The sequence below is a fragment of the Numida meleagris genome, chromosome 4 (assembly GCF_002078875.1).
Source record: "Numida meleagris isolate 19003 breed g44 Domestic line chromosome 4, NumMel1.0, whole genome shotgun sequence".
NCBI classification, from domain to species: Eukaryota; Metazoa; Chordata; class Aves; order Galliformes; family Numididae; genus Numida; species Numida meleagris.
In genome coordinates, this window is record NC_034412.1 from 68,874,557 (window position 1) to 68,935,504 (window position 60,948).

Genomic DNA, 60,948 nt, shown 5'->3' on the forward strand with positions numbered 1-60,948 from the left:
CACGCCCACCACGAAGACCTTCAACCTCAACTCATTTTGGTCTTGCCTCCTCCTCTGCCCGACTCCATCTCATTGCAATCCTGTCACCGTGTTTCCTCTTCATCCCTTAGCTACTTCAGAACATGGTGGAAGTACTGCTGGAAGTATGCTGGCAGTAGCATGAGGCAACTACATAAAACTCAGCCACTTTTTTCCTCCTTCTCCCAAATAAGTCTCTCACTGGATTGAAACTCGTGAATTAATTTGTATATACAGGTAATGGCTGTGTTTCTAAGGGTCCTAACTATGAAATTTAGTAGTCACAGTGTCACCTTGTTCTTATTTATTTCCATGTTTGCTTTCCTGTATCTTTCTTGCAGACAGGTAGTGTCAGAGTTTGTAGCACATGCTACACTGCAGTCTGATGGTCGGCAAAAGCATCAGTCCCACAGTGCTAGCGGTCTGTGGACCCTGTCAGGACAGACGTGTGGCAGCACTGATGCATTTCACTGCAGCCATGACCTGTAAAAATGTTATTTTAAACCACCTGTTTTTACATGGTAGCGTAGCCAAAACACAAAGGTTTCCTGCTCTCCTTTGCAAGACATTGAATTCTAGGGTCATTTTGGTTGTAATCAAGTCAAGAGAGATTTTTGCAGTTGTAGGCATTTAATAGCAAACTTCAGTGTTTTAGGCTGGGTCCAGACACAGCTTGCACAAATTCCCAGCAGCTCCTGTGCTCTTGCTAAACTGTGGGCTCTCTCTCTATTTACCATCCTCCTATTTCTTTTTGTTAATGCAGCAGTTATTTTTTTGAGGCAGACGCAGGACTTACTGAATCCTTTATTTTGGGGATTAGCAAGCTTTAAAGACGTTTTTCTCCTCCAAATCACCTCATTACTGTGTTACTGCAGCATTACTGCAGACATGCTTGGCTCTACCACGTGGACTAAGAGCTCTGTTTGGCTCACATCTCAATTATGAGCAGCCTCCTGCTAACTGCTCACATTCACTTAACCAAAGAGACTGCTGCTTTCAGCTACACACAGCTCCTGACATTTCCAGCTCCCTAGGTGCTCTGCTAGGAGACTGCACTCACAGCCGCTATGTGTTAGCCAAGGCTCGCATAACCCAATATTCAGCCTTCAGCCAAGGCCAGGAGCTTAGAATTAAAACACACCAAGTAAGCAACCCAAACAGGGCAAGAATAACCTTTCCCACCAAAGCCTTCAGGCTTTTTACACTCATCCATCACAGAGCAGTTTTGAGAGCTGCCTAAAGTAACAGGCAAAACATGCTTCTTACTTGCCAATGCACTTGTCCTACATGACCTCATCCGATTCCCATTTTTTGAATTACGGAAAAGTAACGTTTTCATTTTCAATATGTGCACCTTACATTACAAACACCTTAAGTTTTTGGATAACCATTTACAAATTCCTAATTGCACAAGAGATCCTGTTGTGTATCATACTCAAGAAGAAGAAAAGAGAAATCCAACGTGTGTCCTAGTCTCTATGATTTATTCAGATCCACAGTTCACATTTCATAAGCCACACGGGCACAACATGTTTTGCAAGCACTAACATCAACAATGCAGAGAACCCATTAGGCTAGAACATTTAGCCTCCAACCATTAATGCAGCTGCTGAACTATGGCTTGAAATCCCAACTGACAAAAAAGAAGAAAACAAGGTCAGAGTTAATTGATTATTGTACAGTGTGTTCTGCTTAACTGAGAACAAGCTATCCAGTAATCAATGGAAATAGCCCAGTGAAGTACTTGCACAAATATGCACTAACAAAACCTGGCAACTAAAAGAGTGGAAATGTTGAGGCTTGTGACATGGCCGTGCTACGCAGACATAACAGACTACATGAAGTAAGCTATAAATGGCAAATCATCAATTGATCTCTATTTCTAGGATAGCTTTCATTTCATTAGTATTTTAAATGAGAAATTTTTCTCAAAAGTCAAAGTTTTGCTATGCTTTACATACCACAAAGAAAAAATTTTGTACAGAAACACTTTGAGACTGTTCAAAGACAATAAAAAACATCCTTCAAAATCCTTTTCCATACCTTCACCTTATTAAGCTTTAGTTATTTTAAGTTCAAAAGACCTTTGCCAGAAAAGCTGTGCCAAGTTTAGAAGCCAGAAAAAGCTAAAGGAAACAAAATATAGTATGCATCGCCTCACTTCAGAGCATCTAGCAAACTCCTCTCAAGCAGCTGCACTGGTACTGCCACAATGGAACTAAGACACACGGAGAGGGACAGAACATCCCTACTGCTTAAGGCAAGAAGAAAAGCCTGCCAGCTTACAGACTTCATAGTACATGGAACTGAGCGACATTCAGTTAGACACGTGCACAGATAACAAACCACTTAACCAGCAAGAGCCGGTCTTAATTTACAGCAGCCCAGTTCTGTCTTGTACAACACATGGTTTCCTCAATACCTATAAAAGCGCTCCTGCCAGTGTACCCATATGCACGCAATGCACACCCGCCTCTGCCCCAGCTTCTTCCACTGCAGCAGTTCCATTTCACAAAGATTTACACATCAGATGAAATTCTGATAAATACAGCCATGTTTTGAGATGGGAGAGGCCCATGCTCTAGTCAGGCGCAGCACAGACTGAAGCCAAACCATCTTCATCTAGAAAACCTTTTTGCGCTCAAACACAAGAAAGTGAAAATGTGCTTGCCCTTCTTTTTCTTTATCCCTTTCTGGTTTTGATCCTTCTCACACACCGTAGGTGCAGTTTCTGGGTGGGCCTGCAGTCACTGATCTGCTACGTACCGCCGTACAGCACTGCGGCCATCCCATTTTGGCTGCACTGCTCAGCTGGCAAACAAAACTTCCAGACATGAGGATGTATTCATGCTGCACAGGGTAGGACAGCACTACAGCTAAGAAGCCAGTTCTGAAGCAATCCGGTGGATGCCCCCAACTTACCAGACAGATTTACACAATTTAGCTTTCTCCCCAGAGCTGCATTGCTTGCTACAGTCTCCAAAGCAAAGTCTTAGCGTGCATCCTCCACGTAGGATAGGAAAGAGAAGATTCCTGCTCAAGATAAAAACAGCCAGAGAGTCCTCCTCCTACTTCCCCTCAGCTTCTTCCCCAAACAAGACCCACGTGGTAATTTGAGGACATGTCAGCAGCTACAGACCTATTAAAAACTCACTCTCCAGTAGTGCCAAACAAAACCACTTTATCTACAAAGTTGTAAAGCATACATGCAAAAAGAAACTCAAAGAAACCACAGCCATGGGTATTGCAGAAATGGCTTTTGTAAATATAACCTCCTTCTTCTTAGAAAAGCCACTGCTCTCCAAGCTGCTGTCTTTTACTTTCCATACGGATGAGATAAAGACACGATCAGCATGGCACGGAGGAAAACGCGTGGCTTTTATCCCTACCTCTTCTTGTAACCATCCACAGGGAAGAGATTACCTGGATGCTAAATTTAAGTAGCTGCAAACCAAAATACCCTCCTTCTCCCAAAGCAGCAGACCTCAGCACCTTCAGCATCAGTGGCTGCCCAGGCCTCTGGCCAAATGAGATGCACACACCATCACCACTGTGGACCTTACAGGTTACTTCTGCCTCACAGAGAGGAAGGTCTAAGTTCCTCTTGAAAGATGATAACCCTGTTAATGATGCTTTCTACTGCCATGTCACTTAAAACATTGCCAGCTGAGCTAATTAAATAGGGACTTACGATATTTTCAGTTATGTTCAATGAAAGCTCTCAAAAGCCAAGGAATGCAAATTCTATAAAGCAAACTGTTTTGCACACATCTGTTAGCACTCCAGCAAACACCCTAAGATAACAAAGATATCATAAAAACATGATGAAAATGTAACTGCACAAGATTTGGTTGTCAGTGTCTCCATAAATTATTCCCATTCAGTAAGTCTGAAGCATGCTACTTAATCCATGTCTTCAGTTTTTCTAGTTAATTATAGGGTCTCCTGCTTATAACTAAAATAGTTGATACAATTTAACTGTCTTACTGCCTCAGTAATTTATTTAAAAATATTTTAATATGTTAGGCTTCCTTTTAAGGATCTATATTTCTAAAATAAAATACTTAAGCAAGTTACACGCATCCAGCCAAGAAGTTATATAGCATTTATTACTATGAAATTATTTACTTTTGTTTTACTATTACACAATAATAAGTACTGTGAACTTGAATGAGAACAGAGAGGTAAAGAATTCCAAACTACTTCAAACCACAAAGCAGCAAGTTATAGAACTAGAAAACATGTACCTTTTACCCAAAACCTTCCTTAATTCTTTTATCCCATTACCATGGCTAGAGTAGTACAAGAGAAGAACAGGTAGTCAAAGAAGTAATGAAGCAACATTCAGAGTCCTCTCTAAGAATTGGGAATACTTCTTGCCTTCTTCAATGCCAGATGTTAACACTGAGACCTGAAAGTCTATAGGGCCACACATGCAGCCCATATGTGCACCTTCTAAGGGTGAGATAGACTTATAAGCGGGAACCACCACTACCACATGCGTGGCTCTCCCTTTCAGTACGATTTTGCACATTCCTTTTTGGCCTGCTAAATGCCAGGCCCGTACTGCAGCTGACGCGTGCCACCTACTGGAGGAATTTCACAGAATGGCTTAGGTTGGAGGCCTTACAGATCATCCAGTTCCACCCCACTGCCGTGGGTAGGGCTGCCCCCCACCAGCTCAGGCTGCCCAGAGCCCCATCCAACCTGGCCTTGAGTGCCTCCAGGGACAGGGCACCCACAGTTCCCTGGGCAGCCCGTGCCACTGCCTCGCCACTGAGTAAAAAAAATTCCTTCCTGTCAGGAAACAGCAAATACACAATCAAGAGGATGATCAGCTCATGAATTTCAAAAGGACGTTACAGATGACAGGGTATACCTGTCAATTTTCAACCTTATTCTTTGAAAAGAGAAGTGGAAAGTAATTAACTGTGACTTTAAGGTAGTCACGATTGTAAGGAAGGGGAACATGTCACAGAGATTCAGATAACCTTGGCTGTTTACAAAGAGCCCACAAACTTTTACTTAATTTAGGAACGAAAGGACAATAGGACTTGCTCATACTAATACCTCTGCTCTTACCTAATAATGTAAGAAAGTCTCTTTACAGCTCCTAGGGCATTATTCACAGTGCTCCTCAGTATCTCAACTACTTGTCCTTTGAAGATACCTAAGCATAATCTCCATAAAACAAGCATGGAAAACAACCTCTCCTCCTGGCAAAATAAGTGCTAGTGGCAGACATCCCTGAACTCCTTTATGTGTCCTTCCTCTTTCAAATTGAGAAAGAGACTATTACATTCAATCTACACTTAGCTATGTGTGTACTACGCTCAAGAACTGGGAAGGCCAACAAACATATGGTTTGGGGGACGTTTAGATCAACGGGACACTCGCCTGGTGGGGCAGAGAGAGGGAGAAAGTCTTTAGATTCTACTCCTACTCTCACAACTGTTTATGCAGTATCCATTAAGATGCCACTAGACAAAAGAGAAAGCCTTCCTAAACCCAAGGTGACTATCTGTCCTCAGCATTAAGCTCTGCTGCACTTCTGCATCGTGAATGTTGCAATTCCCTCTGCACTCAAGCACAAGTTTGATAGAAGAGGGAAAGACAAACCTCACTTGCTCCTTAGAGTAGTGTTTGGTATATTTTTTGTTTTCCAAGCTGAGAGACATGGGTTTTCAACTCTTCAGGAAATTAATCTTTTTGTCTCAGCTGATATCTACATTAGCAACAGCCCAACAGCATCAGGTCTCTGCAGAGCATTAGAATTGGCAGTCAGTACCCAACACCCACCCTCACACATGTTGAGGGTTCTAACTTCAGCCTTGCTCTTCTGTGGTTCTCTGTTAGTGGCTGGAACACACCGGTGTCCCCCTCTACCACGTCTTCCATTTCAGATTCAACTGAAGGAAATCCAGTTCGCATGCAACAAGACTATTCTACAGTGTACATCACAGGGCAGTAACAGGAGGACTGAAAGATGCTCATCCTTTGTTACAGACAAGTAACCACTGAGTGAAACACCTTAACTGTAAACATTTGTAAGTTTTTTTTTTTCCCCCCTCCCCAAAATACGGAAAATAGCTTACCTGAGTCTGGAGTCTTTAAAAGTGTCCAAGTATGAAGGATAGCTCCAAGTCACATTACTCCCCTTACATCGCAGTTCTATGCTTTGTCCTGCAGACAGGCTTAAAGTGGCAGTTAGTTTCTGGAAACGGCCTTTATCCATCACCTGCATCAGTATGGACTGGGACTTGGAGGAGGAGTCAACAGGTTCCCTTTCCTTCATTTTTGGGCCTTTGGGTTTTACTTTTTTGTTGATAGGCTTGATTTTGTTTTCCCCTGGTTCTTTCGGACGCTTACTTTTTGCAGACTGTCCAATAACTGGTAAAATAAAGAAAAGGCAGCCATCTTACCAATTAGAAAAAAAGTCTTCTTGCAAAGCAATTTTTTCTTTATTATTACAGAGAATAACAAATATTCTGTTCTTCCTACAAAGGATTCAGAAAAAATGTGAAAGAGTTAATTCCCATAAGTTTTTGAAGTCTCTGACATGACTCATTTCCCTGGACAGAAAAAAAAAAAAAAAAAGAGTTTTCAACAACATGTGGAAAATCTATACTTAAGGTCACATAAACAGGCAAATATGTAAGGCATGAGAACTTCACAGATGGGAAGGGAAAGGAATACAGTACTTTTCTCTCCAGTTGCTTTTGTCATTGCTACCTCATATCACTGCCATTTACTGTGCAACGTTACACAAGTGCCCTGTCTTCATACATATGTTACACACCCACCAGTCCCGTATAACCTTTTAATACACCATGCTGCCATAAGAGAGACGTGGAAAAAAACTGGGAACCTAATGGTGATTTTTACAATGCTAGTAACAATGCAGTTTTTTTTGTTTCCTCTTATGCTAAGTATTGTGAAAATACAAATAGCATTTAAGTCACCTGAAAGTAGTATTTAATTCATCACATCTCTGTAATGGCCATTTACCTTTACTGAGCAGATGGAAACAGAAGCAGAAGAGATTCCATTACCTGCCAAAGGTAACAGCAGCCTTTTAAAACAAAGCAAAGGAAATGGAAAGAAAAAGTGAGCTATCACTTATTTTTTAAAGTATATTTTTTAACAGGGATTTCAGCTGTCTCCAGGCTGAAAATTTATGGTGAGTGAAAATCATCTTCTCAAACCAATGAATTCTGGAACCCCTCAAATCAGCTGAAGTGTTGCAGCAAAGCTAACCAATGACTAAACAGCAAATAAAAATTCCTCTTGTCACGTTCAAGTCCTTCCACAAAGCACTTCTGCAAAATGTTTCTGAGAGGAAAGCAAGAAAAACCAACTTAAATACGTAACAACAGAATTGCATCTCTCAGGGTCTCAACTGGGTGCTGGGCAGAGGAGAGCCAGTACCACTTCTCAGAGGACCATTTACTGCTATACATGCACATTTGAGTGAATAAATATTTCCTAAGCATGCACAACTCCACTTTCACCTCTTTGGCCTTCAAGTCTCTATGCTCTGTTTCTAAGCCCATGTACTGACATTAACCGTTCTGGAAAAGCATGAGCTCACCAAGCGATCCCAAGTGTTCCTGTCCAGCAGGATCTGAGATGCATGCTGCAGCTGCTTAAAAGGTGCACTTATTACCCAGCAGTGCAGTGAGTGATCTCAGAGGCTCACCCACAGCTGTTACCTGTTCTCACCACGTGCCACATGCACATAAGTCTTAGAAAGAACAGAGAAAAAAGAAAAAAAGGTGGATAGAGCAGTCTTTAAAAATCACAGCCTTTAAAATAGCTAAGTAAACGAATAATGAAGACTTTTCATGCAGTAACTGACAGCAGGAAGCACAATCTTTTGTGAGATGAACCTTTGGACAGCAAAAACTCTACAAACTGTGCCTGACAGCTAATTCACACTGAATACAGTTTTCCCACATAAAGTACTCTGGCATTTTATCACACAAATCAAACAAAAAGCCCACTGTGGAATTAAAGCCAGCCTCACTGTATGCTGATTAGCATGGGTTACAGCTGGTACTGGCTGCACTTTCAGCAGCACCTGTGCCTTTGCAGCACTGCAGCATGCTTCAAACAAATCCCTTCTGGACTGGTAAGTCCTACTCCATTTAATTGTTCTTTGTATGGAACCCATGAAAAAACAGGTCAACTTCATCACCTTTGTGTAAGGGAAAGAAGGCAAAAGCAGGCTGCACGCTACATTCAAGATATGGTCACATCACTGATGTACAATTGGTGATGTCTTCATTCCTAGCTAAATGGCTCACTGCTTTTCAAAAAAGCAATTAAACCATTGGGAGCTGTCTTTCTCTAGAATAATGCAAAGTAACTTCAAAATCAACCTACAAAGTAACAATTTCTATGCAGTAATTCCTAAGCAGTAACACAATCTGCATACAGCACTAGAGTCACTCTTTTGTTTGTGTTTTCCAACACAAGATTTCAAGTCCCAGTCTTTTAGAATTTGGAGATCCTTTGGCAAGTCTTTACTGCCAGTTTTCTTTTTTTTAAGCGAATTTATAAACACGTTGAAAAGCACGTGCTTTGTTTATTTGCTCCAAAGCAACTTTCTTGGCACATTAATAAGAGATGTCCTCTAATGACTCCTCCACAGAGAAAGATTCTGCCTCAGAGATGCTATTCCAGCGCTCAGTAAGATACTGCAGTTTGTGTTTATTACATCACCATTTTCCAGAAAAACCTCCCCAGAGAACATGGATGCATGCCGACAATTAGGTGTGTAATTTACAGCTTTAGTTTCTGTAGGGGTTCTTTCTTCTTGCCTGCTCCTATGGGCCTCACAAAGCTCATGGCTGTCTCTTCCTGCCCCACTCCAGCACATCAGGAGAAGAACAGGATTTATGGTTGCTTTTTATCCCTTTTGCAAGCTGTTCCTCAAACTTCTTGTTTGCCCTATTCTGGTTTTTATATTTAACTCAGATGTGAGTTAAGAAGCCTCCTCATTTTATGTAATTCCCCTTCTCAAATTAAATGCAACAGTTCACTCTTTGGCTTTTATCACTCCTGCAAGAACATTAAAACTACAGTCTGGCTGCCCTAAAGCAACATCTGCATCCAATCGTGAGCACCGCTCAGGCACTGCTCAGTCAGGAGCTGCTGCTCTTCTTCAACAGCTGCCCTAACAACCCACCACTTGTGGCATCTGGTCAATCACACTCAGCGTCACACCCCAATGCACGTGAGCCAGCCTGCATCAGTCACTAACTCTTGTGCTGCTATCCACGGTCCTTGCTGCTCCATTTCCCCTAACAATCAGCCATACCCTTTGCCACACCACACTGTTTTCCCTTCACACTGCTGCTATCTTGGTTCAGATTGCTTTTACTGACAGTGCTCACCAGGCACCAAATTTGGGACAGCATTCTTCAAAACAAGCTGCCACTTTTCCCTAAGGGCAAGCTCCTTCCTCTTCCCTGTACAATTTGTGCCCTGGCATTCAAAGCCCAGACAAGCATTCCCATTCCAAGCCATCCATTCCATTTCCCCACTGTACTTCTGAAAACACACAAGCTTTGGTTCTGTCGCCTTATTTTAACCCTAATGAAATCAGATTATTTGTCAACATGCCATTGCCATGCTGTTCTGCCAACCTCAATCCCTACACACGTTTGATGACACACAGTCCTCACAACATCACCCCAGAGAAATGCAGTCCTCTTCCACACCTGACGCTGCTGCTACGAAACTGTTAAAGGCTTGCCTATGAGAGCGTTCCAATTCTGAGTGCCAGAAGCCTGGTTTTAATTTTCTTTAGATGAAGTTTTTCCTTCCCACACAAGCTCCCTCTGTTCGACATGTTTAGGCTCACTGGGAACTAGAGAAACACTTTCCTCCTATTCCACTCTCCCTAGTACATTGAGACTCTGCCTTTCTGACCTGGCATTTCCCCACAGGTGACAGCCAGGCATTTCAGGAAGCACCATCATCACTGTGGTTTTTGTCTTCCTATGCTGAAGCTTCGCCTCTCTTCTACACCTCCCTGAGACATGAGCTTCCACGCAAGCCATTGCCATGCTCCTCCCCAGCTCTCTTTTGGAATCTGCCCCGATATCCACTGACGCCACCACTTCCAGCACCTCACAATCCATCCCCTCTCATTGCTGGGCCAAATCTCAGTGTGACCTTTAACCGCATTAACTAGTACGGTAGTCTGTCACCTAAGGTACAGGGAACAGGCTACCAAAGTCATCTGGAAACAAAGAAGCCACCACACAGCCCTCCATTCACGCACCCAAACTACCCGACTTTCCCAGGGAAGGAACAAACTCAACTAGTCCATTTACACAGATATGAGAATATGCCACATTTGGGGTACTCCGCCCTCTCACTAGACTTAGGCCCAAGTAAGCAAAGGTACTTCTTATTTAAAAAACAAAATTAAGGAAAAAAAAAAGACTTAGCAGAAAAACACCAGGAACATTCCTCCTTTCTACCTCTGATCTGCTCCAAGTAGCAAATCCCAGATGCACTGCATCCATTTCCTCTGCAGCGGTACGCTCCAGATCCCTAGCTAACCCTTCAGGCCCACGCAGGAGACAACACATCACTACATCACAGAAACATGCCACACTGCACTTCTTCTCCTGGCTCAAAGGATTTAGCTCACCCTATTCTTTAATGTTTCTCACACACTCGTTCTTGTAGACACCACACACAAAAGTTACCACACCATTATTAGTCACAGAATGCTAAAGTGCATCCAGTGTTGACCTGAGGCATTGCCTACATCCACACACACGCTCCACCAGCTTCACAGCTGCTTGGGTTACAGCTGGAGAATGCCCACAGCGGTCTTCAAGCATCCACTGAGAAACCCTGGAAGCAGAGCAATTGTGCTCCCCACCCACCAGACATACCCATTCCACAAGGCAGGTCCCATGCTACATCTTAGCAGCATCAGAGAGCTTTCAACTCGCATTACTACCAGTGAGTTCTTCCTTGAAGAAAACCAAGCAGCACGTTGTCACATAGAATAATCTTTAACCCCAAGACTAGGATGAGAGTTAGTCTTTGTGACCGTAATTAAGAGAACGGAACAGGCTGGACGCAGCTCTGCTTGTGACACTCTAGAGCAGGCACGTCCAACCTGCAGGCAGCATGCAGCCCGGCCCTGCCTGCCCCATACCAGCACAGAGGCATGCACCCATTGCTCAGCAACAACCAAACATCACTGCGCTATTAACACTGTCTGGGCTGAAACCAGGGTATGGGGTGGGTGCAGCGCTAGCTGGAGTTGCAGCAAATAAGCATATGCATTTTGATGCATTGGCTAAACACAGTCCTGTGAACAGAGCAAAATATGCAGCCGTGCTTTCCATTTCGATAACAGAGTTCGACAATAGGCATCAAGACTGAAATATTAAAAAAAAAAGATATATATACACATATGTTTGCAACTCCATTTTCAGTTGACATAAATACATTACCCGCACATTTTCAAACAGAATGTATAGGGTTGCAATCAGACATTCAACTCAAAAAATCTGACCATGTCTCTTTACTACGCTTCTGTAAGCCCCGTCTTACCAAAGATACCTCTCGCTTCACAGTCACGCCTTATTCATGTCACCATTTTTTGGCAGCATGTACATTTGTGAACAACTGCTTTCAAGGACGAAGCACAGGAAGAGTACAGTTTCATCAGAAAAATCCCTGACAAGCACCTTGAGAGCACACTTGCATCAAATCACACAAGTACATTAGTTTCACAAAATCAAGGCGAAATATCTCAATAGTTGTTTTGGTTGCTTTTTTTTGTTCCTTTTAATTAAAAAGATTTAAAAAATATATACATTACATACATTAAGCATATCATGTATTTTACACACAGCCCAAGATGATTCCTCTTCACTCAACATGGCCCAGGCAAGTCAAAGGGCTGGATACCAATGATCTACAGAAAAGTTGTCATCCAAATCAGCACCTGTACTGACAACACAGACAATCTAGAGGAACATATTTCACTGTTCATAAGCTACCATAAGCTAAGTCAGGAGTGCTATTCTGAAATCAGAATGCTTTTATTCAAGTTCCAATAAATTAAACATACCACGTTACTTACTCACACAGATGAGCCTCCTGATGGCACAGCAGGAAACACATAGCTGAACCTCACTATAAAGCAGATGAGCTAAGAAAACAAACTTGGAAAGTCTTCAGCCCAAGTTGCAACTAATTTCTCATTCTGGGTTTTTGTTGCCTATTTCTCAAATAGAAAACACTTTTCTTGAAGTGGCAACACACACCCACAGATCTTAAAGTCAGAATCCTCTTCCACACCACACTAGTACAGCAGCTCCTTGTCTGGAATGCAATTCCTTTACAAACACATGTTAAGAAAAACTATGCTGGAAAAGACTCCAGGAAGAACCTTCCTACCCCAGCCCGGTTGCTCTGGGAGTTTTGACTGTCTTGCAGGCCGGAGACTCTATAGCCTTCCCAGACAGCGCTTCACAGCTCTTGAGGTGAAGTATTTTTTTTATGTCCTTACAGTAATTTTTGCCCGTATCCCCTGGACCACTTGAGGGAGTTGCCTCTTTTCCTTTCCCCATGCACCTCAGAGCCCAGCCCTCTCCTCAGACCCCCAGGTTCACACAGCCTGCCCCAGGCCCTGACCTTGCTTCCAGAACCTTCCTTGACAACATACTGCAAACAGCAGCAGAAGGGGACAGTGCCTGTTTTCCCTCTCCATCACATCCCGCTGATCGCATAACGGCTGGCAGCTTCAGAAGAGGATAAGCCACTGGCCAGAGCCACATCATGAATTGTAGGGAATTATCTGAGTTCTCTTGATGTTAAAGTCTAAATAAGCCAAGGCTTGGTTAGGAGCTTCCTTCCCCAGCCAAAAGCTAACCCCTTCCCTGCCATGAACTCATTGCAACCTGATGCCTAGCTAAGAACAAAGTTTGGTCCTTCCTACCAAGAGACCGACTGCATACAAAACCCACAGAAATTAGAGTAATAATGAAAAAAGTAACCACTCCTCCGTGACAGAGGCGAAGCACCCCTCACTCCGTCCTCTACCACCAGCGCCAGACGGGACCCAACTCCCAGCTGCACCGAGAGCCCCTCGCGGGCTGCCGGGCGAACCCCGCTGCTCCCGGGCAGGGACAGGAGCTCTTCCCAACCGCGCGCAGACACGCCTCGGGGAGTGAGGTGGTATTCTTTCACTCTTAAGTGACATTATTGTTGTTATTAAATCGAGCACCAAGCTCAGCGCCAACCATCCTCAGGACAGGCGCAGGGACTCGAGCACCGGCTCCGAGCGACGTGTCTGAGAGACGAAGAGGCAGCGGAGGGGCAGAGAGCGGAGGGGCTGCGGCTGTTCTCGGCGGCACCTCCCGCCACCTCCACCCCAACTCCCTGCCCCGAACAAACCGCATCTCCTGTCAGCGGCGCCGGTTCGCGGGCAGCCAGCGGGATGCAGCCCGCCCGACCCCGCCACGCAGGACGGGAGCCCCCACACCCCGAGATGGCCGCCAGCCCCCGACATGGCGGGCGGGGCCGCGGAGCGCGAGGCGGGGGTCCAGGAGGGGCCCGCTGGTGGCAGCGCGGAGGAGGGTTGCGGCGGCTCACCGTGCGGCAGCGTCTCCTGCAGCAGCAGCAGGCTGAGCAGCACCCAGAGCCGCATGGCGAGAGCGACCGGGGCACCGGGCTGAGGCGGGGCAGGCGCGGCGGCGGCCCACGGCTGGGAGGAGTCCGACGGTGCAGGGAGCGAGGGCCTCGGCTCCGGGCTGCCCGCGGCGGGCGCGCCCCTCTCGGCTGCGCGGCAGGGGGGGGGGGGGGGGGTGGAAGTCTTCGCTGAGGGAGGGAGGGATGGAGAGCAGGTCGCGCGCAGGATAGCTCACCTCTACTGCCTACGGCTCGTGCCGGCTGCTCTTGGCCTGCAGCGTCTTAAACTTGGTGGGTCTCCGGGCACAGGTGGGAGCTGCGCAGCCTGCATCTCTGCCGCCTCACACGTGGCCCTGCAGGTGCGTGTCGGGCTCTGATCGATGTAGCTGAAGGGAGCAAAAGTACACTGTGAAGTCAGTTTCATTCCAGGCTGCTATAGCGAAGACATTCCCAAAAGCCTGCTTAGGAGAAGCTGCTTTATGGCAGGTATTGGTATCGCTAGCGTTATTTCCACTTTTCAACAACTACAATACCACCAAGTATTGGATTCTGAAAACATTATCGCTCTTTGCTTCAGAGAAAGTGAATCATGGAGATGATGGCTCAGAAAAGATGTGTAATATAAAATGTAAATATGCACAAGAAATGTTCACAGCCCCTCTTCTGATGAAGAGCGTTTGTTTTCTATCATACCGTCTGCAAAACTGCTGTAATTGCAATTCTTATGTGCCTCCTCAGCTCAAATTTCATTTCTCACACACAGGCCAGGTCAAAGATGTAATACTGACAGAGCCCCACATACTGGTACATACGGAGAAGTACGGTACTAACACTAGGAGATAGCAGTCCATCTGCATTCATTCCAGGACATGTTCAAGCTGATGCATACCTTTTGATATATAGGCATACAATTAAGAAAGAAAGTGTTTTTATACATTTTGAGTTTCCAATTTTTAATGGATACACACTGAAAACTAGTTACATTTTCATTTATAATCATCAGAAGAGTTGCAGTACACCCAGGGAAGACCGAAATCACAGCTTTTTTTTAAATCTGCAAACAAAGATGATGACCCAAATGTCTGTAAAACAAGAGCAAGTTCATGCTGGGAGTGCGGTTCTGTATCTTAAGGCTATCGCTATCTATTGCTCAGATTCAGCATTCCTACATTATATGTAAGTAGGTGTCCTAAGTGACAGTCTTTCAACTGGTAATTTTCAGTCATTGCAAGCCTCAGGACACAGCACCAGATGACAGAACCCCACTTTTTTTTTTGTTTGTTTCTTGGTTTTTTTTCCCCTCCAGAAAGGGAAAAGGGAGATAACATCCATGCAGCTCTGAGGCTGGATGCTGCCAGGACAAGGCTTGGTGCTGCAGGAAGCTGAGGACTCACTCCCTCTGGAAATTAAGCCCAGCATCATCTCTGGTTTGGCACTGTAAGTCACAGTGCCCAAATCACTGTAGGAAGCAAGTAGGAAACTACTATGATGCACATCTTCAGACCACTGGAAAAATAAAGGATTTAAACATACAACATGATTGGTTTTTTTTTTTCCCTCTATAAAAACTATGTGAGCTATCATGCTATTTATTGTGAGTTATGATTTGTGTAATGTCATGACATGACACTAATGATTATTAAGTCACTGCGTTATTTTAGTATTTACTGAAAGTACAGAGGTGATTGAAGTCGGAGGTGTTGTACAAAGTACATACAAGTGATATTCAGCTTTATTTAAAAAATACAGAACAAATACACAGTTGTTATCCCGTGAAGCGTATCTTACAGTATATGAAGAGCAATGAAATTTCCATCAGAATTTGAAACTAAGGTAACTGAAAATACTGCTGATTATAATTCTTATTGAAAAAGTGAATAAAAAAGCACCATGTTCTTAAATATATGCACTTTTACATTCACAAAAATTCAAGACTTTTCATTTTGGCTAGAGTACTCAAACAAACAAAAATTTGTATTTTAAGTTGCATCACAGTCATTCTATTGAATGCTCAGCAGCACATCTCACAAACATAATCATTACAACGTACAAATGAACAAGAAGAAAAGTGAAAATGTATATAAACTAATGTTTCTTAAAATGAAGCACACGTAACTATTCTTAAAGATATGTAACATATATTTCATGCTATTTCATTAGCCCTCCTAAACTTTTAAATCCTGACTGCAACTAAACTGTTGCTGAAGGTGGAGTTTGCCTCACACAAGGCTCAATGGAAACATACAAAGACAACAGAATTTGTCCAACTGACAATTAAAACAAAAAACCAATTATGTGTACACACAGTTCTTTGTAATGCATGTCTAGACACAGAAATCCTTCAACTTAGCTGACGATGAAGAATTTGATTTCTGATCAAATGGAAAACAGATCAAGACATGGTGAGGGCATTATATTTTGCTTTGGAAAGGTCCAACTATGAAAAATGCAGAGGTCCTCAAAATAGATACCAGAAAGAAATATTAAAGGTACAGAAAATTAAAAATGAATACAAAGATCCTACACTACATGGAGTACCACTTGCTGCTTCTGCTTAACACTGAGTAACCCCAGTGCTTTCAGTAAGCATACTGCAATTTGTACAACCTCCTGGCAGGTCTGGGAAGAACCAGGGCCTTGCAATAAAAGGTGCTTTTATTTTTTTTTATGTAACCAAGTAACACATGCTAGACATCATGTGAATTGAATTTCTACTGTACAAAATGTACCCCAATGTCAGCGGCATCTGACAGGATTAACATGATTGCACAGTCCCATACAGATTTCCTGCACTGTCAGGATCTCACCCAGGTTGGGATGCTTGCAGGACATCTGATCTTGGCACTTATTACAAAACTTCCATGAAAGCAGTATGCATTTTATTTCTTAAATATTTTTATATCGTTCCATAAACTTCAGGGAAAAGGTAGCTAGACTTTTACATTCATTATTTAATAAAAAATAGAAATACATATTTAACCTTTACCATATTTTGTTTCTAAATTAATTGTACCATTTGATGTTTCTGCATGGCATAGTTAAGTTCATAAGTACGTAGATAAGTAACCGTGTACCGCTAGTATTGATCTTTATTCTCCAACAGCAGGCAATATACATGGCCTTAACACATGGTGACCTGAACAGAGTGTGACAGGTTTCAGGAATCTACCTTATATTTGTTGTGCAGGAAGAAGCACACTATTATTAACAGAACAGTTTTGTCCAGGATAACAAACAATGAAATCTAAGATACCTCACAACATTTCCTGTTGCAGAATTAGGAGTAGAATTTGGAATACCGCAGGAAGGTCACCTTAGGTAACCTGAATTATGCAGAAATGTTCTAGAACCCTTATGCCTCCTCAAGGGAGAACAAAGAGATTTACATGTTCTCCCATAAATATGCTTTTATTTACTTTCCTAAATCTGATAAAAATAATTCCTATATCTAAAGGCACATCCTGAGTGTACCAATGCAAATATAGTTTTTTGGAGGATTTATTTCCATAAAGAAAACAAAAAGCTACCTCCAATAATATATATATTATTACATACCATTATTACTTGCACAGAACAATTTACAGTACCAACAACTGCGAGTATGTTTAAAAAAAAAAAAATTCAGTTCCAATGGTCTTGTGCTTTCAGCTGCTCTCTTGTCAAATACAGCAAACATGAGAACAAAATTGGGGGTGGTTTCACACATGCCCCCTGTATAAGAAGCAGAATGGCTGTCCTTCATGGGGCCTGCTCTGCTAACATCCCAGAAAAGCATCTGGAATTTCAAGATTACACATACAAATGCACATCAAAATTAGCATAAATATGTCACAGCTGGCTTCTAGTGTTTTTAGCCATGGACTAATAAAGGCACTATCTATACACATATATAAATAAGCCTTGTGCAGTCGAAGCAACTGAGAATACCCAATGATTTTTCTTTAATTTCATTTTATTTATCATTAGTTAACTGGATAGTTCCTGTGCTGCAGCCACTCCTAGTCTCCCTTGCAACATTTGTAACAGTCACATTATTTTTATCTAATTAATTACTGTAACTATGGGGGACTAATAATACAGAAACATGGGGGGAAAAGACTATATGCAAAATACACATAAGCTGGAAAATTTCTCATGTATCTCCAAAAGTCTTAGCTAGCGCTTGCTTTCGTCATAAGTTTCTTACATTGACAGTCTCCCTTCAAAAGAAAATTCCAGTGCAGTATAAAAATTATTCTAATCAGTACATCAAAATCACTATGGGCTAATGTCAGATCTGTGCAAGCATATAGACAGGCAGGCACACATTCATTCAATATGATGGTGCTAGGAGGGAATGGGATCTTCCTTGCACATCACAGAATCACAGCAGTTTGCAGCTCAGGTGCCTGACTTGCCTGCTCTGCCGCACCAGCATCTGCAGAAAAAAGTCTCTGCTTCCCACACACCAAGATGTGTAAGGAATTTAAAACAGCTGACTTTCACTGTAGACTCGTAAATACATTGTGCAAAAGCTTCAACTGAGTACTGAAGGCTTGCCCCAACAGCAGGACATTTTTGCAGCTGGGAAGGACAGGTAAGGATGCCCTCTAAAAAACAGCCACTGAAGAAGCTGTGCTCTTGACAGAGTAGTTACAAATCAGGAAAAGCATCACTATTTCTACTTCAGATACCTATGGTATTGAAAATAGAACATACATTCATTTACTTTTTTTTTTTTTTAAATAAAATATTTGTGTCAAAATCTATCAGGATTACCTTACTGGATTCCTTTCTAGAGCTGGATTCCTATTCTAGAAATATCTTCTGTTTTAAACAAGAACAGATAGTTCTTTTGTCACTTTTTCATAACTCTGGGCCCCAGTTGAGAAATACAGTTAAAATGGCAGATCCAACTGACACAGATGGCTCTTTCATTCATTGAAGAAAGGTTCTGAAACCTACCAATAGCTCTAAGCACAGCTCTGAAAATTACTATCTATCCCTGTCAACAAAACATTTTACATAGACTATATTGTATTAGTCTAACAGGACATTTTAGTGTTTCTTTAACAACATCTTGTAAAACAAAGACAAATTGCGCAAAGAAGTGGCTATAACTTATCAGTATTAGGATGGATTATGATACATTAATAAACAGGACTGCATTGCCACTTACTCTATAGTTTCTCCTCATCCTCTGTCCAATCCATTTTTAAGGACCACCAGTCTTTAGAACAACAGTCCTCAGGACAACAGCTGTTACAGGATGTACATGCTGGAACCTCAGATAAGATGTAGGTGGTTTTCCTGTTGTTTGCTCCTTATCTTGTACTTTGAAAGAAAAACACAGGCATCTACAAGTGCTCTGCTTTGGTCTTCCAGCAAATGTTTTCTGGTGATTTTCTCTGGATTGCTATAAAACCAGGAATAAGCCCCAGAAAAAAAGAAGTGGTGAAGATCTTTTCAGATTGCTGCTCCTAGAGCTGAGCAGACAGCAGAGGCCACTAGTGCAACAGTACAAATCCCTTCCAAACTACCAGTGCTGCAAAAAATGCTCTCCTACCGGTTCAAACTGGGAAGAAAGGCATCAGGCTTCAGACTACAAACTCATTCCTCCATGGAATACCAGCACATTCCAGGGTTCTCTATCAGGAAGCACTCCTCTTTCTGCCTTCTACATTTAGGCATGTTACTCTCTTACAACAACAAAACTCATTTTTAGATTAAAAAGCATGAATCTATCGCTATGAAAAAGACAGAAAGGGAGATGGACAGAAGCAGCATAACTGGTCTCTTTTTTTTTTTTTTGAAAATTCCAGCTATTATAAAAAAGGTGCTTTTCACTGTCAGCCAACATCATTCTCACAGGATATAAAATTTTTTGTACGTAAGAATGGAGATTAATATCAGTGATTACTACTGGCAATATTATGCTTCAGACTGCAACGCTCCATGACAAAGTATAAAACAATTCTCTTGTACGTTAGGGAAGTTATTTTTATAAATGATTTCTTGCAAAATAATTCCATATTGTGGAATTCTTCAAGGGACTGAATGAAGCCTACTATTTGCTGAGAGAAGGTGTCTGGGTACCCTTGTTAAATAATGTGACTTTTACATTAAAAGAACAGTGTCCATTTTCACTAGCTTTAAAATAATGGCTCACACAGCACTGTTGCAGTCATTTGGTTCCTTACATAAGTTAGCATTTGGACATCCTACTCACATGAATAGATTTGTAGGTGTAGATTTGACTCACAAAAAATGCTGTGCTAACATATTTTTTATGGCTTGGTGAAGCACTGAAATACTATTTTGAAAAGCATTCTTTCCAAAGCCTGGGTTTGTTTTTTTTTCAGCTCCCCTTCAATCTGAAAAGAAGATAGGGATTTTTGGCATTAATTTTCTGAAGATAAGTTTTTGCAGAAAACAACATAACCCCTCTTGGGAGTATTATTTTATATACAGAGCATCTCTGAAGTGAAAAGTATTTGTGTAAGACAGAAGTGAAAATCCTGAACAGTATTTAGAGGGAATAAAAGCCTTTAAAGGATCTTTTCTATTTGAGTTCTTCATGACTACTAATTAGTAAGGGTAAGCAATTCCTTATTTACTATTTTTATATAAATACGTGATCTTCTACTATTTGCAAAGTATCAGGTCTGTCAATTTATCATTTGTTTCACAAATATTTTTCAGGCTTATCTTCAATTTACCTCCCATGAGAGTTATTTCTGTAGAAAAAAAATAGTACCTGGTATTTTAATAGTGAGTTAGTCTCTTTGTTATTTGGGACACCAGAACATGTAACAGAGATAAGGAGGACATGTGAAAGGCACTTGTGTTCACAATGCAGTGTAAAATATTCTGAACTTCTTGCAAGCAGTTTTTAAGTTCTTTATCTTTTGTGATTGCCAGCAACTGTGTATGTCAGTTCAAACAATACATCCAGATTTCTGCTTGCCAAAGGGTACTTCTCTCATTTGTTTGTTTTATTTAAATATTAATCTCCACGTTGTCAGTCCTGAAATGTTGAAGATGGATTAGCAGCTTGTCCAAAGTATCAGCCAGGCCTTGTAGTAAACACTTTTGAGAGGCACATTGTTTGCAGAAAGCTTTTGAAATTTCAGTCCACAAGTAAAATATCAATTAAAGCTTTAAAAGACTTGTGTATTTACGTAGATTAACATTCACTTGTCCTTTCATGTGCAAGAAATTTATCACTTTCATTTGCATTTTCAGGTTCATCCACTTCATCCAGAGGGTTCTTTTCTTGCAGCCCACTATTTTCTGAACAAGAATCTTCATCTCCATTGCTGTGATGGCCTTCAAGACTGTGCCTGATGCCATAAGTAAAATAAATTATGAAGCCTTTCAAAAGGAAAGGGAAAAAAAAAAAAAAAAGGTTAATAGGGTTTTCAGGCAAGTAGTGCATTAAAAAGTAGTTATTTTTTTCTGTCAGGCTGAGCAAATTTTCAAAAGCCAAGTACTAGAGTGATAGCTCAGCCTTCAGGTCTTCCCTCTTCACACGGAATGTGGAGGTGCTTAATTCCAGTGCATCATTTTTGCATAACTGATTGTTCTAACAGGTCATGGAAACCAGTATCTCTAATTTATGACTACATAAAATCAATGCAATTTTCCATATCTTAAAGGAGAATGTCTGATACAGCAAAAAGAAAACTATTACAAAAAGATTTCAGCAAAATTTTAGCTAAGTAGACTAGAAATAAAAGTATTGTAACTTAATGGAATTAGTTCTATAACTTTGATTGTTCCTATTATCTCAAAACTGTTTTTATGGTTTTGGCTGTGTATATATATCCTTTCTAAGGCATGATTTTTATTTGAACTAGAAATACTAGCTGACTTTTATTAAAACATAGACTTTTGTTCCAATATTTAAAGGCAAATAATTAAATTATCTAAGACGGGATTCATCAGTCCTATCAAAGAAGGTGTTTTAAATGAGCAGATGTACCTACCAAGTGCCATCCAGATACTAAACCTGATCCAAGTGTCTGCACTTAATTGTACCATCAGATAAATATTTACCATTATACTGAGCGATGGTAAAAATGGCAATAACGGAACCTAAAGGGAAATATTTAAAACATTTGTAATATTAAATATCATTTCTTGCAAAAATATCAACTACTTATGTCATATTTCAGTTATACAACATGATCTAGAGGTGACAAATCTCACTAAAAAAAATAGGAAAAGAAGTACAGTAAAATTTTCTTTTTCAGTATCTAATGACCAATTTCGACAAATCTTAAACATTTAAAGTAAGTTATGTTTAAAATATGTTCTCTAAGGCTGTGAAGAAAATCTTTCAACACATACTAATTAATTCCTGAATGTACAGCCGAAAAAAGTATTATTTCCATCTCTATAGATATATCCCTTTTTTCCAGTTTGCCTCCCCAGTTACATCAGATTCTTTTATTCTCATCACTATGCTTCACTATTTCCATTATCTAGTCCATTAACTAACTGACCTCAGAACAGAAGTGAAAGCTCAAAATGAAAGGGCATACCTCGGGGAGGCATGAATTGTACTGTGGTCCAAATCACTGCAGACAACGCAGATAATCTGACTATATGCTGATCAGTTTCTGAATTGTTTTCTAGTGCCTAAGTGTTCAAACTGAGGACTAAATTTCCTTGTGCCTCAACGGTGTGTACTTTGGGCATGTGTCTGAAAGAACAGCTAGAAGATCTGCGTTGTCAGATCCACTAGTTGTAACAGCAACCCAACAGTTACACCCTTCTTGTATGGCCACATTCATATTTGTGCCACACATTAAATCTGTGGGCAGCAAAACCCTTTCCCTAGTTCTGAGATCTGGATGAGACCTACGCATGATTCAGCAGTGAGCATCCACTACCTTTACAGTCACCAAAAAAACCTATGATAATAGCCGTGCAGTAATGAAAGACTACCTGAAAAAGGGCTGTCTCTTTCCCTCTGCCCCTCTCCCACTTCTTAGAATACACCCAAACCTCCCATTAGAGCTATTGTTTTATTCACCATAAAGGCCACTTTCTGCTGGTTCTGAGGCTGCCTTTGGATGAGGAGAATGGTAACTATGAAGGACACCACCAATGCAGCAAGAAGACAAGTACTCCAGGGCTCCAAGTTAGCAATGAAATGAGTCCCATATGTAGTGAGAGCACTCAAGCCACAAACCAAGAAAGCTGTGTGAAAAACAAAATGATGGAAATAGCATTGAAGAGGAAGTAACTTTTAAGAAGAATGATAGAGGAACTTCAGTATGAAATGCTATGAAAAAGATTAAGTAATGGAAAATACACAAGATTACAGATTAATTCCATCATGAAATATAAAAGCATTCTCCAGAATGATGCATTAATGATGACTGAGGAAAGGCATGTTATTACTCAATGTTTAATTCTGTCTGTAATAAAATTCCATTATTTACATTAATGTTGTATATTACTTACCTAACAGACCTACTAAACAGTTAACAGTAGTTGCAGTCTGTTCTGTAGGTAAACTGGATGGATTTATCAGAGTCTGAAGACTGAAGTGACTATCCTGTATCATATTTATCTGTGATTCACTTACTGCAGATTCTTTTTCTGATGCAGCCAAAGCTGCTTTTTCTGGAGAATATTTGGGTTGCTCATAGGTTAAACTGGGTTGGTACCTGTGCAACAAAACAAGTGGGGTAATAAATAATGAAGTTTACTCTGGGAATTGAAGGAATATGCCTCTAGGAACACATTTAAGCACTAAGTGCTTTGCAGTAGAGATTGAGAATTTCCCAATATGTGAGTGCATATGATTAGTCACTAACTTATATAAACAAGTTATGGCAACTTTTTTGCCATGTTTGTTTGTCAGTAGTTTTTTAAGCTATATGAATGCACCAGAGGGTCAGATAAACTACCAGTCTTGCACAAAAGGGGGGATCTGGTGGTCAATAGCAGGGAAAGGGTAAAGAAGTTTCTGCAGTGGCAAGTTCATTCTGCTTTGCTTCATGTAAGGGGCCTATTAACTGGAATAAACTGAAATTTTACATCTCCTCTGTTAGAATGTAAGTGTATTTTTAAAAATACACACTTTAGATAGGTCAGTATGGGATACAATGGTCTTCTCTAAAGTGGAAATATATTGGTATTATTGAACTGTTTTACAAACTGAAGACATAACAGAGTTCTACTGACAATTAGCGATGATCTCAATTGTTGAGAGCTAATATTTGTACTCTCTTCTAGGCTACCAGATCTTGAAATGTTTGTCTGGCCTTATTGACTTCTGACAGGACAATACAAAGCGATTTTTTTTAACTTGTTCACCCATCTCCATTTTCCACATACAGTCACCACAAAGTGATAGGCCCAAGGTGCAGCACTGATTGTATTTCTATCAAAATATTATCTCCTGGAAAAGAAAAGGTGTCTAGATTTCACATGAAGCTTTGATGTGACTAACTGCTATACTGATATGACAATATGTTAGTTTTTTCTTTGACAGGTAAATGCTTCTCAATAATTATTTATATGCATACAGATAGCTCTCAAACATTTAGTTATATAGCAAAAAACATCCACTGTAAATATGACTTCTGTTCAGATAGTGAACAACACAATATAAACCGCAGTAAAACAGAAAGGGTGTTTTAGACTCACCTAAGAATGAGCACACAGGTTGCCACAAGTGAATAAGCGAGAAGTGTGCCAATAGACATTATATCCACTAAAGCCTTTAGGTCAAACAGAAATGCCATAATAGCTGGAAAAGAAAATAAAATGCAAAATTTGTATGAGGCTTACATATTGAGTCAAGATTTTGAAGTCCGCCACCAGTGTAACTTCAAATTGTTTTACTGAGAGCTATATGAGTGAAATCATAGTAATCCTTAAAAACACCTTTGGAGTCATAGCCAACATTTCTGAACCTAATTTCCTACAGTTGGGAATCTCATTCATATGGATATGCACACTGATGGACCATACAGTCATGCTGCATAATCAAGCAGCTTGTATTGGACTTATTTGAACAGAAGTACTTGCATAGGTGGCTTGCTGAATGGGGGCCACATTAAAATACATTTTTATAGAGTAAGATTCTGATGTTGTGAAGGAATCTTTTAAAAGTTAAGAAATGGCTTCCACTGCAAAACAGAGGAACAATGATGCAACCTAGTAAGCATGTAAAATTTCCAGGCCTTATACACCGTGTGTGTATGCATACACAAACTTCTCTATATTCAGAAATGCTTATATATATTTACTATATAAATACATTTTCTATATTTGTAGACAGGTGTATGAGTGCACAAACACACAAACACACGTTCCTGTCTTTTTGGATTCTGATGGAAACATGACTTCAAAAAGCATGACTGCTGTGTTACGTAAGTTTTTTTTCATCTGCCAGTCTCCTCTTCCAATGAAGGAAGGAAAATCATCCTGTCTTCTTTAAAGAGGGTGGATGTTCATAAATCCAAGTCATTTATTGTAAGAAGTCATTTCTTCATATATGTGGCACATTTCTGAATATCTCACCACCTTGAATACTAAAATGCGTAGGTAAGCAAAGCTGAGAAAGAACAGAACCTGTTATAACCAAATATAAAGTAGCTATGTTTAATTTTAAATTCTAGCTTCAAAAGGCTACTTTGTAGCCAAAGCCGTTTTCTTATACATTAGATCCAAACTGAAAAATTCTTGCAAGTTTCTGACTAAGAGAAAAAAATGCTTTTTCACCTCTCTTAATTCTACTCAAGTTCTATGTAATGATGGCAGACAAATTTACAGTTAAAGAACTAAATATTTCTCCATATGCAGAGTTTCAGAATCACAATTAGGATACGTGAAAAGGTAAGTCACAGTAACAGCATGTGATAACTGGCTCAGCTTTAGCTGTGACCTGGTAACTTTAATTGAGGCCAAGCACCTAACAGGCTAACAGGATAAAGGATAATATTTCTTAAAGCTATGAAACAATCCATGCTAGGATTTAATAGGAAAATCAGATAATATGAGCTGCTGTGCATATTTTTAACTACCCTGGCAAAAATATTTATGACCACAAGTTACCAAATAAGCATCTTTTTAAAAACAGATTAAGCTGTCTTCAGATAAATTATTCATACACCAAATTCCCCATGATGTCTAAAAGCAAGTCCCCGTGACTGCTGTTGCACAGCTACAGTCAGGGCTGTACAGCTACATCAATTAGTTTACCCTTTAGGTAATATGGCTTTCTTTCTCTTCTTCATTACTGTGACTTCAGCTAAAGGTGTTAATTTCATCCCACATAACTGCACTAACAAATTATTATAGAGGAAAACATCAGTAACATAAATTAAAAGTCAAAATAAAATGTTTTAGTCTTAGTTCTGAACTCAGTTTAAATCAATGTTAGCCAGATTGCTAAATGTTATAAGGCATGTCTTTCACATTTTAGTTTTAAGGCATTTATTTGCCTTTAAGTTAAATACATCTAGTTCTTCCAGTTTCTTAGCTAATTGGACATCCCTCTGAAATAACGCAATGAAACTTGGGCAGTGCCTCTTCAGGAAGTATGGACAAAAATGAAACATCTGTATGTTAAAAATTTCTTTTTGTGTGTATATATATATATATATATATCTGCATACACGCATAACTTCCCCAACACACACACAAACACACAGCCCTCAATTATAACTTGGTAAGCTTGTACCACAATAGAATTAATTTTCCTTAGAAGAAAGTGAAAATAAAATCTGTGTATGATTTTACACAAAAGCTGATCCCACTGCAAATACAGATTTTTTTTCTCATGTCTCATAATAAAAAACTTGACAGCTGCTTTTCCCATTACAGATGTGGTACATATATCTATGGTCATTGGACAAGAAAATCCTATAAGGAGAGTATCAGCCTAAGGGACTCAGATCAAGTAAGAAGCTTATTCACAGTACAGGAAGTCAATATTTAATAATAAACAGACAAACAAATAAATAAATAAAATCACTTTGAATTCTGACATTAAAGACATTACCACCATCAGGATTGGTATGATTTTGAGTTCTTACACCCTTTGATTTTATTCCCATCTTACATGCAAGGGAAGTTAACAAGCAGCCCTTTTTCAAAAATATGAATTACCATGCACGTGCACAGAGTGTTCAAATCTCAGTTTTAAGAAACACGGGCTTTGAGAGCTTACCAGAGATGACCCCTGCTGTCAAGGTGGCAAAAACTGGTGCCTGCCTCTTACTCACTTTGGCAAGAAAACTAAAGAGTAAACCATCGCGTGCCATGGCAAACAGAATTCGGGGCAAAGGGAACATAGAGCCGAGAAGACTAGAACAGAAAAATGTATAGTTCAAATACAGGTTATTAAAAGCACAGTGCTTTACTGGTAAACCCAACTACACAAAAAGAATGCTTGGAAGAGTTAATGGGTTTTGGTTTAGTTTTGGTTTAGGCTCTGTGTTGCTGCTCTTGGTTTTCTGTTTGGTTGATCAGTGTTGTTCTAAGGTTTGTTGATTATTTTGAACCTAGGCTTTGAAAGCTCTTGAGATTAGCAAACAAATATAAAATCTGTGGTAAAGAAAAGTTTCACTAGTAGCCTACTTTACCTGGCAACAGTTATGTTTGATCAGTCAAAAGCAAATCAAAATTGCACAACAGTGATTTTATTTCCACATATGCAACACGCTTCGCAGTGCACCTTTCTTTACAAGGATCAACTCTTAGTCTCACCTGCTACTGCACCAGACGATAGAGTAGCAACTAGTGGGGTCTTCGTTTTGGAATTGATTTGAGCTAGACATTTGAAAAGCAACCCATCCTTCGCCATAGCATAGATTACACGTGGCATTGGGAAAATGGATCCAAGAAGACTGAGTAAAAAGCAAACACATGCAACATAGCAAACACAGTTCATGCAAAGCTGTATCATGGAAAAGATAAACAACGCTAATTAATGGCATGTACATAAACTTATGATCATAAGACAGCAGAGTTGTATCATGGAAAAGATAAACAATGTTAATTAATGTCATGTACAGAATCTTATGATCATAAGACAAAATCAGAAAGCCTCATAGCTGAAGAAACTACAGATCAGACAGAAACAGAAATGTCTTTTTTTTTCCCTGTAAAGTTGATTGCCTTTTTTTTTTTTTTTAATTTAGAATTATAATTTCTTCATTAGAGAGAATTTGGGTTAGCAAAATAACTCTTGCCGTCACTGTAGTTCTTGGGCATTAGTGGACCAGAAACGTATTCCAGGTCGCACTAACTGCAATTAAGCTTTAGTATTCCTCAAAAAAGTCTGTCAGTCATCAGCAGCAAATCAATAAGCATTAGCAGCATCTTTTATACTTCAAATTTCCAGGAGAGGCTGCTGATTAATAGTAATTCAAAGTAAGCACCAGCAGTTACACTTGAGCACATTGTTTCCTTGAATTAATGCTCCTCAAGTCAAGCTTGCTGAGATTGTTTCCTTTATGGAAGAAGTAATTATTTTAGATTTGTTATTAGCAGCACACAGAAAGCTTTTAAACTGTCAATAACTCAAAGCTCTTTTTAAACAGACTTCTTACATTAGGTGGTTTATTTCCCTCAAAATTAAATAATCATAATTATGAAAACAAAAAACTTTGAAAGGCCAATAGACAAATTCATAGCCAATACAACCTCCACAGCAGCACACTAGCATTTAACCAGGTGAATGGTTGCCTTAGGTACTTCAGGATGTCAACTATGCCACTTAAAGAAGGTTCAGATTTTACATACCACAGATGCTAAGTACCTCTGGTAATGCTCATGAGGCACAAGCATTAAGGTTAGACACAAATGAGATAATCTCATGAGATAAGCATTGCGCATTAACTGATTTAATGTATGAATATTCTTTTCAAGAATGAATGTTTTATAAATCAGGGCAACCCTTTATTCTTTAAATAAGGATACTGTTCAAATCCACAACTAAATTTGTGCTGTTCTGACTTCGTACAGTGTATTGATCCTACCTCTCTTTAAGTGGGTTCACATAAATAATGGAAATACCAATGAACATCTTTATTCAGAGGAAACAAGTTCACAACATAACATAATTAGAGGTAGCTGTATGAACCAAAAGCAATGATCTGATTTTGGTTTTGTTAATTACACCTCTAAAGTGAACAATATGAAATACAGTATCCTTTGATTTGCTCTAAACTGACACAAATCATCAGACTGAAAGATTAACCTCTCCAAACAAGGAAATGTAACACTTCAAAATACACCAGAAACAGACCAGCAGTTCAAATTTCTGAAATGGTGTTTTACTATCTCCGTTTATTTTCTCTTTCAGTATTAGTTTGCACTTAAATATCACTTCTACTATTAATCAATATAGAGGAAAATTTCAGTGACAGCGAGATAGAAAATAACAATAATAATTTCAGAACGAACTGTGTAAATTATATTCTTCAGTCAGCCACATAACACTTTTACGTCATTCTGAAACAAGTTCCTTTTTCTGTAACCTTTATATCAAAATATTCCCTTCCTCTAAATCATTGTCTATTTTAGTGTGACCATCTTCATCAGGCTGATGCTCATCAGGGTTATCTCAGAGTACTGTTAGTATTCCTGCTTAAGCAGGTATGCCTTTTTCCTTCGTGGTATGCCAGCCCGTACTCATATCATTGAAGCTCACTTGAATGACTCCTTACCTACAAAACCTCAAGTAGAAGACTGGCATTGGCATTTTTCTATCCCTAAATTTAAGCACTAAGCAATGTTCTGTTCTATGAAAGTGTTTATAGCACACTACAACTAGGGTGTGATATATATGAACACACACTAATATATTGTATGCTTTCCCTGACCTTTTAAATTAAAATAACAGGTTACATTCACAGTTTTATAGGAGGAAATAAATTACCCTATGCTTACAGATATAATCTACAACTCAAATAATCCCACAAAAATCACAGGAAGGAATGATGTCAGAAGACAGATTGGCTATTGGAGAATGAAGATGATAAGGGGAGCTAGGTATTCGTCTCTTCAGTTTTGCCTGCAAGTACACAGAGTCTGAAAAGCTGCTAAGTGTTTGAGAATGGACTGCAAGACAGGACAAAGGGAGCGAGGTATACTTCATTAGTTAATAGAGATAACTTGCAGGTCACATATCTGAAAACACTTATTTTAATAAATAATTTTTGGGTTAAAAGTCAGAGAGGTAGAGTTCAGTAACAGCAATGTTTAAACAGGAACATAAACTAATGAAAATATTGTGAGGAAAATTTGCTTAAGACTAAAACATGCTTCTAATACTTATTGCTAATTTTTGCATGAAGTGAGCCTTCAAAACAAACACATTAATGTATATTTAAATGTCTTATAGTACCCATCAGCTTTTCCAAAGCATATCAAAGTCTTTACCTTGTGGACAATGCACAGAGGGATCCCACGGCTACAACATATTTTGCAGGACCCCATCCAACGTATGCAAATGCTACTGGCAGAGGACTTTTCTCATCTAGCAGATAATATGGCATCATAAGAGTCAGCGCAGCAGAAACCCCAAAATATGCCATGAAGCAGACAAGCAAGGACACCACAATTCCTATGGGTATGGCTTTCTGAGGATTCTTGACCTCTTCTCCTGAAAATAAAAGAGAAAAAAAACCAAAACACACACACCTACATTCAGCTTTACAAGATATCATCATAGACATACGAATAAGTTTGTAAGCCTAAATCCTCAGAATCATATCTACAGAATAATTTTTTTAAATCTGCCCAAATTAAGATCAGTTATTTCGTTGCCAGAAATGGCATTTAAAAAACACAGGCATAATTAATGGACATAAAATACATTCTATATTTAGAATTTTCAAAACCCATCATTTCCATTTACTTTCCTATGATTTGTAAGTTCTAAGTACTCAATCCATATTGTCCTTATATAATACAGCCTTTAGAAGAGATATCTCAGAGAACTGTTAAAAATGGGTGGTTGATTAACATGATTTAGGCACAAAAAAGTCTGAAAAAGACAGATTATATTCCTTTAGACTCTCCAAAAGCTATCACACACGCACACATAAATACTATACCAGTTGTTGCAATGCAGTCAAATCCTACAAAAGCGTAAAAACAGGTTGCAGCACCAGCCAATGTTCCAGTGAAACCATATGGAATAAAGCCACCACTCCCATATATACTTGTCACATTCTTGTAGGATGAAAAGTTCCTATAAAGAATAAAATTACAGCAGAAAAACATGTTATTTTTTATTACTGGTAGGTCAAACATATGCACCTTCCTCCCCTGCAACTCTGGAAAATATCTTAAAATGCTGTCCTCAAGACAGGCTTCCACTTTACATAACAGCATGAGAAGACACATTCATGTGAAAACTTGTAAGACAAAAATAACGGCAAATCGAATAATACTTGAATCTAGTAACTATCATCTTACCCCCTTTGCTGTCCGTGGCAGGGTATTAAAATTTTAATGGTGTAGGAAATTGTTGTTGTTGTACTCACATACTGTAATCAATTTGTGGCTTAAGGACAAGAAGCCAGTAACTTCTCAAATGGCTACAGATAAAAGTCTTGAAATATGACAGGCTTTTTTTTTTTTTTAAAGGAAAATTCAAACAAGAAAATAAAAACACTTTCTAAAGGAATAAAAAGTTTATCATTCCCAACAACTGAGCTATCTGTTAATACCTGCAATAGTACAAAAGCATGTATAACACAAAATTGGTTAGAACATGAGAAAGTCATTTTTAAAAAGTAATTTTAAAATATTTTTAAAAGTAATTACTCCATTATTGCAGAAAGGTTTATGAGATATTCTTCACTTATTCTCCAGTTGTCAGCATTTCCTTTCACAAAACCAGAAATCATAACGAAGAGAAGGACCAAGATGTTAACAGCGGTGAAAATTTTATTCACCCATGCAGATTCTTTTACTCCAAATGACAACAGACCTATAAAATAAAAAGAATTTTTAAACACGAACTGTCGCTTACAGTAAAAAAGTTATTTTCAAGAAGATATATATGTCAATAAAACAAATAATATTAATAAAAACAGCAATCGACTTTATACTTTTAGCATAAATTTAGTAAACTGACAGCACAGAAAAAGACAAGTGTATTGGAAACCATAAAATTGCAACCTTCTTTAACTGTACTCTTGAGGTATTTACAAGTATTTTGAGCAACTATTACTGCTTTTCTGGGATTCTAGTTCATATCTCTATATTATGTGACGGACCAAGAAGAGCTAAAAAGTTTTTTATTAAGAACAGCTTGGTAGAATCTATCATGTACAGAACAAATACTTAATTATTAGATTAAAAATGATAATTATTATTAGATTAATAACCTAATCTGTTAATTCTAATTTTTTCAGCTCATATCCCTCACAGAGTAAGAGCCCCATTTCCTAGCTAATTAACAAATTCTTTGGAATAAATGCATGCCTCCAGCGCATATATATCTCTGAGTTACAGAGATACTATAAAAAAAGTATGACATAAAATATACTTGCTTTAGGTTGCAGACTAGTGCATTTAAATGATAGGAAAGTAATTTCATCAGGATTCTATTGTCTAACAACTGTGAGCATACTAATACATTAATGGAATAACAGGCAGAAAGCAGACCAAGAAAAACTGGATAGAGTGGGAAAGTCTCTCTGGCTTCTCTGCACTGTAAGCATTGCCATTAATATCACATACATGCTTTCCCTCATTATTTAGAGATTAACTCAGAAAATTTTAAGCCTCTCAAGATAAAGTCTAAAAAATTTCTGACTCTGCTAATGAGATGTTTTCTATCTCATCACAGCACAGAAGTTATACGAGCTGCTCAAGTTTTCCGCATAAATGGTATTTTGGCTACAATTTCTGGAGGTGTGGGTGTTGAGTCACCTTGGGAATCTCTACACTGCAGTATAACTCACACTGTAGATGCATCCTAAACCTAAATGAATCCTGTCTTTTAACCAACGTAGTTCTCAAACGCTTTTCAGTTAGGGACTTCAGCAATTTCTTCATTTTTTTTTCTGTTTTCTTCTCATAAGTCAAGCACAACCAGAAACCAGATGGAAGAAATGAATTGAAGATACAAGCACAACCACAAATTAATGCTTCCTATGTTATTCTACTACTCATCTTTTATGTACAGAGACCTAATAAAAGCTCAAGATGCACTGGCCGCTCATTGTAGAATTAGGAGCTGAACTGAAATATTTTCCCCAATAATGAGTCCAGAAACACTTGTAGCAGAATAAGAGAATAAGTGTTTATATACACATCGGTTTAACTTTCTAGAGAAGAAAAGCTCCTGCTTTTATTTGATCTAAAGAGAGTCTAAACACAACAAACATTTGAGATGTGTAAAACCTCTAATGAACACTGAAATGCTTCTAGTTGAAAAATGAAATGCTTCTAGTTGTTCAAAACAAACTATACACTTTAAAACACACATAGCACTTCCTTCACTTAAAGAACATTTACTTTTGTAAAGCAAATGAAAACATGCAAGAAAGTTGCACTATTTTGGAAATTTCTGATGCCTCAAAAAGCATATACTTGGAATCCGTTCTTGTAATTTAAAAATACGACAGAAGTAAAGATTTTTCTGTATCAATGTGTATCATAGGTTTTATAAAACCTATCAATAAATGATTACTTTATATTTCATCTTCAAGGAAAGGAGAAAGTATGCATAAAAATTTAATTTGTTCATACAAATTTCATTCCCAGAATCGCTTTGTCAATGCGTAAATGTTCATCTAAACTGCTCAGATATTATTACATATTTCTGATATAACACAAACTATAGGTTGGCATTTTTTTGTTTTTGACTGTAAGAAACACTCTGACTTCACAACCATCATAAATGAGATATCTGTCTTTTACCTGATAAAAGCAATATAAGGAATACGGCAAAGAAGTCAGGATACTCTGCCAGACCAGGGTAATTCATTTTGAAGTAGGTTCTGAAGAAATGACCAATCTGCTTTCCAAGAAGTTCATCAAAGGTGCCACTCCAGGCTCTTGCTACACTCGATGTACCTTCATAAAAAACATGCATATTTAGAGTTTTTCATGAATGCAATGAGATACAGTTACTTCTATTGAAAAGGAAATAAAACTAAACACGCTGCTAGATTTATTTAGAGATTCTAACATTGTAGATTTCCACCTAGTTAAACAATAGCATACTACTCTACAACTAAAATATACAAATCTGTACTTAATTTGTTCCCAAAATATTGCAAAAAAAATATTTCTATGTCATTTATACTTGATGTCCTTCTGGAAGACACTTATTTCTAAAGTTGAAATATTATGTATATGTTAAACAATACAAAGCAATGGTTTAATAAATAACATGAAGAAAAGATTGTCTACCAGGTAGTAAAGCAAAAAAACACTAGGAAGATACATATTGCTAGAGTTAGTATTTAAGACTAATGCTCTCCTCTGGTAAAGAATGTATGTGACTACAGCTAAATACAACCTCATTCTTACCGCTTTTCTACCAGGAATGTACTACAAAACAACACTCAGTTATATTGATTTTGTAGTGATTTGGGCAACAGCCCTGTAATTAGGTATGCATATATAGATAAGTATGTTTATACATCACATAGTGGAACATGTACTTCCGGAAGAAAACACATTTAAATCAAATTTGTCATCTTTGACAAAGCACCGAAGCAGTTCTTTGAACATCTACCACATAAGTATTGTTTTTACATGGACCTGGTCAATATTGTGTTTTATGAGATCACAAAATAGAATATTTAATTAGTATGAGATAAAAGTAACAAGTTAGGAACTAAACATCATGACATTCTTAAAGGGAGATACTATAGTGATGGGAGCGGGCTCATGTAAACATCTTTGCTGTGTTTTCCACTGAAATTATTCTTGCTGATCAAGTACAGCAATGAAATCATGTTTACATCATCACTACTGTTTGACACAGCTTGCAAAAACTCTATTTACAAAGTGATGCAGTGTAGGAAATAACTTAATCAATTGACCTTAGTTATTTGATCTCAGTAGGACTGAAAAATAACAGCAGCTAAGTACTGAGACAGAAAGAAACAAATCCCTTCCTGATATCTGCTTTCTCAGAATGCCTCAGGTCCCACATTTGCTCTTAGGCTTACCTATAACATAGGATAAAATGAGATTCCAACCAGTGATAAAGGCCCACAGTTCACCAACAGCTACGTAAGTATACAAATACGCAGAACCAGTCTTGGGAACACGAGCACCAAACTCAGCATAGCAGAGACCTGCCATCACAGATGCCAGGGCAGCAATGAGGAAAGAAATGACAATGCTAGGTCCAGAATTAGATTTGGCAACTTCTCCAGCAAGGACATAGACACCAGCGCCAAGGGTACTTCCAACTCCCAGTGCGATAAGGTCCAGCGTAGATAAGCATCGACACAACGAGTCCTCAAGACCTTCCCCCTTGACATTCTTCTTACGCACCAGGCAACGAACAAAGGTCAAAACTGGTCCACAGGGCAACATGGTAGATGGAGAGCTCTGAAACAAAATAAATCATTGCAGTACACAGCAGGTAGCGCTGTAACTGTGTAAAACAGCAAATAAATGCATTTACATGAAGAACTTTAATCACACCTATTAGTATATTTACACTCCTCTATGACATTGAATAATTCAGCATGTGCTTTTCCCCCACAAAGCATATGAGGGATTCAGTTACATTTCATACTTATTTCTCTAGGGAAAAAGAAATAGTTTTGGTTTACGATAGTGCTGTAATAAAAAGAAGAAATTGCTTCTCTTTATCTGTTGTTGGCTTCTTCTTAAACATTTCTAAAACAGTACCAGAACAGACATCTATTAACTCATATATCATTAGGATTTTCAAGATAAGGCTCAACACCGACATAAATACAGATTTTAAAGATGTAACACTACAATATCAAGACTATAAACACCAAAAGCTTTAAAATACAGCGTTCTGACACAGCCAATGCAATATTCTTTTGGATATTCCCTTTTGGATTCAAATAATATGGCTTTTGCCTTTAGAATTCACTTTGGTAAAAACTGCTTGAAAGATTAAAACAGTGTTTCCACTCCCTCCCACATCAACAAGGTTTCCCAGAACCATTTATCTTTAAAAGAGACGTATAAAACTCTCCTTGGTAAGCTTCTAACAAGAACTGATAGGTAAGAAGAGTTTGCTAAGAATTAAGCAATGCCATCTGCCATCTCCCCAGACTGATTTCCACTGTTGCAATCCACACCATGAATATGTACGCTGTGCTCATGATTTGTTTAGAGAAACCCTCCTAAGACTGGGACTGTTTTTCATTTAAAGAAGTCTATTCTGCTCTATGTCTATATCAGTCTTCTGGATCTGTAACAGGCAATCGTACTCATCACTAACAGCAATGATTTTCCATCAAGAGGGATGTCTCACTATGGCAGTATTCGCTCCTAGAACAAGGATTCAGAGGCAAGAAAACTGCCATTCTGAACGACTGCCTGAAAAAAAATCCCTCACATATTGAAGAGGGAGAAATCTGAGCAGAAACATTTTCATCCTCTTCCTGTAGCTCCCCCCCAAGTACACTGTCATGTTGCTTTTGTCTTTAAAGAGACTCATTAAAAAACGTCTCCCTTCAATTTTCAGGGAAAGGGAAGTTGAAACGACAGTAAACAGACTTGAATAGCTCAGGCAGAGACACCTAGTGCTCATTAGAAAGGTGATGGCTGCCCCAGGACTGAGCAAGGAGGCAAGGAAAGCAAGGTTTTGTTTTTGGTTGTTTTTTTTTTGAGGGGGGTGTTGAGTGATTTTTTTTCCCCCTCAAATAGATTGTTGATATTTCATTAGCAGGAAAAACTATTCTGGCAGAGTTTGTTCTCTGAACACTAAACAATTTCCAAGGCTTTTGTTATTCAAATGGATCTCGGATCACTCCACTCCTTTGTATTTTGCAATAAATTCTGACGATTGTAAAGTCATCTATTACAGTGTCCAGGTGGGTGCCATTATGCTTTTCTCTGCTGAGAAGCAATCTTTTTGAAAAAATATGTTTTTTTTTTCTGCTTCTACTTTCTCTGATTCCTGTGGAAAGAACAGAGGGGTGAACCAGGTGATCTCCAGAGATCACTTCCAACTCCTATGATTCTGTGTTTCTGAACAGGAGGCTGGTTCTTGCCGACCACAGGTCAGTAAGGTGAAACACCTCTTCTGACTCCAACTCACCCTTTCTTCTTTGGTCTTCTTTAAATCTGCAGCACAAGCGAAGAAAAGGTAGAAGATAAAAACTTCACAGAGGCAAAAAAAAAAAACCCCAAAAATATTCACTCACAAAAAACATAATGTTTTAGGTATATCCATCCTTGCATAACCCTGAAAAACCCATATCCTATGACGATGACTGCAATTCCGGATGCCTTACACCGGTTCCTAACTATCTGTGTATGCACAACAAATGTCTGACTACTTCACAACTTCTGTTACTGTGCCCCAAGCACAGAGCACTGCCTCAGACATGGGCCCCATTCAGACTTGGATGAGACACTGGAAGAGTCCAGTACAGATCACTTCATACTTGACAGGAAGAACTGATGAGGTCATTTGGTCTCCACACAGGCCTGAATGGCACAGGTGGTAACAAAGTGCCTTCAGAAATCACTGGCAAGTGATTCATCTAAGGTGTCATCTGTAAGGATGCATATTACCCACTTTGGAAGAATAACCTGGGCACAGGCCTCTAAGGATTTGTGCTACTGGACAAGCACAACTCACCATAGCACTGCAGCTGAAAACACCTCATGCTCAGCCACTAACCTACAGAAGCAAGAAGGCAATGGCTGGGAGTGCCTTTTGGTGGCAGCATTGTCCTGGACAACCTCACACCGACTGCAGCCACACTCAGAAAGGTCCTAACTCCTGCTACACTCGAAACCTGTTGGGACCTCTGCAACCTGTTTACCTGCTGCCACCAGTTCTGGCTGGGCTCCTCAGGCCTGTCCCTGAACAGCTGATCAGCTCTGGCTCTTCTCACAGGCTTCCTCACAGCTTCAGCTTGATGCTTGCAGGCATTTATCTCTAGTAAGACATCTAGTAAGGCTAGAAGCAGGTACAATCTGTTTCTTCTCCTGTTCAAATCTGTGCCAAGTCTACTTTGCAGAGACATTTGTCACAAGCAAACACCTATGAAGTCCATTCGTCACTGACATTGGCAAGATGCCTTTGTTGCAAACAAACTGAGGTGGCAGCTCCTGACTCTGCTCTCTCTGGGTCACTGCACTCCTGAAACCTCTCCAGGATTAAGCTTTTCTTTTGCTACTGATTACTCTGTAACACAGAAAATATCTTCAACAGTCCTCTGAAAAAGGGAGGCCCCAGTCCAACTGCCTGAGCTTTGAGGACCAATGCTCAGTCCACATTCAAGCCTCTCCCTTCCCTGAATGCATTCCTAGAAAGAAGTCCACAGCTGTTCATGTCACAGCTTACAGTTTTTCCCTTTCAAATGCATGCAACAAAGAGACCAAGAGGACAGGGGGACCTAGTTTTGACAGGAGAGGAATTGGATAGATCTAACACAGGGGAAAAAAACAAAAAGCTTCTTCATGTCTCATGCACATAGACAGAATTTGTTGGAGTACCTGAATAAGTACAGATTCTTCTCCTTTCCCTTTGTCTCTTTATTGTCTTGTTGGTTTTTCTCTACAGTAGCTGCTGACAGAACCTTCTTCTTAATTTCAGTCTTTCCTGACTGCAGAACTCCTAGCTGTAAAGCAGACAATTTACTACCTTATCACTGCTCATCTGAATGCCAACCCAAACAGATGAGTTCAGGCTTACAATTCATACCAGGTCTTCCATTCATTGCATGGCCAGATGATCAGGAACACTTAATGGCTATCTAGTGCTAGCCCTCTTCTAGCAGCACAAGTTGGGTCTAAAAAAAGTTTTATCTACAAACACAGTGCAAGGGGCAAAGTCTCCATGTGGAAAGTTTCTGTTCATCATTAATACAGCACCAGATACTTCACAGTCTTTAAAACCTACAGTTCTCACAAACTATCAGCCTTCTACCCCAAAACAAAACACAAATAGGTGGATAACAACAGAACATAAAAGTAACGTTGTATAAGGTCAGTGTGTGCTGTACCAAACTTTCCTTCAAAAATAACACTTTGATTACATTAAATAAGTGGTTTAAATCAGTATGTATCAAATCCAAGCTTCAAATGGAAAAAAAACCACAAGCTTTTGATTAAATTACCACTGCAATGCAGCTGCAAATCAATATTTTGTACAAAATTTTCCATTAAAGTTTCTAATTAAAAAGGTAAACATTCTCTTACAAGCATTATAAAGCCATATAATACATCTGAAAGTTGTTATACTGTTATATCATGATGTATATTTAAGGATGCCTTAAGCAAAAGTAATTTAAAGATAATTTACTTCTAATTTATACTGTTAATCTCCTACTATAATATATGGTAAGTGTTAGGTGCAGTAGTTTCACACTTTAAACAGCATATAAATTATGGAGCAAATATCCTAACATGTTTGTACATACTCAAAATGCAGAAATATAAATATACAGATTAATTCAGAATCTTTCTTCAGCCTCAGTTTCCTGCAAAAACCTCTAAAAGTTGTACCAGTTGTCTTCCATCTGTAGAATTTAGCAGAAAAAATTGTTTGCAACATTTATTATTGCAAGACCTTATTCAAAGTTGCAGTGTTGCATTAATTAGATCCAGTGCAATAAAACATGAAAGTAAAAAAAGTCAAAAAAGTATGTGTACACACGTGGACGCTCTATTCATGATTCTACTGCAGCTGCAACTTTTTGATGTCATAAAAGTTGACTTTGTGCCCAAGGCAATCAAATAATTTCTATTGTCTTTGAATATTTAAAGTAGTATATCTACATAATTCATAAGGCCCTAAAATTGGGAAGCAGCACCTGTAAAAGAATATGCATAAATGGAAAATGAAAGATTTATCATCTAAAAGAAGAAAGATTTCAGACTGAGAAGGAAAACTTAAAGACATATTAATATTAAGACATTAATTTTCACTTAAGGACATAATAACAATGTAAATACATTAAATTTAATACCAAATAGCACAGGTCTTCCTATTCAAAAAGCACGTATGTTAAAAGGCAATGTTTCATATGATAAGCTACACTGTTTCCAGATTGCTTCTTTCAGCATTACAAACCTTTTACAGAGCAACTTCTGCTAGACAATTTTCTGCTTCTCTTGCCCAGTCCTAAACTTCTGTAGTCCTAAATATGTGATTTTACTGAAATATGTGACAAAGCAAACTAAATGTGGTGTGCGAGCTGCTGTGAAGTAGGTGGAGGCTCTGCAGCCCCAGGTGATTGGAGGCTGGGAGCCGGTGAGTGACTTGCCCAGTGTAGGCAGGGAGGGAGAAACTCTCGCTGCTGTTTAGATGAACCATATCCACTCTCTCAGCAATGTAACATCTCATCAGCACACCGTTTTCTCCACTGAAACACACCTATCCCCCTACATACAAAACACAGACGGTTGTGAAGATACCCCCCCATGCATCCCCAGGGGCCTCTTTTTAAACACCCTGAATGAGAAGAAAAATGGGGATGTCTAACTTCTCCCCCACCGTGAAAGCTAAGCCTGCCCAGCTTTCGCATTTGCTGCTCTTGTAACAAATAATTTGACTTTGAAGTCCATTGAACGCTTTGAGCAACATTCTGTAATGCTTTGAGACCTGAATCCAACAGTGTAGCGTGAAAACAGCTTTTGCTGAGTTTATTTTAGAAGAACGTAATTAACCTGAAAATATTACTGTGATTAGAAACAAGACAGAAGTGTCTCTATTTACAGAGCCTGATTAGAGACTGTTCTGCTGAACCAGGACACACACTATATAGCTTCTTCTCTTTTATATGGATTAAGATATAAAAATGCTGAAATTAGAATAGTCCAGATATTCCTGTGACACAATCAATAAATAATCCTATTTCCTTATAAATTAGCTTCCATAATAAACTAAACTCCAAAGATAATATACAACAGTATTTTTACTACTTCCAGTGGCAGATAACCCTACCCCAGGCAGGTGGTAGGATTTCCAGTCAATATTACTCAAAGTATATTGCTTCTCTTTAAACATTTGTGTTTCAGTATTTCCCTTTTTGTTCAGAGAACACTGAAATGACAAGTCTTGATGAGAAAAGCTCTAAATTCCTCATCATTAAAAAATGTTTTCCATGCAAATATAGAGAAAAAAATGAATGTACTGTATCAGCCCCTGCGACTTGCCCTCAGCTTTCACTCTTCCCTAAGTGTAAAATCTGCTCTGCTGAAGGAGCACAGAGGGCGCTTATTCTTTTCCCATGAAAAGTCCTACTTCCTGTGGCTAAATGCAAGGGACAAGACAACCTTTCCTTACCTCTCTTACAGCCAAAGAGAAATGCCTCCAAAAAGAGTGTGCACCACTGTAGCAGCTTATTCTGAGAATCCAGATGTCATTTCTTATATTATGTGAGGCTGCTCCTTTCTTAAAGTTCTAAAAGGTGTAGAGAGAAAAGGCCTTGTTCATGGAAGCTGCAGCAATATCAGTACTCATGCGTTTCCTCATGTTGACCTCCATTCCAGCCACCTCATCCCTTACATTGGGAGACCACAGGCTAGGGGCAAACCAGAAGTTAATTTATCTGCTAATGTAGACAAATCCTATAGACACAGTGTTCTGACCAGCGACATTACTTCATTACTTTGGTTCTGGCTTTGGAGAGATTTGATTGCGGCATTTTCTGCTCCTTAGCAAATATCACTCTTGGATTCATCCAAAGTGCCTCATCCAAAATTTCTCTGACTTGTGTACCCTAGGGATTTTTGCAGCAGATTCTTGCCATAAAGAATTTGCTTAGAAATCCTCTTCTTGCTATGAAACAGCTCACCGCATTGGAAAGAATGAACTGAAAGAGAGAACTATGTTATTTTCCAACAGAAGGTTCCTATAGGACTTTCTTTTCTAGTGTAAAAACAGTATGAAGATAATGTCAGAGATTTATGCAGAAATGTATGCCCAGGGGGAGTCAAAAAAAAAAAAAAAAAAAAAAAAAAAAAAGTCCCAATTAATTTGTGAAAAGAAACACCTGCACTGACTGAATCAAAATACTGTAGGAGTCCAAACAACAAACTATGCCTGGTTAAAAGCGGCTCTGCTGTTGTCTCTGACTTGTCTCACCGACACAGCCTCACAGCTCCAGGCCAAAAAGCTATGCCTTCTTACATAACTGGAGGTGTTAGTTCTGCAAAAGCATATCCATGTGCTTGTCCATATGACTATTCATAATGTGTGGAAGTTAAACATGAACAAAAGTGCTGGCAGGACTGAGGTCTAAGTGAACCATTACAATCCCTGAAATAGAAATTTCAAATAAAGCCTGCTATTTCGCCTTGACAGTCAGGACTTTGGAGCCAACTGTAACAAAGGTAAGTTTTGATGTTCACAAGAAAAAAACAACATGACATGGTGTGTACAGCTTATGCAACTCCAGCAGGATTTAAGAAGATGTATTAGTATTTGTAAAAGGATTCATGAAGTGCCGGCAGGCATCTTTTCTGTGTCAAGATAATAAAGTAGTCAGTGTCTCGACGCAACCTGCTGGGATGATCCCATATTTAGGAATTCAAGTCTTTCAGTTACAGGTATCTACATGGGTAACTGTCTCCATGGGATGTTTTAAGACTCTTGTCAGGAAAAGTATTTTGAATTGTAAAATATTGAAAGATTTTATTATTCCAAAATTCATTAAATTTCCGGAGTATTAATTCATACAAGTTTTAAACACACTAGATCAATCTCCAAGAAACTTCTGAAATTCTTGTAGTGGTTTCTAAATGCCCAGCCCCTAACTTTCTTTATTCCTACTTATTGCAGTGTTCTCCTGTTAGAAGCACATCTTATGCATAGTAGATTAAACCTCTGCTAATAAGCATCTAGTGACTTTTCTAAGACGTTACTGAGAATGTTTCTCTTGCACATACAGGAGAAAGATCAACCAGAATCCAAAATATTAAAGCACTGAACATTTTTTTGAGATGTTAGTTACTGAAAAATGTTCTATTCTACTTTTTCATGAGGCTGATGGAACTCACACCATCTCAAATTGAAGCAAAGAAACTTAAAAAAAATCCATTTATGACATCACTCCAAGATAAATGCCAAATGTGTAGCAACGTACCATTGAGTATATTTGTTTATTATGGAAACTTAAGCACGTTATTCTAGCCTATGTAAATACAAATACTGTTTTTAAATCTCACTTAAGTGTCAAAAGTTAACAAAAAATCTCAAAAGTTAACAAAGAATTTACTAATCTTTTATCCAAATAATGGGAATCTAAGTTATTTATTATGAAGAGTTATAATATTATTTACAAATTAAGAATTATATAACTTCTATTTTTACAATTTATTATTTTACTAATAAGGGTTTTATCATTATTTACAAAATGAGTACTTTCATTGTTTCAGATGTTTCCTTTACAGTTTTTTAAGATTGTCTTGTTTTAATTATCATTTTTTAATTATCTGAATTAACCAACTAAAAATTAAATACCCAGTCCTTCTATGATTGCATATACATATTTATACACAGAATCTTCAAGAATACATAATGTCTTTCTCAGTTTATTTTGATTTTTTTTTGTTGTTGGGGCAATATTTGGGTTTTAAGAGCTCTCAATTACAAAATTTCCAGAGGTGTTACATTAACAGTAATTTCCCATGCTGGAAAACGCTTGCAGAAATGATAAGAAGGTTGCTGTTTTATTTACTGTTCTTTATCAGTAACAGGGCTGTATCTCTTACCCCATGGTTACAAAGTTTCCACAACAGCCTCTTGGGCAAGATACTAGCAAAAGCCAAAATTGTAAAATCAGAGTCATAGAACATCTCAAGTTGGAAGGGACCCACAGAGATCATCAAGTCCAACTCTGGGCTCCACACAGGACCATCCAAAATTCAAACCCTGCATCTGAGTGTCCAAGTGTTCATTGAACTCCAGCAGTTCTGCCCTGGGGAGCTTGTTCCATGCCCACTATCTTCTGGTGAAGAACCTTTTCCTAACACCAAACCTGACCCTCCCCTTGGTACAGCTCCATGCTGTTCCCTCGGGTCCTGTCACTGTCATCAGAGAGCAGAGATCAGCACTGCTCCTCTACTCCCAGTGAGGAGCTGTGGGCTGCCATGAGGTCTCCCCTCAGCCTCCTCTTCTCTAGGCCCAACAAACCGAGGGACCTGAGCTGTTCCTCATATTCTTGCCTTCTAAAGCCTTCGACATCTTCGCAGCCCATCTATTTTAGTTCTCTTCAAAACCAGCCAAAATTTAAAATAAAACAAGCAAACCAACAACTAAACAAAGTCTTGCCAAACTACACCAGTTCTGGAATTTCTTAGCTGGGCTAATGGTAATATATGAATAATGACTTTTGGGAGAAAATTAAATGCCAAACCTTTCTCTACTGATTTACACCGAAGCTGGTGATTTGAGAGAAGGGGCCTAGCCACTGACTTTGAAGTAAAAAAAAACCACAGGAATCCTTTCACATGCCTAAACTCGGCATCTTCAAAAGATACACATGAAACCCTTTGTGAAATTCTCTTAAGGAAAGATGTAGGGTTCTCTATTCCTTTGTATCTTAATCAAATCACAGCTATGCACAAGAGTTGCATAACCACAGTGAAGGTTGCTGCTGTGCAGACCTGTGCGGTTCTGATGGACTGTACTGAGACTGAAAAGCTGGCATGTCTGCCTGAAGAAAACAGTTCTTATCTTGATACAAACCTAGAACAAGGTTAGCAATAGCAGAAAAGTCAGTTCAGCAGAGTGTAAAAAGCATGTAAGACAGCACAAATACTGGTTAATAAAGTGCTGAATATTCTGAAAATAATAAATGGCACGTGGAATAACACAAACATCCTACACAATGCCTAACTTATGTGTGCGCATGTGTACATCTGTGATCCTAAGCCAGACAACATGACAGTTATTCACTTGCAGTTATATTTTCAATATGAATCGTCTGGATAGCATTAGAAAAGCTAGCAGCTTAGCAGTTCAGCAAATTTTCCAGGAGGCTCTTCTGCTTGTAAAAATTAAAAGTCACATGAACACTGAATAGCAGTTATTGTACCTATGATGCTACTTTACTGTCTACCAAGTGGCACAGAAGAACAGACTACACAACTGCTGCTTGCAGTAGAATACTTGCAGTGGTGCACTCATTAAAATGAATTACTCACAACTGTGTTTTCAGGACAACTTGGTTCACACAGCAACCGGAACTGCAAATGCTGGGACAGCCCATCTTCTCTCCCACATGGAGATCTGGTGAAATCCAAGTTTTCAATTTTTTTCTTCTGAGCCTTGAGAAAGCTCTATAAGTTTATTACTTTTAATTCTACTCACAGTGAACACAGGTCATCTCAATAAACTTTTAATATGACCTCCTCCCCTTAGTCACTTTCTTCCCTGGCCACTTCTGATGAATCTGAAAGGCATGCCCAGCTTCTGACCAAGAAGGGGTGTCACACAAGTAATTATGAATTCCCTCAAACATGCTTCTATAAGAAGTACTAAACATCAGCAACAATGAAGCATATTTACTTACAAAATTATCTCATATTTGTTCTTTAACAAAATGGTCACCTCTTTCATCTTTTTTATCATCCACTAATTGAAGTGAAACAAGATATTTCTCCTCTTACTTGTTTCTAAATCAAACATACTTTTTCTAGATGCACAGAAAAAGCCTCATCTCCAACCATGGTGTGAATAAATCACAGGGAAAATTCCATAAAACACTAGATTCTATTCTAATATGGACAGTTCTATGTGCTTAAAAAACAAAACAAACAAACAAAAAAAACCCCCAAAATTCAGGCCCCCGAAACTCCAGACGTTGCAAATAACTTGTCTAGTTATCACCAAAGAGATATTTTCATTCTTTCCAAATATTGTATGTGTGTTCATTTGTGTGTGTGTATGTGTGTGTTACGTGCGTGTGTGTGAATGCAGACCACAGTATTTCTTGGATTGCTTTTCAGCGTCTACTGTCTAAAAGGATGGCTTATTTCTGGGTGGCCCAGCCACTGCTGTTATGGCTGGATCACAATTAGGAATAATTTTGTCCTCCTCCCTTGCTTTCTCATGAGCTCCGGTGGCAATGACAGGAACTTGACTTCAAAGCATCTGTGTAGAAGCAGGATCTGGCCACAAACCATTCCTTACTTGCCTCAGGAGAAGAAAGTGGCCAGCAGAAGGTCAGTTCTTTAGAACTAGGGCCAAATCCAGCAAACAGGTTGCTATTTGAAATGCAATGATCTAGGAAGTTATCTTGAAAGACATGTCATGCCTTCTGGTGCTAGTCATGCACGGTTTTAAAAATCTATCGTTCTATGCACAGCAGAATTTCAGGCTAGAGCAAGAGGCAAAAATCAACCTTGAAGATATGCCATAAGATCCACTTAGAACTATTTGGCATCTTCTACTGATTTAGGCAGGGATCCCTATTCCCAAAGCCTACGCATCTAAAAGATTACAAAATTAATGAAGTGTGACATTTTACCTATAAAAACCTGTCACAGATGACTTCTTGTTGTGTACCATAGCATTTGCATTTACATTCCCTCTGAATGACAGTAGAGTTTTTACCTCAAGTGAAACTCTCCAGCAGCACTACTAGCCATCCTAACTCATGCTTATGGTCCTTAAAGATGAACTGGATGTTGACAGACTACAGTCTCCTTTAGACATGATGTTAAGAGATACCTTTGAAAATTCTGAGAGTAAAAGTCTGAAAGAGAAAAGCGGTGTTCTTCCAGCCATGTGACATAAGCTTGTGGGGTTTTTTTGAAGGAACTTACTTATTCCACTTCTTATTTATAGCTGAATATTAACTTCATATTCTTCTATGCAGGAGAGCTAAAACTTCACGAGGCATGTTTCTCTTTCTCTGAAACTCCTTACAATCATAAAGAGAAATGAAAACAATCTCCAAAGCAGCAGAACTGCTACGTTATCTTCAAAACTGTCTTTAAAAAGATGGGTTTTCTGATGGGAATTACAAAATCCACCACAAACTGCAGACAACTAATCAACAGCCAGCAATACTAGTAATGCATCAAAAAGGATGTTTTAGTTCAGGCAGGAGTGAGTGAATTGTCCAGAGCTGAAAAACTTACTTTATCCCAGAAAGACATCCATGGGCTCACCACTGGACTGCAATGTTTCATATAGAAGTGGTGACAATTATTAAATGAAAATATGGGAATAGGAGAAAAATGAGCTCAGAGATCAAACAGATCAAAGACAGTCTTTCAGAATAAGGACTCCATTGTGTATTATTTTATTTTATAATATAACTGTGCTCTCTGCTGTGATAGCTGTATGAGTGTGTGCCATTTGAAATTCTGTCATGACCTACACATAGATCTCAAAAAACACCTCTGAGAAAGCAGAGAGAGACGTTTAACCATAAAATGCACACTGGGATCATTGATGTGATTACAATATCATGACTCCTTCAAGAATTAAAGTAATTTCCAATTGCCTTTCATTCTACCTGTTCCTAAAGTTCTGTAAGGTAGGCTCTAAAAACAAACAAACAGAAAAAAAACATCCCAGAAAGCTATTTCATACAATGACAGTTGTTTTCTGTTGACAGGTTCAAAGCATGAAAGCTAACATTCAGTTAGGGAAATTGATGAAACAATGAGTCTGACTCTTTTTGAAACAGCTTATCACAGTTTATTCGTACTACTTTTTTTTTCTCCCCTTTCTCCCACAAAGGACAGAAGATCAAACAAAATAATGTTCAGAGGCTTGATTGTCTGGATCTAAACCAAAGCACATTTGGAGAAGCCTGTGTAAAAGAGAACAGATAGATAGATGTCTTTCAAGTGAACATGAGCAGCAGTCAGAGGATTTCTTTGTTTGAAGTTTGTCAGACTGAGTATATGGCATACAAAGAAAGCATAAAAACAAGCACATGCTGGATAAAAGGCCATTTGGAAGCACACACAAAGCTAAATGAAAAGCCTAGGATATGGAAGAGTTAATTTTGGCATTGGTGCAAATTCTGAAACAGTACAAAATATCAAAGAGAAGCTACTGGCAGTTTAGAACATGATAGCCCCTCAAATGAACTGAACATCTCCCAAAAAATATAACTGGGTATTACAACAACAGTTACTCTTATGCTTGGCTTTAGACTTCAGCCACAAAGGATTCCTCATGGCACCTATGCTTAATACAAGTATTGATGCAGGAAGACAGCCTGAATTATTTTGCAGAATACCCATTCTGCTGGGAAATATTTCAACACTCAGATGAACTGAAAACCTTCCTCAAAGAAAAAAAAAAAAGAGGCTGTAGCCAATGAGTAACTTTTTTTCATATCTGTCAGCTTTTCAGATTACTAGCAGTGTTTTGTATTGTAGCTAAAAGTAAAGTGACTTGGTGACCCCAGTTATTTGGATAATTCTTGAGGTTGATGTGGTTCAAATTCATGGAACTAATTTGTCTGGATAACAGCTTTACAAAGGTTCAGAAAAGTCTAGACATTTTCACTGTGGGAAAAAAAAGATGCACAGTCACTTTTATACAGACTTGAAAAATAATATCCTGCAGTCATCCTTTCATACTGCAAATTGTACATCTAAAGTCAACAGCAGATAAACTAACGCAGTTGAAAATAGCTACATTTGTACAACATTAGGTTTCAAGGGAGATGGAAAGAGCCTTTGATTCAACTGCTTTACCAGAAATGGCACAGTGAAGAAAAAGATCAGATATCTGCAGTGTTACAGGCTTTACACAAGTTAATAATTAAGGAAGTGAATTTTTAGCTAATAAAAATACAATTCAAAAGTCAGGTACTCCTCATAGAATGAGGTAACTGCACACCACACCAAGACTGGGGCAGAAGAGCTGTGAGATTCATGAAAAGTCAGAGCAGCTTCCTGCAGCATCACACAGATTGCCTAACTGGAGAGAGAAGAAAAAGGAAGAGAGGGAAGAAAAACATTTCATCTCAGTTCAACATCAGTCTCTGTCTCTACAGCTACAATTTTAGCTTCAAATTAAGTTTTCAAACTTAGTTTTAACATACTTTGGCCTTACTCCATTCTGGCCTGCCAAACTATGTTTCAAAACTGGTTTAACTGGAACCATGTTCAAACACTGCTGCCAAGCTGTTTTTGCTCCAGAACAGAAGGGGAAGGAAGAGTCTTTTTTTTTTTTTTTTTTTTTTTAAGAAGGAAAATATTTAATTCTTTATCCCTGATCCAAAAAAATCAGTTATATATAATCAAAATCCTGAAATCCCTTCAAAATTATGAGCTTTGCTGTAAGTTCTTGAATTTATTATAGATGCACTCACATGGCAAAAATTATTTCCATAAACACAGTTTTTGGTAAAACAAAAAGCTTTTCAGCTGTGCTAAGATAAAAAAATATGACTGCAATTATTCATACTGCAGTAACACCCAGCTCAAGGCCAGCCCAAAAGCTTAATCTGAGAAAAACCAACGGTATGAGAAAGGCAGAGGTAAAACAAGCAAATACAAGTGAAGTATGTGGAATGGTGGCTTCAGCTGTCTTCCTAGTGATGTGTCATCCATTTTCCTGACTGTCAGCTCCAGTATAGCCATTGCTATGAACACATTCAAACAAGAATGAAAACAGTTTGTAAAGTTTGCCTTTCAAACATTGCTCAGTTGATTCAGGCCAGGAACTCGGTTTCTTTGCCTTGCAATTCAAGTTTGGCTGCCTGCTTCCTGCAGGAATACCCTTTCAGTCAACTTCTTGCCCAACAAGAATCCAATAGGACTTTTCCCTACCTAAATTCTTAAACGTTTACTTCTTTGGTACTTTTTTGCTTATGCAGATCCAACATTTTGCATTGCACAGCAAATGCAACACTTACAAAAATTAACTTTATGCTTTGTTTTTGACAATGCTCCATCAGCTGAAGGTCTAAAGTCAGTCTGGAATAAGAAGTTCTCCTCTTTGAGTACTACATTTCATTAGAGCACTCATACACACCAAGAGCACTCCACTAGAAGAGCTTTTATTGTCTTAGACTTTACAGTGCCGTACTTTGCTCATTTTTGATAGGCTACTGCCAAGATAAACAGAGATAGGTAATCAAACAGTGCTAGAATCTTACTTTTTCTTCCTAGTATCCCCATCAACAAAGAATAAGTCCTTCAGTCCCAGAACTTGGAAAGCAGCTGTGAGACACAGTTGAACCAGGACTAGATGCAGAAGGAAGAACTAAGATTAGGTTTGAAATTGAATCAGAAAGAACAACAGAGGCACGTGCAAGTGAAACCACATCTATATCACAATCAGTGAAGTGATCTGACTGCAGCAGGTATAGGCAGAGCCAAGTCATCCTTGGTATATATACATTAGCATTTTTGTCCAGATCAGATGCATATTTTCAAAGATATTCTTTCAGTACTCCTGGCCATTCATAGCACTTTGTTCCACTCCATGGCACAATCCTGAACCATCCTTCTGGAGCAAAGGAAACTGGAACACTTGCTCCACAACAGCACCTAATACCCTCCAACCAGTCTGGAAGTAGATATCTCTCATTTCCTTTTTGATATAAATTTCATACTGATGCTGTCCACCTTTGTTCAAATGTTTTAAAGCATGTCATTTGATTGTCCAAGCACAGCAGATAGGCTGAGGTGGGCATCCAGGCACCATCATCTTCCTACCATCCAAAAGCTCAGTGATAGTGTACAAGCCTGAAGTCACAGAGAAAGAGGTCACACAGTCATAGTTGTACAACAACTTATTCTTTGGATTGTTTTTTCTTGGATGCTGACATGTTTGCTAATTTGTTACAGAGTCCTTTTCAACCCAAACCATTTTGCCATTCTATGACTACCAAAACAGGCCCTTTCTATCAGCCAGGATGTCTTTTATATGTAGAATTTTGCAGTATGGCATTGTTTAAATTTTCACAGTCTATAACACAATATAACGCTAGCATACTATCTTAAGGAATGAGAAAGATCGCAGAAGTGGCAGAAGGTTCAGATCTATTTTCTTGATACAGTCTTCAACGATACATACAAAAGAAGAGCAAGCCACTGTAAATGATCAAATCAGTAACAAAACCCAGTAGAACAATCTATGCAGGATGGGACAAAATTTTTTTCTGACTAGGATGGTCAGCTGCTGCTCACTATACAGCTGGGTGTGGGGATGCATTCTGAAACACAGGTTTGAACATGTGGCACAGTCTGCTTCTCATTTTGCAGCCTTGGGTAGGATTTCAACAGCTACAGAGCTTTGCTCTGCGCGGCGTGCAGTAAGTCCCACTTCTCCACTCCTTGAAGACTGGTATAATGACAAACTTGGCCTCCAGAGGCTAGCAAATGCATTTCTTATGATAGCTCCTACCTCACAGTATGTGCTCAAGAACTTATCTTTCTTTTCTGCCCAGTAATGTACCTGGGACACAACACTGAATGAAGCCAAGTAAACTTCATCAGAACTGCATCAGCCACAAAAAAATACTAATGTCAAGGACTTCAATATTTCAGATTAGGCCCCTCCTGGGCCCCCAAAATAGGAGTTTGTCGTAAAATATGCACCCTTATGCAAGTTCCTTGGCTGACCCGATTCTACACCCAGGCAGATGACTTCGATAGGCTTTCCAATTCACAAACTTGGCCAAGTTGAGTCATGCGGAGAGATTTTTTGTTGTTCTACTTGAAATTCTGCATACCCAGATGCTAGGAGAAATGCAAATGTCCATTTTCAAGCCAGCAGTCATGTCAGTTGTCTACGAGAACACCACTTCACAGAAGAAGTACTGTGAAAAAGCTGTTATACATTGCTGCTTGTGGCCTTCTTCAGACTTTTGATGAACTTTTCAAGGGTTTGTTTACCATCAAATGAAGAACCTATGTACAACACTCGCAAGCTTGTCTCCTTAGAAAGAAGAAGCTCTACCAACAATTGGCTTTCCCTTTCATTTCAGATGATTTTTTCAAGGGTTTGCATTCAATTAAGTAGAGAAATTCAGTGTTGCATGGTGTCCTGCTGTGTATTTCCAGAGTCCTGTCTCTATGTACATAGCAGAAGTCAAAGTACAAACTGAGTTCTTTTCTCACATTTTCAAGTTTCCTTCCAGCCACCAAAAATAAAAAAAGATAGTACCAGCAAATATGCACTTGGTGAATACCATCTTCTTGATTAAAATGCATTACTTCTTCTAGCTCCTGTCCAAATGAATGAAACTACGGAACTGGACTCCACAGGAGTATGATTCTAAACGCCCAAACTTAATTCTGAAGTTTGAGGGATAAAGCATTCCTGTGACCAAAGGTTTGCAGCTAATGCTTTCTTCAGATTAAAAAAAAAAAAAAAAAAAGAAAGAAAAAAAGAAAAAAAGGAGGGAAACCAGAGAAGATAAATTATTCTTGTTACACAGCTTTGCAGTGCATATTCAACATTTTCTTGTAGCACCAGTACAATTTAAGCAGTTCCTACCGCTTATTCTCTTCTCTGCATCCATACTTGGGGCTGCACAGCCAAGTATATGTATCTCAAAGTATCTCAAGGAAAAAAAACAAACACCTTTTCTAACCCAGTTTATTGCAGAGTACCACAAACAACTGTGCAGGCACAGAGGGGGTGGTTATTGAAACAGGAAAAAAAGATAGCAGCCCAGAGCAGAACACAGGAGCTGCTTATGCTGACTCTGCTTCTGAAAGAAATGCACAAACTAAACCTATGAGCACATCAAGATGGAGAAAACTACCTGTTTCCCAGAGCATAGTGGATACATTCTAATTAGTAACAATGAAATTGTGTAAACGTTCACCTATGTATCAAAGAGTTGACTTAATTTATTGTGTGTGGGTGAGAACACAACATCAACATTATTTTACTGCAAATTCTGCTCTTTTTGCATCTGGTTCATTGAACTAAGTGCAACCCATCTGTTACCACACAGGACAGAAAAACAGTCAAATAGAAAAAAAAAATCTTAAATTTAATACAAATGGAAGTTATTTACTTAGACAACTAATGAAGTGGAGTACATAGGCAATTAAACACCATAGAAGGCTTTAAAGAGTACTGAATAGGGAGGCTTATAAAAGTTTATATCTGGATAATTAGATATAAAATTGGGTTATTAAGTCTGACATTGAAACTCGTTACCTCAGAATTAGGCATATGCATCTACTAAATTAAAACGGTCACATACAATATTTCTAGTAGTTGGATATTGCATGGGAACTTGCAAGCGATTCTGGACTGGATACCCAGAAGCAGCATCTCACTAAGAATAAATGTAGAAATGATTAGAACAGATTTCTTTCATTTAGTAAAAGCATGTTACAGGGCTGATCTGTCCCCCACTTTCTTCCATTTCCACTATGCAAAAAACAGACAGGGAGTACCTCGCTGCTGAAAGACAGTCATTCTACCAGACCACCTCATAGCAAGAATGACTTGCTACTGTACGGTATATGTAGCATTTTTCCAGATCAGGTTCTACCATCACAACAAAAGTTTCATTTTCATGGGACAAATAAGGAGAAAGATTGTTACTTTTTTTTTTCTGAATTATGTACAAACATCTATATTTTAATTCCTGAAAACTTCTCATCTTAAAAATATAAAGGAGTCTCTGCATGCGTTGGTTGATGTAAAGGAAAAAACCTACACAAGTAATTTCCAGAAACAGGCCTGAAGGAAGCTCTAAACCCAAGACTTCACTTTGGAACAGGAGAAAGCCTTGTTCCACCTGCAGAAGGACCCCTCCTTGCCCCTAATCTCTCAGTGCCCCTTGCTGAGTCTACGTAAAGAAACAGATACAATTTGGAAAGCAATGCTCAGGTATAAATATCTCTTTGCTCAGGTATAAATATCTCTTGTTTCCAGAGTTTCTAAAAACATTGTGGACAAACAACAACCACAGAACATACAATTTAATACTCCGTAACAAGTATTGCAAAAAGCTATAAGCATTATTTCTAGCCTACAGTTTTTGAACAATAAAATTGATGTTTTGTGCCATCACGACTTCAGTACCACCCTTGAAAGTTCTTTCCTCTCTTTACATCCTTACAGCAGAAGAGAGCAATTAAACTCTGCTACGGACAACAGTCAGATACTCACTTGAAACCATTAAACTACTTAGACTAACTTGACAAGGATCAAAAATACAGCTTAGTCATCTAAACTCCTCCTAAAAAGCCCACCAAAACAGTGCACCTTTGAAAAGAATCACACATTCATGCTAATTCTATATTTCCACAAGCTTTTTCACCTAACTCACAGTGCTGAAAGTGCTTCATGGGAAGTCACATCTTATTGTTTTCTCTCGACTGCATGATGGTCCAAAAATATACGAGGGTAAAATAAAATCCGTATTATAACAAATCATCCATAAACATCACATTGAAAGGAATTAATTTAAGTCCTCATGGGAGTAATCAGGTATCTTCATGATATCCAAATATTACATTTTCTTCAACCAGTATGGAGATGTTTCTCAATCTAATGAAACTGAAGAATGGTCAATAAATAACCCCTTCCAAATTCCTTTTAAATTATTATTTATTCCATAACCACAATGCACATGGTACTGCACAAACAAACACAGTTGCTTTCTCATCTTGTCTAACAGCTTGCAATCAAACTTCAGACATAGAAATAACTAACTACAAACAAAATGGGTTAGGACTAGGGATTAGCTACATGAATTCAGACAGCTACAAAACAGGTTATCCATCAGCTCATTGTTTTCACAGTAATGAAAGTAAAAATTAGACTGTATTGAACCCAACTTCCCATTCCCAAACAGTCACATAAAGAAGAATGTTCTTTACAGCAAAAAAATATATATTTATTCCAAATATTTCTCAGAAAATAACACTTCATTCTGAAAAAGCAAAAAGTGCAGATGAAGAGATGTGTATTATATACAGAAGGCAATAGTAAAGTGCGGTAAAGTCACTTGGTGCAGTTTGTTTTTTTCCTCCAGTTAAATCTCAAAATTGACAAATTATTTCTAATTAAATTCCTTGTAGATGATCTGGAAAACTTATTTACTTGGATTTTGCCAGTGCAGCACCTTTCCACAGCAGATACAGACCTTTCTACAGCTCACCATAATTCTAGTAGCCAACACAACCGAATGAATCATTAAGGTTGGAAAAGACCTCTAAGATCATCTAGCCCAACTGCCCACCTACCACCAATACTGCCCACTAACTTATGTCCCCAAGTACCACACCTACACATTTCTTGAACATCTCCAAGGACCATCCCTTTTTGGTATTATGTACATCTGACAAAATGATTTTCAGAAATGAGCTAATTCAGCGAGACCAGCAATACATTGCAGAGGTAAAAAAAGGCCTTGCCATTACTGACACAGGGGACTATGGCTCACCAACACTGACTGCCCATTCTGATTACCTATCAGAAACAGCAGCTGTTGTGTGCACTCTGCTGCATTTCTGATGAGTTGTCCTGGGGAACCGAAGCTCCAGACATTACCTTTCTCAAGCAACTGCATGGAGGTCTTTATAGATCAGCTATATTAACTACAAGGTGTGGTAGGAAAAGGCAGTTGAAAAAGTCAGATGGAAGAAGGAGTCTGTGGTCTCCAGAACAACAATGTGAAAGTTTATATATTATTGTTTCCTTTTTTTTCCCCCCTCTCCTGTGTGACTGGTTAACTTCTACTTGTCAGACACATGCAGTCATTCAGACACTAATAAGGGATTCTGTCATTCCATAACAAGTTTTGGTGAAGAAGTCAGATAAAATATAAGGTCTCTGTCCTTAAATTTAACTATGCTAATGTTCTACTCTAGTTTGATGTATAATTCTTTGTAACATATGGTGGGTGTGTATACATACACATACACACGCACGCAACCTATTGTAGGGTGCCTGTTTTAGCAGAGGAGTTGGACTCAATGTATCTCTTGACATCCCTTCCAACCCCTGCGATTCTGTGAAGAAACACACGTTATGTGGGAGCCTACACAGTCTAGGACAGAACCTTAACGGCCACAGTAAGTAAAATACACATATGACAATCTTTATGTATGTTGTTCCAGTAGCACCCCTCCCTATTTACATCCAATACTTAGACCCAACACCAGCCATTAGACTCTCCACTTTTAAGACGTCCCCAAACTCCACACCCTTATTTCTACTGGGGTTCAAGCTTAAGTGAGACTGATGGAGCTAAAGGGCATCTGTGTACAAAGTTACTGCAGATCACATTTTGACATCAAGAGTCTGCAACAACCATTTTGCAAGTAGAATGCTTTATTCAAGGCAATCATGCTTTTCTTCTCCGGCTGCATAGAACAAAGTGTCTTGAGCTAACAGCTCATTCTATGGTCTAGCACACGCAATACGTTTCTCCACTCATACCTTAAATACATTCTGAAATCTCTCATTCTACATATATGCAATTCTGTGCAGGAACTTGTGGAGACAATGCCAACATTCAGTGCATTTCCTTTGAAGTACATCCACTCGGTTAAATTACGCCATTGAGATCAGGCGAGATAATACTGTGGCTCTCGGATGACTGTCCTCAATGACCAAACTTGAAAATCCCAGAGATATCATTTTTGCTAGTAACCTTTATAAATCTCTCTGGAATTGTAGTGGCAGATCACTCACATGAATGCATTTCCCAGCAGAGTACACGTTTGTCATTTTCTGAAAGTTCAACCATTTGCTTCCAACAGCCCTGCCACTGGACTTACCCATTCTAAATCACGTGGCTACTAATTAGTTCAACAAGATTCTTACTCCAACTGGACAATGCATAGAAGGTTGAAGAACTGACAAGCCTAAGGATCAGATCTGTATGGTATCAGCAAAGGAGCACAAAGGCAATGTGATAAAAGGAAAAGGTGTTATGAAGGTGGGCACTTTCAAATATAGGAAAACTTTCAGATATAGAACATGACACCACATTTTTTTTATGCTTTCTAATAATTTCAGTAGCATAAAAAATAGTCTACTACATAGAAAACTGAAGTGAATAATGTGAATGTAGTTCTGATTTACAGTCACAAATATGCATACAAATGGCAGTGCAAACCTTTCTACATTTTTTGCAATATGGCATTAATAGTTCATTACCTGTCTGGAACATACCAGAATTAAGATCTCAAAATGTTTACTATTTTGGAAAGAAATTTAAGGCCAGGAGGCTGCAATACTGAACAATCTCTTCCCTCTCCCTAATTCACTTCACCTACACAGATGTTTCTCATTGATGTACATATACCATTCACTGAGTTTGATCACAAACTGACTGTAACACCTGCTATTCCTCTGGAAAAAGGGAAAGACCTACTACTTTACTGAATTCAAAGTTGGTAGGCCAGCAACAGTTATTGCTGTTGCTTGGCTTCTCTTCTCCGTGCTCCCTCCTTCCCCCCACTCCAAGGCCTGTCCTGATGTTTTATTTCCACTGGCTTCCCTTTGTAAAAATTTAAAGTTGACAGAATATTTTCCAAACATGTCACTGATGAAAAACCTGATGGAAGGGAAAAGAAGAAATGGCAGAAAATTGATGAGTTCAATATCAAAATGGAACAGTAAGTCAAAGACAGGATTGGAAGCCTGCTAAAACAATAGACGCTACATTTCAAATTAATGTCCAACTTACTGTTACCCACGCAAAAGATCCCCTGAAGGCTTCTACCTTGAAGTAAGTCCTCCTGTGAGCAAGGGAGAATTCTAGTTAAAAACAGAAGAGCAACAAAGCAGGAAAGTAGACTGCATGTTTTTGGGTTTTTTTTTTGTCAGAATGATACTTGTCCCACAATGGGCAGGTGTCAAAATGAATCTTACAGATCACTATGGGAGAAAATGATCAAAAGCTATACTAGCAAAGCTTAGAGAACCATCTTAAACCATCTACGACAACTTAGGGAATAAGATTTAGCTCAACTTTTATTATTATTATTATTATTATCATTTGCTATCTTTCCCCTTAATTCCCCTCGGTTTTAACCACTGTTCACTGCAAAATGAAAAAAAAAAAACAAACCAACAGCCAAGGCACATAAGGAGGAACTAAATCTTCATATTACTTTTCCATACATTTCTGTACATCTTTTACTGAGGTCATTTTTACTCTAGCCAATATACTGAGCTTCAGGATGAAAACTTCATTGCATTTGAACTTCACAAAGTGACCAGTCTTCATCCAAATATGAAGAATCCCAAGTTATTTTTTAATAACATCAGTTAGACAGAAGACTACTCCATTCATAGATAACCCTCAGCACAACATATAGTATCTGTCTAAAAATGGGTCATTAAAAAAATGCAGCACCTTTCAAAATATGTTGTCATAACGATTTACGTATCTATGGGGTATTTTTATTCCTGTCTCGGTCTATACAGAAGCCTAGTGGGGTTCAGAAGAATTGTACGGACAGGGTTAGTATCAAGTGGAGGCAACTACAGCAATGGACATCTGCTTACAGGAGCAGGGCAGGCACCATAACCCTTTCAGTCTGACAATATAGTACATTACAGATGCCAACAAATGGCCAACTAAGCTTGAAAACAAGCTTAGTTTTTGTATAAGCCTTATGCCTCTTTTCACTTTCAGTCTTATCATTTTAATGTCATTAGGTAACACAAACCAGAACTCAAAACATTTTCCACACTGTGTGCCGTGGTCCATGGGTCCCCTGCCCCATTCATCACGGAATCGGGCCGAACGCCCGTAAACCGTTGACACTGTGTAATCCAAATTTGGATCCAAGATCCACTTTGTACTGAATCTGCACAATGTCTACACGAACTTTTCATATAATTTGTTTTATTTTGTCTTTCTATTATCATCAGCTTGTTTCAGTATAAACAAATTCTATATACCATAATCCCTTGTCTTACTTTTCCCAATTCTGAAACATTTGAACGCCTCCTAATATGTTTTGTTTTAGTTTTATTAAGGAAGAATACAAAGAGAAATGGGCTTGAAAGCTTTTAAAATAAATACAGGTTGGGTATTAATGTACTTGAAACAGAGAGGGGTGCAGTTAGCCTGAGCCTTTCAGTCCTGACAGGACACAGCCCTCAGCCAAACTTTAGCAAATCTCTCACAGCTGAGTTACTTTTAATGGCATGAAGCATTAAACACTGGCATAGCAATCAGCAGAAACTACACTCCCTGTCAGAACCAAGCCATGTGGTATCTCCCAACACACACTGATTTTGTTCACCTGATTTAATGGAGTTCCCTCTGAGGCAAGACTTTCATCAGATCCACAGCACTCAACCAACCCAACTATATCACAAACCTCAAGTGATAACCAATATTTTAAAATTAAGGATTTTGATCTGCTGCTTCATACACATTATATTTCAAAGACTATTTCACTAGATGAGCTTTCTCCAGCTGCTGGCGGCGTCACCCATTGGATTACATACACTTAAATCACATTTCTATATTTAAACATGCAAAGCCAGCAGAAGAACCTTAGGTTTCACAATCGCTTTACAACTGCCAGAGACCCGCACCCCCACCATGCTCCCCCCTGCAGTGGGATTTCCCCATCTTTTCCCCCTCAGGTAGCGAGGAGGTCCCACAGCTCACATCCCGCACCCCCAGCCATAAGTAGCCAAGTGGGGAAGGTGACACGGGGCAGGAGGAACGCGCAAAAAGAGCCCCCCCCCTCCTGTACAGATACAGTGGACTTTAAAGGCAGCTGACAGAAAGCCCTTGGTCTCCCTTTCCCGCCACGTCGCCTCTGCCTGCATAAGGGAGCCTCTCGTCCGGCTGAGACGCGGAGGCGAGGATTGCTTCGTCCCCGCGCCTCCGCCAGGCGAGATGTCCCCGGCATAGACGGTCCTCCAAACCCGTTCACGAGAAGACCGACAGCAGCGCGCCTCCCGCCCGCCCGCTCCCGAGGATGGAAAGGTGGAGGACGGGCGTCACTTACGGGGCCCGGGCACGGCTTCTCGCGGCGGCAGGAAGGGCTGCGCTGGAGAAGCGGACTTAGCGGCAGGGCTTTCTCAGGGCCAAGAGCAGAAAGCCCCCATGCCCGGCCTTCCTACACGTGCGAGGCCGCCTCACCCTCTCTTCCCGCCCTTCCCTCCTCCTTAGGAGGCCGCCCCCCTTTCTCGGCTTTCCCGCCGAGTCCCTCCGGGTCTTCGGAGCGCCCCTCGCCGCCCACCTCCGGTGTGTGCCTATACCTCAAACGTTTAGCGCCAACGCTTTTCGAGTTCTTGCTATCATTTACCAGTGTTTTCCGACCTAATTTCGCCCTGAATGCTTTGCACTTCTGCCTCTTAGCAGCGTGGCTGCAGGGGCCAATGCCTCCAGAAACAATGTTTTCCACAGTTTTAAATGGGTGAGCATGTCGGGGTGCGTCCCCTGACACAGGATCAACTCCAGTCTGAATGAAACTCCTTACGGCCAATGTGGTATTAAGCAGGAGGCATTCTTTATTGCAGTGCGCAATGCACGGGGGATTGTTCTGCCTAATGTGCACAGCTGGCATAATCAATCTTCAGCTTATATACATTACTTGTGTTACATATGTAAAGATTTTCCTGGAAAATGCATGCATATTCAATATTTTTCTCCAAAATCATTAACATAGGGTTCCATTTCCTTGCATGTGCTCAGTCTTTTTTGTGGAGGGGGTCTTGGAGCCCTCAGTGGTTATTTGGTGTGTCCTTTAGTTGAACACTCTGGTCTTTTTCAAGTTCCTTTTGTGGGATGCTTTGCTGAGAACAGCACCAAACGCCTGTTCTCATCTTATTGGAAATATTGATGGTAGGTGGACAGTTGGACTAGATGATCTTGGGAATCTTTTCCAACCTTATTGATTCTGTGATTCGATTATGAGCAGCCTTGTTGCAGCAGGAACCTTCTGCAAACAATCTATCTTCTGTTACCTAAGAACTTGTCACAAAACAATTCCCCCCTTTGAGGCTTACATCTGCTTCTTTTACTACATAGTTTCTGTATCTTGAGTATAAATCTTCTATATCCTGAACAGCTATACATTACCGAAATAATGCAATTTGCACATACAAAATAAACATTATAAGACAAACATTAGAGAAGCTGTACTTTTCCCTTGGTTTGATTAAAGGCATCAGCTTGGCCCTGGCACTAGGTGATGGGAGGAAGGCCTGCACCAGAGCCAGCCTCT

General features: G+C 39.1%; 2 protein-coding genes across 7 annotated transcripts in view; both read right to left on the reverse strand.

The window, feature by feature from the left end:
- The window catches only part of PDGFRL (platelet derived growth factor receptor like), a 20,801-nt gene extending 6,962 nt beyond the window's left edge, over positions 1-13,839 (reverse strand). Inside the window, exons 1-2 of one of the 4 annotated variants that reach the window (XM_021395231.1) lie at positions 13,654-13,839; positions 6,114-6,408 (exon numbers count right to left, since the gene is read on the reverse strand). In XM_021395231.1, coding sequence (XP_021250906.1) covers positions 6,114-6,408; positions 13,654-13,708 — 350 coding nt within the window. In that variant the 5' untranslated portion in view covers positions 13,709-13,839. Of the gene's footprint in view, positions 1-6,113; positions 6,409-7,026; positions 7,115-10,934; positions 11,262-12,139; positions 12,249-13,653 lie in introns of those variants that run through there. The other 3 variants (XM_021395235.1, XM_021395232.1, XM_021395234.1) reach the window with 3 other exon arrangements.
- Positions 19,466-60,077, reverse strand: SLC7A2 (solute carrier family 7 member 2). Of its 3 annotated transcripts, XR_002438144.1 has the most exons (14): positions 59,728-60,077; positions 57,438-57,489; positions 34,842-35,229; positions 33,580-33,735; positions 31,474-31,639; positions 30,759-30,895; positions 30,082-30,304; positions 27,403-27,542; positions 24,334-24,436; positions 23,143-23,348; positions 22,709-22,875; positions 21,657-21,765; positions 20,426-21,042; positions 19,466-20,042 (listed from the first exon to the last, which is right to left on the reverse strand). XR_002438144.1 is itself a non-coding variant. In XM_021395227.1 (13 exons), exons 3-13 carry the CDS (start codon positions 35,212-35,214, stop codon positions 20,855-20,857), a joined length of 1,968 nt encoding a protein of 655 aa, XP_021250902.1. In that variant the 5' UTR covers positions 35,215-35,229; positions 57,438-57,489; positions 59,728-60,077; the 3' UTR covers positions 19,466-20,854. The 3 variants fall into 3 exon arrangements, 2 of the variants coding, with proteins under 2 accessions (XP_021250902.1, XP_021250903.1); XM_021395227.1 differs by having other exon boundaries at positions 19,466-21,042; XM_021395228.1 differs by lacking the exons at positions 57,438-57,489; positions 59,728-60,077 and adding an exon at positions 39,914-40,217 and having other exon boundaries at positions 19,466-21,042.

Excerpts from the sequence above, each read along its gene's own strand:
- SLC7A2 (XM_021395227.1), bottom strand. The coding sequence starts at position 35,214 with ATGTTGCCCTGTGGACCAGTTTTGACCTTTGTTCGTTGCCTGGTGCGT. Across the intron at positions 27,543-30,081 it reads CTCTGTGCATTGTCCACAAG|TCTTCTTGGATCCATTTTCC; the intron begins GTAAAGACTTTG and ends CTTTTTACTCAG. Across the intron at positions 22,876-23,142 it reads CTGTTTAGTAGGTCTGTTAG|CTTTCTTGGTTTGTGGCTTG; the intron begins GTAAGTAATATA and ends TTTTTCACACAG.